The sequence below is a fragment of the Phalangium opilio genome, unplaced genomic scaffold (assembly GCF_054372755.1).
Source record: "Phalangium opilio isolate 3A_F unplaced genomic scaffold, DU_Popi_V2 ptg000032l_1, whole genome shotgun sequence".
Classification (NCBI taxonomy): domain Eukaryota; kingdom Metazoa; phylum Arthropoda; class Arachnida; order Opiliones; family Phalangiidae; genus Phalangium; species Phalangium opilio.
In genome coordinates, this window is record NW_028324159.1 from 5,852,587 (window position 1) to 5,924,675 (window position 72,089).

At 35.2% G+C, this 72,089-nt stretch overlaps 3 protein-coding genes and 2 long non-coding RNA genes across 5 annotated transcripts; 4 read left to right on the forward strand and 1 right to left on the reverse strand.

Annotated features, from left to right (window-relative positions):
- Window positions 1-23,704: 23,704 nt before the first annotated feature.
- Window positions 23,705-24,346, reverse strand: LOC149685490 (uncharacterized). Its single transcript, XR_016384076.1, has 2 exons — window positions 24,011-24,346; window positions 23,705-23,935 (listed from the first exon to the last, which is right to left on the reverse strand). It is a non-coding gene; the product is annotated as an uncharacterized LOC149685490 (long non-coding RNA).
- Window positions 24,347-28,338: 3,992 nt separating this feature from the next.
- Window positions 28,339-28,762, forward strand: LOC149685491 (uncharacterized). The gene is made up of 2 exons (XR_016384077.1): window positions 28,339-28,456; window positions 28,532-28,762. It is a non-coding gene; the product is annotated as an uncharacterized LOC149685491 (long non-coding RNA).
- Window positions 28,763-35,881: 7,119 nt separating this feature from the next.
- On the forward strand, window positions 35,882-39,440 carry LOC149685492 (uncharacterized). The gene is made up of 8 exons (XM_089871032.1): window positions 35,882-36,055; window positions 36,132-36,210; window positions 36,291-36,605; window positions 36,718-36,813; window positions 37,389-37,594; window positions 37,695-37,892; window positions 37,957-38,038; window positions 39,081-39,440. The coding sequence occupies exons 3-8, from the start codon at window positions 36,453-36,455 to the stop codon at window positions 39,438-39,440; spliced, it is 1,095 nt and encodes a 364-aa protein (XP_089727158.1). The 5' UTR covers window positions 35,882-36,055; window positions 36,132-36,210; window positions 36,291-36,452.
- An 81-nt stretch (window positions 39,441-39,521) lies between these two features.
- LOC149685493 (uncharacterized) lies at window positions 39,522-41,004 on the forward strand. Its single transcript, XM_089871131.1, has 4 exons — window positions 39,522-39,716; window positions 40,126-40,300; window positions 40,363-40,442; window positions 40,707-41,004. Exons 1-4 carry the CDS (start codon window positions 39,525-39,527, stop codon window positions 40,986-40,988), a joined length of 729 nt encoding a protein of 242 aa, XP_089727257.1. The 5' UTR covers window positions 39,522-39,524; the 3' UTR covers window positions 40,989-41,004.
- A 1,733-nt stretch (window positions 41,005-42,737) lies between these two features.
- LOC149685494 (uncharacterized) lies at window positions 42,738-47,343 on the forward strand. The gene is made up of 7 exons (XM_089871033.1): window positions 42,738-43,109; window positions 43,166-43,877; window positions 44,151-44,173; window positions 44,244-45,395; window positions 45,494-46,341; window positions 46,409-46,852; window positions 46,920-47,343. The coding sequence occupies exons 1-7, from the start codon at window positions 42,738-42,740 to the stop codon at window positions 47,341-47,343; spliced, it is 3,975 nt and encodes a 1,324-aa protein (XP_089727159.1).
- The last annotated feature ends 24,746 nt before the right edge of the window (window positions 47,344-72,089 follow it).

The window sequence follows — 72,089 nt, forward strand, 5'->3', positions numbered from 1 at the left end:
GAGATGATGTTACGATTTACGTTTATTCACTAATGAAAATATTGGTGTCCTCCCATTGGATCGAATCCCATTCGACCGAATTCCCAATCGACCGATTTTATCTGAAATATGATTTTAAATCCCGCCGTTTGTGCGGTTTCTGTCTATTGGGATTTTTTATTAGGAATATTATTATTACTTATAAGGCTATATAAGTTAATTTAGCGATAGGAACTTTCGTCTCACCGTGGCGCATTGGAAGAGTATCGGACTACCGTGCGATAGTCCTTGGATCGATTCCCCGAAAGAAAAAGTAAACTACGTAATAATAGTTTCATGCAATTGATTATTAATTTCATTTGAACTTAATTGCAGTTACGTTAGACAGTGTGGGAAACTATAAACTAATAAAAAAATACTATTGCAATAATGGCCTTTGAGTATTTGAAATATTTTGCGTAAATTTTATTAAAATTACGGTAACATTTTAGAGGGTTAAGGTTAAGGTGGGTTGGGTTAGGTTAGATTAGGTTAGGTTTGGTTAGGTTATGTTTTGTTAGGTTGGGTTAAGTAGGGTAAGGGTAGGTTTGGTTAGGTTATGTTTTGTTAGGTTGGGTTAGGTTAGGGTTAGGTTAGGTTAGGGTGGGGTTGGGTTGGGTTGGGTTGGGTTAGGTTAGGGTCAGGTCAGGTTAGGTTAGGTTAGGTTAGGGTTGGGTTAGGGTTAGGGTTAGGGTTGGGTTAGGTTAGCTTAGGTTAGGGTTAGGGATAGGTTTTGTTTGGTTTGGTTTGGTTAGGGTTGATTAGGTTTTGTTTGGTTTGGTTAGGTTAGGTTAGGTTTGGTTAGGTTAGGTTAGGTTAGGATAGGTTAGGTTAGGATAGGTTTCGTTAGGTTAGGTTAGGTTAGGTTTGGTTAGGTTATGTTAGGTTTGGCTTGGTTAAGTTTGGTTTGATTATGATTGGTTAGGTTTGGATTGGAAGTTGTAGGATAACCGATTTTCCATAATATTTTTATTTTCATTGAGGTCCTTGCATAATAAAAGCGGGCCTTTTCCAATAAATTATTTTTATAAAGATTCTGGAGCAATTAACGCTGAGTTTATAAAGTTCCTTGAACAATAAATATATGCCTTTTCCAAAATATTGATTGTTTTACTGGTCATTTTAGGTTGGCTTTGATTCGGCTCGGCTACAATAGAGGCATCCTTTTAAACTTGGGATTTGACCATCACAGTATAATTATTTATATATGAAAGTGTATTGATAGACGCAAGCTTAAAGACAAGGGTATTTTCTTTAAACCAAAAGAGGTACTTTTTAATTCGGTTTTAAAATTCGGCGTTAAAAATATATCTTTAAATAGCAATGAAAATTTTAAGATAATAAACCCGCACATTTTGGCTATATTCGGTCCAACGGGATTCGGTTCAATGGGACATTCGGTCTAATGGGATTCGGTCCAATGGGCCAGCAGCAAAATATTCAGGAATTTTATCATGAATGTTTGCAAAAATTTAATCATGAATATTTTTAAGAATCTCATCATGACTGTTTTCAAGAATTTAATCATGAAAATTTAGAAAAATCAATCATGTTAACTAAGAAAAAATCTATCATGAATATTTAGAAAAATCATGGGTGAGAAAATCACTTAAATTGTTTTGCTGGTCGGGTCAGGTAGGGTTATCATATCGTCTACCCGGGTAGACATTTTTATTATCTTCAATAGGGCAGGGTTGGGCCCGGGTAGGCTTTTTTGTGATCTTCAATAGGGCAGGGTCGAGCCCGGATAGGCTTTTTGTGATCTTCAATAGGGCAGGGTCGGGCCCGGGTGGGCTTTTTTGTGATCTTCAATAGGGCAGGGTCTGATAAAGATTTTTCTAAATGCGCGGTCCGACCCAACAATATAGCGTTGGGAAAAATTCAACTCAGTCTCACGAGCTTCGGGTGGGTCAGTGGGAGGAGGGCGCGTCAAACTAACCCACAATGTATGGGAATCGACCATTTCGATGAAATAAAGAGGTAAAGACATGTGGGTCAAACGTTTCCTTCCATCTCACTTTATGGTGCCTGCGCTGTACTCTATTAATATATTTTTTGAAAAATCCACTGGTTTTTTCATCGTCGTTTAAACCGGTTTAATCCAGGTGGATAAAACCGGACTGGATACCAGCGTGCCAACCCTGACCCCTACTTTATATCATTTTGATGGAAGTTCTTATTGCAAGCGAGCGACTCGGCAAGTAAAAGCTGTTGATCAATAACCGTTAAGCGTACAAATGTTTTTCGAAACCACACTATATAGCCACCCGTTTGACCCCTTTCTTTGGACAGTTAATTCTAGTGACTTTTCCTCGAATTAAACCCTACTCGTTCTCAACCAAATAGAGGCGCGAGAGATAATAAAATTGTTTAAAATTCTAATTATTAGTAATTTAGAATGGTAATAATGAAGGTTTTTAGGTTGAAAGCAATTCTTGCAATAGTGTGTGTCAAATTGAAGGGTTCTTATAACAGAAATGACCATTTCAACCTCAATCGTGCAAGTTTCAATTTTATATTAAGCTACAATATCTGTTTAAATATACTTAATTCAAAGGTTTCCGATATTGGAATGATATTTTGTATGCCAATCCCGTCATATTTCAACGTCATTGAGTTTTCGAATGCCATGGGTGTCGAGTCAACACATCTTTTTACGGGATCACCTATATCGAAGGAAAAGCGATTTTCGACATATTTCGGTCTTTCAGCAGAGGAGTAAGATTTTAAATCATATCGAATAATATAGAGAACGTTTAGGACAGCATTTCACGAAGAAATTAACCTTATTCAAATTTTAATCTTTTACCCTCAGTCCAATAATTTATCTTACGATATTTGAATTGCTAAGTTGTCCTATTTGGGCTCTGCCCCATTGGACCGAATCGCATTCGGCCGAAACCAGTCCCAATCAACCGAAAAACCCGCACTTTTGGCGGATTCGGTCCAATGGAACAGTCCCATTGGAGAGAAAACCCGCACTTCTCCGGGTTTCGGATTCGGTCCATTGGGACAAGAATGCAGGCGCATATACACCCGATGGAACTAAAATGAATTTAATTCCCGGGAGCGCAAAGATTGCATCTTTGCAAGCAAACAATTTCTTTGACTTATAATAAAATAATGGTCAAAGAAATTAAGCACCATACGCGAACATTCTGTAAAATATTAAGCACCTATTTTAGTTTAGAAGAACCAAATACTTTCAGATCCCCGAAAATTTACTTTTTAAAGGGAATTGTAGTTTTTTTTAATTATTTTAAGTCATATTTATCACGTTATCAGCTAATTAATAGGAGAATATTTTGGAAAAGGTGGCAGCTAACTATTAGGAGAATATTTTGGAAAAGTGGCAGTTAATTAATAGGAGAATATTTTGGAAAAGGTGGCAGTTAATTAATAGGAGAATATTTTGGAAAAGGTGGCAGTTAATTAATAGGAGAATATTTTGGAAAAGGTGGCAGTTAATTAATAGGAGAATATTTTGGAAAGGGTGGCAGTTAATTAATAGGAGAATATTTTGGAAAAGGTGGCAGTTAATTAATAGGAGAATATTTTGGAAAAGGTGGCAGTTAATTAATAGGAGAATATTTTGGAAAATGTGGCAGTTAATTAATAGGAGAATATTTTGGAAAATGTGGCAGTTAATTAATAGGAGAATATTTTGGAAAAGGTGGCAGCTAACTATTAGGGGAATATTTTGGAAAAGGTGGCAGCAAATAAGTAGGAAAATGTTTAGGAAAAGGTGGCAGCTAACTATTAGGAGAATATTTTGGAAAAGGTGGCAGCTAACTATTAGGAGAATATTTTGGAAAAGGTGGCAAAGAATTATTGGAACCATTGTGTAGGAAAAGGTGTCAGCTAACTATTAGGAGAATATTTTGGAAAAGGTGGCAGCTTATTAATAGCAGAATATTTTGGAAAAGGTGGCAAAGAATTAATGGAACCATTGTTTAGGAAAAGGTGTCAGCTAACTATTAGGAGAATATTTTGGAAAAGGTGGTAGCTAATTAGTAGCAGAATGTTTTGGAAAAGGTGGGAGCTAACTATTAGGAGAATATTTTGGAAAAGGTGGCAGCTTATTAATAGCAGAATATTTTGGAAAAGGTGGCAGCTTATTAATAGCAGAATATTTTGGAAAAGATGGCAGCTAATTAACAGGAAAATATTTATGAAAAGGCTGCAACTAATTAATAGGAGAATATTTTGGAAAAGGTGGCAACGAATTATTGGAACCATTGTTTTGGAAAAAGTGGCAGCTAACTATTTGGAGAATATTTTGGAAAAGGTGGTAGCTAATTAGTAGGAGAATGTTTTGGTAAAGGTGGCAGCTAACTATTAGGAGAATATTTTGGAAAAGGTGGGAGCTAACTATTAGGAGAATATTTTGGAAAAGGTGGCAGCTAATTAATAGGAGAATATTTTGGAAAAGGTGGCAGCTAATTAATAGCAGAATATTTTGGAAAAGGTGGCAGATAATAAATAGGAAAATATTTAGGAAAAGGTGGCAACTAATTAATAGGAGAATATTTTGGAAAAGTTGGCAACTAATTAATAGGAGAATATTTCGGAAAAGGTGGCAACGAATTATTGAAACTATTGTTTTGGAAAAGGTGGCAGCTAACTATTAGGAGAATATTTTGGAAAAGATGGTAGCTAATTAATAGGAAAATAACCTAACCGAACCGAACCTAACCTACCGAAAAGCAAAATATTAAAATTTTAATTTAAAATTGATGAAACTACCATTAAGATTATACTTCATTTTAAGCACAATTTGTTTATTAATTCTAAATATCTCTTGCCTTGAAAGGAATGAAAGTGAGCGTTTTAATTAGTATCACGAAACATTTAATTTATATATTTTAAAACTACACCACCGAATCGCTAACGGCTATCGTGTTTCAAGTTGTAGGGCATATTCGGACGATTGGGATTTCGGTCCATCGGGAATATAGCCATTGGGCTAGATTTTGAAATTCTAGCCAAACATTTTCTGTCGAATGCGATTCTGTCCATTGAGATTCGGTTGAATGGGAACCCCCCCCTATTTGACTGAAGCAACGTTTTTTTTTTCGCGGCAATGACTCTTCGACTAAAGCCGCAGCAACCCTTTGTTTTTCAGGTTTGAATATCAATATGTCTAGCGCTACTAATAACAACATTTGTGCTTGCTGCGTCGTTTGCATTATATTTAAAACAGTCACGGTCATTTAAATCATTATACTTCAAATACTTGAAATGTATTTTGAAAACCACAATTAATGTGGGAAGTAAGTTACGCCAAGAATTAATACGTGAATACAAAATCTACATTTTTTATTGGAATTTAGATGATGTTTCAATTTTTCGAAATAAGACTCTTCGGCTATTCTGGGCTTTTTGGATACTTGCAATTTTTAACATATCCATGTCCTTTACTGGTCTGCTGCTATCTAAAATAACAGTACCGGATCGCGTATCGTACGTTGAAGATATCTTAGACATTCTCAAAGTTCCCAATTTTGAACTATATGATGGTACAGTTCCAGAAGAAGAATGGGTAAGTTTAATTATGCTTTTAAAACATTTGCCTGAAGGGAAGCTTAAACAGTTTGTAATTAAAAAGTCCTCTATGCATAACTATAAGTTAAATGTGAATAATTATGACACATGACCTTTTTTACAAGATTCGAAAATGTATTCTCATCTTGCTAATATATTGAATTTAACTAACATTACATTATTTTTTAACTTTAGATTGTTCCAGTTAAGTCAGAAGTGTTGCCAAGGAAGAAAAATGTTCACGAGTTATATAAATTGGAAAACCAAGTTGATAGTTTGTCTTGCTTAGAAGATGACCTGGAAAAGCTGCCAGTGTGCTATCTTCATTACAAAACGATGGTCCAGATATATGTTTATCTATTAGAGCTATCAGAAAAAATAAGAAAATACATAAATGTTTCGAAAAACCCGTATGGATCCATCACGGCACACGTTCCATTTCGTAAATCTCTACTTCCCGAAGCGCGGAAGATATTGAAATATATGTAAGTATTCAAACCATGGCGACTTCCATATTGACTGTGAAAGAGGTGAAGTTGAAACTCAGTAACTTGACTAGAATGGCTGTAAGGATTTCGGGTTTAAATACGTCTCAATATTTTTAAACGGAGGCGCGAAACGTAGCAAACGGGTATTACCATCTCCTAAGCCTGCAACTTGGAGAAAAATTAAAACCTTTTGATCTGTGGGATTAAAAATTTGGACAACAAAATGTAGGTTTTAAGGTGGGTTATGGTTGTAAAAATAGTAAGGTATTAGCCAATTTCAATTAAATATTTATTTTCATATTGACTTTTCAGTTTTGACTTTAATGGCACAATACTTACAGACCCTAAATTAATCTTAACTCTCGCATCCTAAACGTGTTCGATCGATAATAATATCTTCGATTCAAGATCTAATTATAGATGGGCCCCTGGTCTATTATTGAGCATGCGCAAGATCCCTCATTCAGCATCCCTCATAACTTACACACAAGGACTTAATATCATAATTCAAGTCACGTTTAGTCTCCATCCCATTACCCACAGGCAAATCTGTCACCAAGAGAGTCCATCTACCAGATTTACGCCGCCTCTAAATCCCTTCTAACTTTCTATAAAGGTTACCATCGGCTTCGATCGTGTTAATAGCGGTATGCAGAGCGCTAAGCTTATCCTCATTAAAATTATCAACGAAAGCAACGGTGTAAAGTTAACAGAAACGAATATAATGAACTAAAGGTTTACATGTCTTGATAGGAAAACAGTTACAGAGCGAGGCTAGCTCGCGTTAGAAAAAATAACTAATTCTAGGAACTAAATGCATTACCAGGAAAATTAGGTGATTGAATTAAATTCTAAAGAGTAGTAAAATACGGATTGTGTTTAAATTTCATTAGAAAAATACTATCCGCGCTTCGGTCAACTGGAAAAACTCTTGTCGTTTTGTTTTTTAGGCTTGGGCAAACCAAGTCTTTTTAATGTAATATCAGAGAAGTGAAGCGACGCTGCATGCGGGCCAACGCGTTCTGAGCCGTTACGGGTGTGCTTCTTGGGAAACTCATCTGACCTAATGCTATTCGGGTTTCAAAAAGAGATCTTTAGTCACAGTATCCTTGCATAAAAATTCGAAAAAGAAGAAAGCCCTGGTCTATTCTTGAGCTTGCGAGCGTCCATCATATTCTACAGACAAGGACCGATTATCCAGTTTAGCCTCCGTCCCTTTAAACGACTTATTTTATTTATAACCATAGTAGTGTTCTGTTTATGACATATCCGACGAAAGGATAGCAATATACAAGAAATACTCCGCTCTGCCGTTTTATAAAGTGTGGTAAAAATTCTTTTGACCCAGACTTAAGGGGGAACTCTGCTCGGTTGGCGCCCTTTAGTGAAACTTTCCTGTGTTGCTCCAAACGCAGAGAAAATGTGCTGCCGCCTAGGCGAAAACGCAGGCAACTCAGTTTATTTGTAACGAATTTTCTACTCCCCCTTTCTCCCATCCGTTACCGCACCAACGACGAAGCCACGCTTCCTTTAGCTTCGAACTTCTTTTTTTACACCAAACCCCCCTCCCCCATGGATGATGCTCGCGCCAAGTGACCGTTGATGGAAGGGATAGCTTAAGAATGTTAAACGGGGGGACAAAAAACGCCAGACTGGGTTTTCTTTTTGCCCCTATATAGAGTAGTAGCACTCCATGTTAATTTAAAAGTTCAGCTAGCTAATTGGACCAAGTCATCTTGCGACTTATTGCCACTTATCTAACGCCTATACAATGCATAGAGCACTGTAAAAAAGTGAGGTTCATCTTTGAATGCTTAGACGTGCATAGCCCCAACACTGTGGTGGTACGGTTTAACGTTCAAATTTGAATAGTTTCTTTGCGTTCAAATTTGAATAGTTTCTTTGCGTTCAAATTTGAATAGTTTCTTTGCGTTCAAATTTGAATAGTTTCTTTGCGTTCAAATTTGAATAGTTTCTTTGCGTTCAAATTTGAATAGTTTCTTTGCGTTCAAATTTGATCAGAACACTATTGTTCAAACTTGAACGCTCACGCATTCATATTTGAACGGTGAGTAAGAGGTTAGTATATCGTGCAAATTTAAGCACGATATCGCTCAAATTTAATTTAAAAAATTAAACGTTTTTTAAGCATTCACTATTGAGCAACATCGGAGAGTTTGATCAGGCGTTCATATTCAATTGCTTACGTTCAAAATTGAGCAGTATAATAATACATGGTGGAAAAAAATTGATTTCTAATTTCATCGCTGAATGCCTAATGGTAGGGCATACTATATTAGATATACGCAAATATAAGAAAGAAATCTAATGTGTTTAAAGCTTGTACATCTTGTTGGTGAATTTGAAACACATAAACTATAATCGTTGTGTGAAATAATAATTCAGTTATATGAAGAAAGTCTGCACTAAAGGAAAGAGTTCATTATCAAGTTCTTTCCGATTATAAAGTTGTAGCAATAAATTACATTATCAAACTATTTGAAGGCCTATGTAAAAATAAAGGAAAGTTGAAATACGCAATAATCCGTAGCATTTCCTTTGATATTATTGTATAATGAAGTTTATACAGACAAATATATATTTAATTCACGGTAAACAAGCAAGTTATAGGAAAGTGTTGAGAAGTTATTGTATTTTTAATGAAAGCTTTGTTTATTTAGCGGAATCAAGTAATTTTAGGGCAGAACTAATTTTGTTTTGCACACCTTTTGAGATTGAACAATTTCGTTCACGTTTGAATACCGATAAAACACTTTTTTTTCTTATAGTTTTGTTTTAAAGCCAAAAACACTTTCGTTTGAACGCCCATAAAGCTCTCGTTTGAACGCCCATAAAGCTCTCGTTTGAACGCCAATAAATCTCTCGTTTGAACGCCCATAACGCTCTCGTGTGAACGCACATATCGCACTCGTTTGAATGCCCATATTCACTCTTTTGAATGCCCATATTGCATTCGTTTGAACGCCCATAATGCTCTCGTTTGAACGTTAAACATAATCGCGTTTAAAACTCAAAAAGTTCTTATTTGAACTTCAAAAGCAATCTCGTTTGAAAGCCAAAAATTTCTTATTTGAACGGCTAGATTGCTCTTGTTTTAATATAAGTACTAATACAATACTATTAGAACCCCAAAACTACCATATCTGGTTATTCAACATTGAATGGGATAAAGATCCATTTTTGAATGGTAATATAAAAGCTGTTCAAAAATGAATGGTAGAGTTAAGTTTTGATCGATATGACGGTACTTTGTTCAAAAATGAATTCTCATGGTTAGTTTTGAACGCCGAAAACGCTCCTTGTTGAAAATTGAATGTATCTAGTTAAATAAGAACGCGTCAATAGAGGCTTGTTCAAAATTGAACGGTCACTACCATTTTTGAATGCCAAAAGCACGCTTATTTTTTACAGTGAGGGGTGGTGGCTAGCCCCTATGCCATAGCTAACCGACAGCGCCCTATACTAACTATTACCGTTAACCTCTGCAAGTTTTGATGGAAAGGAGAAACCGGGTTAGACCGCGGAGGAAAACTCCTTTAACAAGCGGGGAGAGAACTTGCAAACTCTACGCAAGCGTAGCCAAAGGCAGGGAGGTGCCATTACTCTATAGTCTTACTGCCATGATTTTCCTGGGGACTGCGGTATTGGGTTTGAAGTTTTTAGAGGGCAAAGGTTTGAACTAAGAAGGAGGTACCTCCCTCCCCCTTTTTTTAAATAAGGGCAGGGTAGCTTCGACCACCTGAATAGTTTGACAACCAAACACCTATAGTTGATTCCTTTATTCCCTTTTCCCTATGCCATACACACGCCTTTCAATCCATTTTCTCACTCTCTATGTGCTAAAGGCAAGTAGCTATGAATAGAAAGGTCTTTTAAAAAGATTCACTACTTTTTTAGATTCGATATTTTTAACTTAAAATGAAACTATGGAGACAAATATCTATACTCCTGTTTACCCGCACTTGAGAAACCGTACTTGCCATTATATATTGGCTAATGCTCCTCAACTTTTACAATACCGTCAAGTGAGGTTGAACAAGAGTATATAATGAGCATTTTTATTTTTTTCTTGAAAAAACTGAAAAAGTACATTGGTTTGAACGTTCTTCATACGAAAGGGACGTGATCCTTCTTTATATCCTGTGAGCACCTGACATGAAATGATTCGGTTATCCCGATCTAATTCCTTATATCGTGTGATATTTGCAAAGTGTTTCGAAAATACTTCTTTCTGAAATGAAATGACTAGTTAATAGCTTTACAATTACCTTTGCCATTCCGTTCAAAAATTTACTTCTGCATTTTACTGTTAAGTAGATTATTTCGAATCTGCAATATATTGCAATTAAACTGGAATATTCTGGAATAATGCTGGAATAAACCTGAAAAAGGTTCAACTTCAGACAAAATTTAGATGCATTCAGAGAGCACTGCAGAACATTTTAGAAGTTTTGCAGAAAAAAAAAACCTGTCGCTAGAAAACTCAGTAGAGCAGATAAACATACCTAATTAAGCTACTCTACAGTCATATATCTTACAGCTAGAAAACAGAGGGGAAACAGTAATTACCGTATGAAATCAGGTTGTTTGAAGGCTCATTACAGATACCTTTCAGATTTTTTATATGCATGTTACAGTCAGAAAGAGGTAAGTTTGTAGGGTCATTGCAGGCGCGTTTCAGATTTTTTGTAGGGTCATTGCAGGCGCGTTTCAGATTTTTTGTAGGGTCATTGCAGGCGCGTTTCAGATACTTTGTAGGGTCATTGCAGGCGCGTTTCAGATACTTTGTAGGGTCATTGCAGGCGCGTTTCAGATACTTTGTAGGGTCATTACAGGCGCGTTTCAGATACTTTGTTGGATAATTGCAGACGCGTTTCAGATACTTTGTAGGATAATTGCAGATGTGTTTCAGATACTTCGCAGGATCATTGCCGGTGCGTTTCAGATACTTTGTAGGATCATTGCAGGTGCGTTTCAGATACTTTGTAGGGTCATTGCAGGCCCGATTTAGATGCTTTGTAGGATAATTGCAGATGCGTTCCAGATACTTCGCAGGGTCATTACAGTCGCGTTTCAGATACTTTGTAGGGTCATTACAGACGCGTTTCAGATACTTTGTTGGATAATTGCAGACGCGTTTCAGATACTTTGTTGGATAATTGCAGGCGTGATTTATATACTTTTAGGATAATTGCAGATGTGTTTCAGATACTTCGCAGGATCATTGCAGGTGCGTTTCAGATACTTTGTAGGGTCATTGAAGGCCCGTTTCAGATACTTTATAGGATAATTGCAGGCGCGTTTCAGATACTTTGTAGGATAATTGCAGATGTGTTTCAGATACTTTGTAGGGTCATTGCAGGCGCGATTTAGATACTTTGTAGGATAATTGCAGATGCGTTTCAGATACTTTGCAGGATCATTGCAGGCGCGTTTCAGATACTTTGCAGGATCATTGAAGGCGCGTTTCAGATACTTTGCAGGATCATTGCAGGCGCGTTTCAGATACTTGGCAGGATCATTGCAGGCGCGTTTCAGATGCTTTGCAGGGTCATTGCGGGTTTTCTTATCAATTATTGTGAATCAGACGCCTTATATACCCAAAATTTCCAAAAATTGTTAAAGAGGCTTACGCTTGAGTTCAAACGTCAACAATAGCTATGTTTAAAATGATTTTAGGAATAAAGTTTCTTAAAACGATTTAACTAGAATTAAGGTAAATTAATGACGATTAAATTAATAAATATCATTATATTTATTTAAATATTTAAAAATTGCCTCTAAATTGCGTCTCGACTTGGAGAGGTTTATTTTGGATTTCCAACTTGTACTCAGCCCTTACAAAAATATTAAGCTGTAATTCATCTGCATACACGCTTTTTTATCGCTACGACGCTGTAATATGTAGCTCAAAAACGGGAAAAATTCACAGCTTTTCTAGAACTGCAAATTGAATGCCGTTTTAACATTTTCTGTTTGTTAACTGTTAGCTGTCTAGCCTGGCAGAAATATGCCGCGCAATTCTGCAAACGCTATGCAAAAGTTGAAATACTAGCTGCAAGTTTAAAACTGTAATTTGTCTGTTTTGTAGACATGTTATAGGTCTGCAAAAGTGATGGAAATGTAGAAATCCAGCTTCTAATTTAGAACTGCAATTTGACCACATCTAGAGACATGTTTCAGGTCTGCAAAAGTGATGGAAAAGTAGAAATTCAGCTGCAAATTTAAAACTGTAATTTGACCACATTTAGAGCCATATTGCAGGTATTCAAAAGTAGGACATTTTACTTGAATTGAATACCTGCAATATGTTTATAAATGTGGAATAGTTACAGTTTTAAATTTTAAGCTAGATTTCAAGTTTTCCATCACTTTTGCAGACCTGTAACATGTCTATAAAAATGGTCAAATTACAGTTTTAAATTGACAGCTGGAATTCTACGTTTGCATCACTTTTTCAGACCTGTTACATGTCTATAAATGTAGTCAAATTACAGTTTTAAGCTAGCATCTGGTACTTCTACTTTTCCATAAGTTTTGCAGACCTGCAACATGTCTATAAATATGGTCAAATTACAGTTTTAAATTGGCAGCTAGATTTCTACTTTTCCATCACTTTTGCAGACCTGTTACATGTCTATAAATATGGTAAAATTACAATTTTAAATTGGCAGCTGGAATTCTACTTTTGCATCACTTTCTCAGACTTGTTACATGTCTATAAATGTGGTCAAGTTGCAGTTTTAAACTAGCAGCTGGATTTCTACTTTTCCATCACTTTTGCAGATCTGTATTATGTCTATAAATGTGGTCAAATTACAGTTTTAAACTAGCAGCTGTTATTTCTACTTTTGCATTGCGTTTGTAGAATCGCGCTGCATATTCCTGCCAGTACAGACAATTAACAGTTAACAAACAGAAAATGTAGCAACGGCAGACAATTTGCAGTACAGGAATTTCAGTGAAATTTTCGCGTTTTTCGAGCTGAAGAAAATGTAGCCTTAATGTTTACCTATTACAGTGTGGTAGCGATAAAAAAGCGTGTATGCAGCTGAATTACAGCTTAAATGTTTGGTACGGGTATACTTTATTTAAATAATGTTGATTTACATAGTTATATTAGAATTAATGATAAGTAAGAAAAGAATGATTGAATTTTTTATTTAATCGAACTTTATTGTTTCAAAATTATTATACCTGACCTAACCAAGTAGTGTTTAATCTATAAATAATCAATTTAAATCAATTAAATATATTATATATATATATATATATATATATATATATATATATATATATATATATATATATATATATTAATAAATTAAAAACTAGTGTAAGATAACCTGATGGTCTATTGGTACACCAATGTTAATTTGGCCTTTGCCAAGCAGAATATTAGAAATACCAAAAATCGAGGTTACATATGTTTGTTTGCGCGTAAACTAAGGAAAATAGCGAGAATAATCAAGCTGATAGTCCTGGAAGATTAAATGTAAGAATAGAAAAGTCAATATCCCTACTTTATTACAAAGGCAGAAACGATTAGTGTCCCTTGTGTGCAGGCCTTGTGAAAACAACTGTGAGATTAATCAAAACAGAAGCGCAATTGGTTTGCTCTGTAGAGCCAGAATAATAATGTAACATGTTTACTGCTTGCGCAGAAACGTTTTCGTTACTTATTTATATTTTAAACAGCTCTATGTTCAATTTTTAAAAACTAGTCAATATTTGTCGAGAAAGAGTGGAGTCGCTTTTTCGGTTGCCGATTATATTACAAAGCTTAGATAATAACGGCAATACAAGAGATTGTGTTTAAAATATAAAATAGACACAACTATAGTTTTTATAGTGTACCTTATTAGAAAAATATTCTACTCGTGATTGTTCTACTTCTTTGTTCTGATGCTGCACCATTTCGGGAGATCACGGCTGCGAGTCAAAACGGGTTAGTGTTTTAAATTTTCAATTTTTTATAACCTGATAACTACGTGACCACTGTGTTTATTTTAAGATATTGCATTTGAAGTCGCCCATTAAACACAATTTTACTTATAGATTTGTCCATTCGAGTCTTGAACTATTTATTTGTGTGCAAAACCTCCAAAGTCAATAATAATGTATAATTACACGTTCCAAAGTTGCTTGACAAGGGCGAAATTTAGGTTTTGAACGTCATCAGTGTAGCAATAGCCTACCTAGTTATCTTACACTTATTTTTAGAAACAATTTTTTTTTAGTTTTTATGTCAAAAGGAAAATGTAATTTTACGCTTTCCAATTTTAAAACAAAAATTTGAACTATTCTAGATTTAATTTTCAGACATCCGAGTATTTCAAATGCATAAAAGCCAGTATTAGTTGAAATACCTACTATCAATCTAGTATTCCTTAAAAATCGCTGAAGATGCCGTTTTATTTAACTACTATTGAAAGAAAAACATAGTTTCCCGTAATCTTTAATCTAATTTATTTTCTCGTAATCAGTAATATACACTGTTAAAAAAAATGGAACCGTTTGACACCTTTAGAGGTGTTTCCTAATGCATCCCCAGCAGCACCCCTATTGGTGTTTAAAAGCACCATTCGAGAGGATGTCAATACGCACCTTTCAAAACGGTGCGAAATAATACCTTATCTGAAGGTGCTTTTTATATCCTGTGAGGTGTTTTAATCACTTTGAATAGAGGTGTATATTAATACCAGAAAAAGTGTTAATAAACCCTTCAAAAAAAGGTCTTTTTGAGACTAATTTGGTGTTTTTAAATTCCATTGACGTTGGTGCTTTTTAATTCTTGTTAGGTTTAAACCATCATTCTTAATAGAGGATTATAATTATACCAGAAAGGTGTCTATAAACTCTGTAAAAGGTGTTTTTTGAAATTATTTTTTTCAAAACACATGAGTTACCATAGATTAGTCTATCAAAATAGCTGCTCAAAATCTGCTGCTCAAATCCAGTGGATTAAGGGTAAACGTTTTTCTGCTGTAAGCCTTATTCAACCGTGTAAGAATTGATATGCGTGTGAAATGGTTACTTTAACCTTTACTGTATATCCTCAATAGTTCTATTTAAGGACCTGATTTACATCATTCAAATGTGTATTTAATTTTCGGCTCACTGTGAACCGTCAAGACCTCCTCAAAGACCCACGAATTCAAGGAACCCATCCGAACAACGCCTACCTTAAAATTTCGAAGTAACATTTAGTGAAACTAGGAAAGTTAAATTTCAAGTTTACACTGTATATAAATGTAGTAAAGCTGAATTAAAAAGTAAACACCAAATTTGATATATTAATATAAAAGATCTTCTTGGAATATTGAAATGAAACAGAACTTTATAGCTACAAAACTACTTAAAGAATCGTAATGCCGAATCATACTTAACATATTTTCATTTAATATTCTACAATAAGAAAATTTTATGGTTTTGTAAGAGATAATTTTATCCTACTCGCTTTATATTAACTTTGATATGCGTGTAGTGTTTCGACTCAGATGCAATCTTCATTACTCGTTCTATATCAACTTTCACTTGTGTCGTTCCGAAGAAAGAAAATTATCTTAAATATTTAAATAAATATAAATGATATTAATTTTTTTAATCGTCAGTATTTTACCTTAATTCTAGTTAAGTGGTTTTAAGAACGTTACTCTTAAAATGATTTTAAACATAGCTATTGTTGAAGTTTGACTTGTAGCGTAAACCGTTTACTCAATTTTTGGAAATTTAGGGTATATAAGGCGATTGATTCACAAATAGTAGGAATAAGCGCTATTGCGTCAACCTTTGGTCGAAGCCCTGCCATTGGGAGACTGGTCGTTTCTCTTAACTTAAGCCGATCGCGCGTACATCTTAATCCCAACGATGATAATGGAGTAGAAGCCAATGTTTCAGTTTGGCGTGTATGTGGTATACACAGAAGACTATATGATGGTCTTGTCAGAAGACAATAAGTACAGATTAGCGTGTATGTGGTATATACTATTAGAAAAACAAGTGTGGCGATAGAGTAATGAAGTAGAATTTTTACCTCTCTCCTAGTGACTGGACGTGTCTGTGGGTCTGTCTGTCACCGCGTTCGCAGTTGGCAAATCGAAGCAAACGTGTTCGTAATTTCCGGAACGCGTTCGCAGTATAAAGAAATTCGGAAAATGTTACTTCGTTGCTATATCCATCTTATTTAACGTCAATCATTAACTATCCGTTACACCTTCATCTGCTGTCTAACAACCAATGTTTCACCCAACACTCAAAAGAAATGTAGTGTTTATTCAGAGTGAAAATGGTGTAATTTTTAATTACACCTTTAATACACCTAACATTTTCATGTGAACAGCAAAAAGGGTGTTATATTGGTGTTTTAAAGGTGGCCATTATCTTCGAAAAAAAGCTTAGTTAATAAAGGTGTAAAATCTATCTGGAATTACGCCTTTTTTGGAAAGGGTGTTGTTAAGGTAGACCTCAGACTTTATACTTAAATGCCATGAAAAATTGATAAACTGGTATTGTTAGCAAAATTCTGCAGAATTTTTCATTGCCACATATAATGAAAATGACAAAATTTTTATTCCATCATCGCTTAAATAGTAGAAACTGTAAGCTATAATCACATACTTACTTGTACGTATAGCCAATTTAAACAGCGCATTTAAAATAAAGAGACCCGTTCACTGCAGAACTAGCTACACGTACGCGTAAAAGCTGATTTACATGGTTTCTAAAAATCTGCTTGTGCGTGAACTTTTTGCTAGTGACAGAGCTCGAGATTTTTTTATTTACGTTTTTACAGGCTCAAGCGCAAGCTTCAAGCATTTTGATTTACATGGTTTTAAATATATATTTTAGATATAACTTGAAATTGTTCAGATTTTCGTTAAGCGTAATGTTTCAAACTCTTCTTAAGCCTAATGTTTCAAACTTTTGCTAAGCCTAATTTTTCAAACTTTTGCTAAGCCTAATTTTTCAAACTTTTGCTAAGCCTATTTTTTCAAACTTTTGCTAAGCCTATTTTTTCAAACTTTTCTTAAGCCTAATTTTTCAAACTTTTGCTAAGCCTAATTTTTCAAACTTTTGCTAAGCCTAATTTTTCAAACTTTTGCTAAGCCTAATTTTTCAAACTTTTGCTAAGCCTAATTTTTCAAACTTTTGCTAAGCCTAATTTTTCAAACTTTTGCTAAGCCTAATTTTTCAAACTTTTGCTAAGCCTATTTTTTCAAACTTTTCTTAAGCCTAATTTTTCAAACTTTTGCTAAGCCTAATTTTTCAAACTTTTGCTAAGCCTAATTTTTCAAACTTTTGCTAAGCCTAATTTTTCAAACTTTTGCTAAGCCTAATTTTTCAAACTTTTGCTAAGCCTAATTTTTCAAACTTTTGCTAAGCCTAATTTTTCAAACTTTTGCTAAGCCTAATTTTTCAAACTTTTGCTAAGCCTATTTTTTCAAACTTTTCTTAAGCCTAATTTTTCAAACTTTGCTAAGCCTAATTTTTCAAACTTTTGCTAAGCCTAATTTTTCAAACTTTTGCTAAGCCTAATTTTTCAAACTTTTGCTAAGCCTAATTTTTCAAACTTTTGCTAAGCCTAATTTTTCAATTTTTTGCTAAGCCTAATTTTTCAAACTTTTGCTAAGCCTAATTTTTCAAACTTTTGCTAAGCCTATTTTTTCAAACTTTTCTTAAGCCTAATTTTTCAAACTTTGCTAAGCCTAATTTTTCAAACTTTTGCTAAGCCTAATTTTTCAAACTTTTGCTAAGCCTATTTTTTCAAACTTTTCTTAAGCTTAATTTTTCAAACTTTGCTAAGCCTAATTTTTCAAACTTTTGCTAAGCCTAATTTTTCAAACTTTTGCTAAGCCTAATTTTTCAAACTTTTGCTAAGCCTAATTTTTCAAACTTTTGCTAAGCCTAATTTTTCAAACTTTTGCTAAGCCTAATTTTATAAATATATGTTTGACCTAATTATTCAAATATGTGTTTGATAGTCATAACGTCATATCGGAACATTTGCCATTTCAAATCCACTTAAAATTTTGTGAAAATGATTAAAAACGGAAAATTCATTCATGGCGGTAGCTTTTTTTTGCGCTTGCTAGAAAAAAACCAAATTCGTTTTGGTTGCGGATTGAGCTTGCAAAACACCAAACCAAGGAGCAGGCGAAGCTACAAGCAGTCATGTAAATGGCCGAGCTTGAGCTTGTTTAGAAAAGATATTTCAAGCAAAATCGTGTTTCACGAGCTACAATCGTGCATGTAAATGAGCCTTTAGGACTTCTAAATGTAGTGCCAGCTTAAACTCTCAAATGTCACTGTTTATTCGCCACTAGCATTAGCAAGGATGAATCGTGACAATGTCGAAAACTATTAAGTGTGCCCCTTTAACTAAGCTTTATGGAAATATTTTGGAAGGTTATAAACGAGCACATCCAGACAATAAAGTTCTAAAGCTCAATCAGAGGCAAACGATATTTGTAAAAGCTTAAAACGGAAATGAACTTTGACTTTCAAGTCGAGAAAAACATTTCTGAGTGGAAAAGAAAAATCTCTTTTTAAATTAATCAAATTAAATTTGTAAATTAAGACAAATCATAGTCCGTTGAGGGGGGGGTTAAAGAAATGTGATGTGGTTTTCAGGGGTCTTAGAAAACGTGACAGAGCGTGATCTGGGGGAACGGGGGGTCAGAAAATGCCATTTTTTGCGTGACGTAGTTTATGGACGGTCCCTTTACCTGTAGCTATCTTCTACAGTGCATTGATCCTATACATTTATTATTTTATTTCTGTAACAAATGTAACTTATAATACTTTAAAAACAATAATTTTACTATTTCTTTCCACTTCACTTCTGAGCTTTATTGCGTATTCAGCCATAATTAAGTTACAAATATACATTTACTTTAGAATACACTACATCTTGGTGAGACCTAAAATTTACTGTTAATTTTATACTTGTCAAGCATATGATAATGTAACTCTTTACCAGCCGGAAAAAGCGCCCAGCAGTCTGAAGTAGTTTCAACTTCAAATGAATGTAGGTGCACATCAAAAGATTTGGTTTTTAATATTATACCACATATGTATAGTTCTGATTTAACAGAAAATATGTATCTGATTTCAAGAAACCAAGTTTTGTCGTCAGTAACCAATAAGAATAATATACCCCCTTTGGTGTAAGTTACATTATCATAAGTGGCTGTAGAAACTACATACAAATAAGGGATATGAGGAAGTTTATCGTCCAAAATGTTTTGTAAGTTTTTTGGAAAATCTCACCGATTCATAAATTTTCCATTTGAGGTTTTTTGGATACCATTAATTTTAGTTGTTATAGAATTATAACATTCAAACAAGAGAGTATGCAGCCAGTATGAGCTACAAAGATGGCGGCCACTGTTAAGGCGGGGGAGCCTAGTTTCTACGTTTTCTCTCTTTTTTGGGGAGGAATACCTGTCAATCCTTGATTGATTTTGTATGCTTAAAGGATTTTTGGTAGGAGTAAATTTATAAAGACCATAATATAATGTAAAAAGTTATTTTCTTTAAAAGTTCTAATATTAAAGATAAGTTCTCAATTTGTAGGCTTATAAATGAAGACCATAATATAAAGTGAAAAAAATGAAGACCATAATATAAAGTGAAAAGTTATTTATTTTCTTTAAAAGTATAGGTTTTAATATTAAAGATACATTTTCAATTTTCATATTAAAATGTATTTGATTAATTCTAAAATAATTTCGTCTATCTTCGTAAGGAAGAAGATAAATTTTAATATTATTTTTAAATCTTACGCAAGGCATCAAGTCGTTCTTTGATATACAAAGCGTTAAGTTGTTTTCTAGTGTAGAGTTCTAGGACTAGTCTTTCGAGATCTTTAGTTTTAACTTTAAAGGTATGATAAAGTTCTTCAGTGTTTTCCATGGGTTTTTCGGGTGTTTTTTCCTCGGTCTTGATTTCTTTATTTATACTTTTGGTGTATGTTTCTGTTTCATCAAAACTGAAGGGTATATTTTTTGTTTGCCCACCTCTAATAAAGTTGCATTTGGGGAAATATTTTAAATGTTCTTCGTAAGGATTATCATCGGGTTTCCATGCTAATAATATTCCATCGCATTCGAAGCACTGTACTAGATCGTCGGTATGTAATGAATAAAATCCCGCTCTGCTTAAAGTTTTTATATAGTTTCCGTCTTGAGGCCAGGAGTAAAAAGTACGATATCTCTGCAGCTCCCAGTTCATGATGAGGAATGAAAATGATTATGGGAATATCCAACTTATACATCTGCCAAACATCCCCCCTTTTTTTACCTCCCCTCTACCGCCTTGTTTAGTCTCTAAAATTACTAACATTATTAAAGTTAAAGGATTCTACTTAAACACATCTACTGAAAATTATGTTAATTTTGATATCCTGAAAAAATTATTAGGGGTGAACAACCAGGGGAAACCTGAAATAAACGCTGTACAGGTACCCATTGGACCCCAAATACGACGGCTACCCAATCATACTTTAATTACGATAGAACAGACCAAAACATATCAGGTGGTCGTAGATAAAGTTCGCGTTTTCCCCGATTATACTACAGCACCTTATGGTTACATTAAATAATTTTAAATTTGTAAAATTGTATATATTTTAATTGACTGGTGGTTTGTTTGCTGACTTTTCTATTAACACAAATTAGCCTTCATTGTTCTTGTGAGATAAATATTTCTCACCTTATATTATGGTCTTTATAAATTTATTCTTACATTTAAGCATACAAAATCAAATATTGACAGGTGTTCCTCCAAAAAAAAGAGAGAAAACGCAAAAACTAGGCTCCCCCGCCTTAACAGTGGCCGCCATCTTTGTGGGTTTTCCAGGTTTTTCGTCACGAATCACATCTTGCCCAGACCGTTTTGAACAGAATTAGGGACTCATTTTCTCAATCTCATATTCAACCACCTACTCCACAACCAAATCTCAACAATCAACTGTAAGTGAAAACACCGAATAACTTTATCATACCTTCAAAGTCAAAACTAAAGATCTCGAAAAATTAGTTTTAGAACTCTACGCGAGAAAACGACTTAACGCGTTGTATATCAAAGAACAACTTAATGCCTTGCGTAAGATTTAAAAATAATATCTCACGCGGTAATCTAAAACACGATCTCCGACATTGGTGGACATTCTTTGCGACAGGTCTTTACGGCTTGAAAGGTGATGACCTAATCATCTTTATCGAGAGATTTTCTTGGAAGCCTGGGGTTGATATTTAGCCTGAGGGTATATTGACTGATGCTTATTTTATTGTCCTTTCTTCAATTGGCTACATACCAGGTGGTTTAGGACCTTAAAAGGGGGCGTGGCTAAACCATTTGTATTGTTATCAATGGAATCTGTATTTGGAGTGATTTATGACTCACACAAACGTGTTAAGACATTCCATCGGCTTTTTTATTTATACGTAACCATGTTCAGACGTTCTATGGTAGATCGTGAAAGATAGGCTTATGCTATTTTAGGCTTATTCTATGGTAGATCCTGGTAGGCCTATATGCTGTATTAGTTCTTGAAAGATAGGCTTTTGCTAGGTATATTCTTTGGTAAATGCTGACAAAATATAGTCTTATGCTAGGTTATTCTATGGTAGATCCTAAAGAAAGATAGGCTTCTGCTAAGTTATTCTATGTTAGATCAGGAATGATTGGTCTATGCTAGGTTATTCTATGCTACATCCTGAAACACAGGCTTATGCTAGGTTATTCTAGTTGTATAGGTTGAAGAATCAGAGTTTGATTACTAACGGTTTTTCATACGATTACTACTAAAATACACATGAATATTGATTAAAATACTGGCATTTATATAAAACTACCTAAAAGACACGATTTTTACCCTGCACAAGTGTCTTATTAGAAATTAATACTGAATTCCATACGAATATTACTAAACTACAAGGGATTTATATAAAATACATGCAAAAGTTATAGCTGACTACTACTAAAATACACATGAATATTTATTAAAATATTGGCATTTCCTTAATACTACCTAAAAAACACCAATTTTTACCATACACTAGTGGCTTATTATAAACTAATGCTGAATTTCATACAAATGATTCTAAATTACAAGGGATTTATATACATTACATGCAAAAATTATAGCTGACTACTACTAAAATACACATGAATATTGATTATAATACTGGCATTTATATAATCCTCCCAAAAAAAAAACAATTTTACCCTGCACTAACGAATACGGAATTTCATACGAATATTACTAAACTACAAGGGATTTATATAAAATACATGCAAAAGTTATAGCTGAATACAGGCTAAAATACACATGAATATGGATTAAAATACAAACATTGTTATAATGCAAAGTGAAACATACCCTTTTTTATGAAGCAAAAGTTGATTTATATTAACTATGATGCTTCCACAATTCTATTTCATCTCGAAAGTCACTGCTGTACCTGATTTAAATCTCTGGTGAATCATCTTTCCAATTGTAACACGGGCACAAGTCCTTAATTCGGTATTTAAACTCACCGCACAGAGTACAAAAGTTTCGCTCGTCAAGAAGATGTCTTCGCTTTTTTTGGGTCGACATACGGATAAGGTTTTTAGACTGAACTAAAACACAACGTCTGAAGTGCGCACAATCACGTGATGTGCAGAAATAATTTAATTGGCCGCAGTCAGGCACGTCTTTTAAAGTCCCATCACAATGAGGGCAGTGTAGATGACTCGTACGTGGCATGGGGACATACCCTAGTTTTTTGAGGTTTCCATGAACATTTTCGGCCATACCGAAAGAGACGTGGTCAGATGAATGAAATATACCGGAATATTGCTTATTATGCTAAAAAACTTACCGATCTGAACATTTCAGAGTAAAGTATACACGAATATGGCTAGACCGTTTCATATGTTTTCTATTTAGCACACATTTTAAGGGACATTTTTACAAAAAAAAGAATTACATATTACGTAAGGTGCATCGGAGACTCGTACGTGGCATGGGGACATACCCTAGTTTTTTGAGGTTTCCATGAACATTTTCGGCCATACCGAAAGAGACGTGGTCAGATGAATGAAATATACCGGAATATTGCTTATTATGCTAAAAAACTTACCGATCTGAACATTTCAGAGTAAAGTATACACGAATATGGCTAGACCTTTTCATATGTTTTCTATTTAGCACACATTTTAAGGGACATTTTTACAAAAAAAGAATTACATATTACGTAAGGTGCATCGGAGGAAACACGGGTTTGTCACCTGTGAAGCGTTGTTTGCGAGGCCCAAATTGATTACATTTAATACAATTAAAATCGAGGGACGTTTCGTCAATGCAGTCTTCGCAGACCGAGATGCTAACGCATAAGATGGCTTGATGCTCGAGTATCTACCCGTTATACGAAGGTATTTACTACCCCCCCCGCAAACCAATTTTTTGAGATGTTTACCCCCAATAAACCCCCCCCCATCTGTGACGTATGCATTAGCTTTGAAAATATTCTTATTTTAATTAAAGAGGACCATTATAAAAAATGTACATTATACAAACTAACAATTACGAAAACCGTTCTCCTTTATGATCTATTATTTTGTATGCCAATAAGAAATCCATATTTAAATGCAATAAACTTAACTTTAATTTTTTAAATTTTACACTATTAGCATAAAATTTATACTGTCCTAGTTCTGGTATACGAAATCAGCGTATTAAAGGCACTTTTCCAATGCTCACGGACGATGACGGGCTAACGTGTTTCTTTGATGATCATAGAGACAGGTGACACGTGTCTCACCTTCTATATCCATGGCCTTTGGACAATCCACGTCATTCAAATTTATGACTTCTTTATTTAAAATATTAAAAAGAAAGAAACATTTTTGATTACCCTTGCAATATATACGGTCTGCGAACCGGGTACCTAACATGAGACAGCGACGAAGATTATGATAAGGCGTTTCTCCTCATCCAAATGAGATTCCGTGTAAATTTCTGGTGATGTAGCTATTGAGTCGTTGTGTAGACGAAGGAAGCGTAGATTGACTATAAGGCGGTAAAAATGTCCATAACACTATTTCTGGAAGTTTAGTAACAGTAGCACAACTTAGTTCTTTAACTATCAGATCGCCTGCGAGGTTCCATTTTTCGTCCTTCCCGTGTAGATACTCAAAGTCAACTAGTACAGATTTCATGTTATCTAGAAGGTAGTTTCCTAAATGATGATTCTCCAAATGGTTGGAGTGCGGTTTATATACTTTTCAAAGTCCATTCACTAATTATATTAGCTATAGAATATAAATCACATGACGGAGGGGGGTGGCATGCTGAAACACGTATGACAATAGCTCTTAAGAGGTCCAATCGTTGTCCAAAAATTGACAGTAGGTATAACAATAGAACTGTGTTTTCGACAGAAGATTAAAAATGCAGAGACAACAATCTCTTTTTAATGTCAGGCGGTCAAACATTCTCCACAAAAGGTATATTGACAGATGTCTTAAAAGGGGATGTAAAGGTAAATAATGAGCCCTTGGCTAAAATTATTAGACAGATAATTATAGTTTTGTTGAACCCATGTACCCTTAAAGCATTAACGTCTGAAGTACTGTACCAAGAATGCGTACGAGATCTTAGATAAATCTTCAAACGTTTCTTTGTGATATTGTGTATACTAGTTTTTAGGTAACGTTTCAAAAACTTTAACGTAAGAATACGCCTACAGTCAAACCATTCAGCAGTGAGAAAAAATAGGCATTTCAACGTTGCTTATTGTATTGTGCATACTAGATTTAGCTAAGGTTTCAAAAACTGACATAAAAATACGCCTACAATCAAACCATACAATTCAACAAAAGGATTAATTATAACAAAGGAATTGATGCGTCATTCCATTAGTGGGTTTTACGACAGTAAACTTTGGTCTCCGAAGATGCATTGTTAAGAAAAAATTTCTTCAATCAATCAAATATTGACAGGTCTATTGAAATGCTAGGAGTAATAGACAAATAGGTCAAGATTACTAATGTATAATTTATTTACTGGTAAACTATTATGGAGTCAAGTACAAAAAAGTCGTCAAGAATACGTCAGATCTTGGAGATTAACCCTCCAAAAACTACTTATTGTATTATTTATTTTATTGATTTTAGGGGTACTGGAATTCCTTAATCTCTGGTTTCTGAACGTTGACATAAAAATACGCTTACAGTCTAACAATGGGACAGTCAAGGTCAATAGAGTAATTCGCAAAGCACCAAGGGCGAAGGCATCTTCATTTATAGTATTTATAATAAAAGAATTTAGCTTGAATAAGAAAAATATATCGTTGAATTGTTCAATCAAATATTGACAGGCCTATTTTTTTAAAAAAATGGGTGAGTAATCCATAGGAATATAATCAACAGGGAAGGGGGAAAAGTATTGGATAAATAAGATGATCGTATAGTTGTTCAATTTATCTATTCATAGATCACTAGGTAGAGTAGGATGGAAGCACCTTACGTATAACCAAAGGAGAAAATGTGATAGATAATAGCTAGGCATCCTAAAATACAATGGAACTGAAGGGTGGAGAAGCCGAGAAGATATATTCAGCAGGGGGAAGGTGTGGAGGATGTTCGACAAATAAGATCTAACCATAGATTAATAGGTTGAATTGTAGAATGACGATCCCTTAAGTATAACACAAGGAGAAAATGTATTAGACAAATCACAAAATGTTACTGTTTCGTGTATTCTGTTATATAACCATTTATAAAATCAATATCAGTTATAAAAGTATACAAAAACATTTTTTGATAATTTTTTTAAACTTTAATTTTTTATAATTTTTTTCTTAACTTTAATTTAAACTTTCTTCCTTAACTTTATTTTAAACTTTTTTCATTTCTTTTCTTAACTTTATTTTAAACTTTTTTCATTTCTTTTCTTAACTTTATTTTAAACTAATTTTTTAACAAAATACTTTTCAAACACATCTGCACAGATTTTTTCAGGTTTTTAGTACTTTTTTCCTTTTTTAAACATTGTAATAACTATCAAAGACTTTCGTTGTTGAATATAACGATAATCTTTATTAAAGTGTATTAGATATGCAAATTTATTATAATATCGCCAATCTAAAAGAACATATTCTTAAAGATAGTGTAAAATTATCAAATTTGCAGGAGGAAAAAATGGTGAAGAAGGGCAAGTCCGACTTCAGGTTGAAGGCGGTTATCCCTCCCTCTGTAGAGGGAGGGATAATACACTTGCCCTTCTTCACCATTTTTTCCTCCTGCAAATTTGATAATTTTACACTATCTTTGTTAAAAAATTAGTTTAAAATAAAGTTAAGAAAAGAAATGAAAAAAGTTTAAAATAAAGTTAAGAAAAGAAATGAAAAAAGTTTAAAATAAAGTTAAGAAAAGAAATGAAAAAAGTTTAAAATAAAGTTAAGGAAAAAAAGTTTAAATTAAAGTTAAGAAAAAAATTATAAAAAATTAAAGTTTAAAAAAATTATCAAAAAATGTTTTTGTATACTTTTATAACTGATATTGATTTTATAAATGGTTATATAACAGAATACACGAAACAGTAACATTTTGTGATTTGTCTAATACATTTTCTCCTTGTGTTATACTTAAGGGATCGTCATTCTACAATTCAACCTATTAATCTATGGTTGTCGAACATCCTCCACACCTTCCCCCTGCTGAATATATCTTCTCGGCTTCTCCACCCTTCAGTTCCATTGTATTTTAGGATGCCTAGCTATTATCTATTACATTTTCTCCTTTGGTTATACGTAAGGTGCTTCCATCCTACTCTACCTAGTGATCTATGGATAGATAAATTGAACAACTATACGATCATCTTATTTATCCCATACTTTTCCCCCTTCCCTGTTGATTATATTCCTATGGATTACTCACCCATTTTTTTAAAAAAAATAGGCCTGTCAATATTTGATTGAACAATTCAACGATATATTATTCTTATTCAAGCTAAATTCTTTTATTATAAATACTATAAATGAAGATGCCTTCGCCCTTGGTGCTTTGCGAATTACTCTATTGACCTTGACTGTCCTATTGTTAGACTGTAAGCGTATTTTTATGTCAACGTTCAGAAACCAGAGATTAAGGAATTCCAGTACCCCTAAAATCAATAAAATAAATAATACAATAAGTAGTTTTTGGAGGGTTAATCTCCAAGATCTGACGTATTCTTGACGACTTTTTTGTACTTGACTCCATAATAGTTTACCAGTAAATAAATTATACAATAGTAATCTTGACCTATTTGTCTATTACTCCTAGCATTTCAATAGACCTGTCAATATTTGATTGATTGAAGAAATTTTTTCTTAACAATGCATCTTCGGAGACCAAAGTTTACTGTCGTAAAACCCACTAATGGAATGACGTATCAATTCCTTTGTTATAATTAATCCTTTTGTTGAATTGTATGGTTTGATTGTAGGCGTATTTTTATGTCAGTTTTTGAAACCTTAGCTAAATCTAGTATGCACAATACAATAAGAAACGTTGAAATGCCTATTTTTTCTCACTGCTGAATGGTTTGTTTGTAGGCGTATTCTTACGTTAAAGTTTTTGAAACGTTACCTAAAAACTAGTATACACAATATCACAAAGAAACGTTTGAAGATTTATCTAAGATCTCGTACGCATTCTTGGTACAGTACTTCAGACGTTAATGCTTTAAGGGTACATGGGTTCAACAAAACTATAATTATCTGTCTAATAATTTTAGCCAAGGGCTCATTATTTACCTTTACATCCCCTTTTAAGACATCTGTCAATATACCTTTTGTGGAGAATGTTTGACCGCCTGACATTTAAAAGAGATTGTTGTCTCTGCATTTTTAATCTTCTGTCGAAAACACAGTTCTATTGTTATACCTACTGTAAATTTTTGGACAACGATTGGACCTCTTAAGAGCTATTGTCATACGTGTTTCAGCATGCCACCCCCCTCCGTCATGTGATTTATATTCTATAGCTAATATACTTAGTGAAAGGACTTTGAAAAGTATATAAACCGCACTCCAACCATTTGGAGAATCATCATTTAGGAAACTACCTTCTAGATAACATGAAATCTGTACTAGTTGACTTTGAGTATCTACACGGGAAGGACGAAAAATGGAACCTCGCAGGCGATCTGATAGTTAAAGAACTAAGTTGTGCTACTGTTACTAAACTTCCAGAAATAGTGTTATGGACATTTTTACCTCCTTATAGTCAATCTACGCTTCCTTCGTCTACACAACGACTCAATAGCTACATCACCAGAAATTTACACGGAATCTCATTTGGATGAGGAGAAACGCCTTATCATAATCTTCGTCGCTGTCTCATGTTAGGTACCCGGTTCGCAGACCGTATATATTGCAAGGGTAATCAAAAATGTTTCTTTCTTTTTAATATTTTAAATAAAGAAGTCATAAATTTGAATGACGTGGATTGTCCAAAGGCCATGGATATAGAAGGTGAGACACGTGTCACCTGTCTCTATGATCATCAAAGAAACACGTTAGCCCGTCATCGTCCGTGAGCATTGGAAAAGTGCCTTTAATACGCTGATTTCGTATACCAGAACTAGGACAGTATAAATTTTATGCTAATAGTGTAAAATTTAAAAAATTAAAGTTAAGTTTATTGCATTTAAATATGGATTTCTTATTGGCATACAAAATAATAGATCATAAAGGAGAACGGTTTTCGTAATTGTTAGTTTGTATAATGTACATTTTTTATAATGGTCCTCTTTAATTAAAATAAGAATATTTTCAAAGCTAATGCATACGTCACAGATGGGGGGGGGGTTTATTGGGGGTAAACATCTCAAAAAATTGGTTTGCGGGGGGGGGTAGTAAATACCTTCGTATAACGGGTAGATACTCGAGCATCAAGCCATCTTATGCGTTAGCATCTCGGTCTGCGAAGACTGCATTGACGAAACGTCCCTCGATTTTAATTGTATTAAATGTAATCAATTTGGGCCTCGCAAACAACGCTTCACAGGTGACAAACCCGTGTTTCCTCCGATGCACCTTACGTAATATGTAATTCTTTTTTTGTAAAAATGTCCCTTAAAATGTGTGCTAAATAGAAAACATATGAAACGGTCTAGCCATATTCGTGTATACTTTACTCTGAAATGTTCAGATCGGTAAGTTTTTTAGCATAATAAGCAATATTCCGGTATATTTCATTCATCTGACCACGTCTCTTTCGGTATGGCCGAAAATGTTCATGGAAACCTCAAAAAACTAGGGTATGTCCCCATGCCACGTACGAGTCTCCGATGCACCTTACGTAATATGTAATTCTTTTTTTTGTAAAAATGTCCCTTAAAATGTGTGCTAAATAGAAAACATATGAAACGGTCTAGCCATATTCGTGTATACTTTACTCTGAAATGTTCAGATCGGTAAGTTTTTTAGCATAATAAGCAATATTCCGGTATATTTCATTCATCTGACCACGTCTCTTTCGGTATGGCCGAAAATGTTCATGGAAACCTCAAAAAACTAGGGTATGTCCCCATGCCACGTACGAGTCATCTACACTGCCCTCATTGTGATGGGACTTTAAAAGACGTGCCTGACTGCGGCCAATTAAATTATTTCTGCACATCACGTGATTGTGCGCACTTCAGACGTTGTGTTTTAGTTCAGTCTAAAAACCTTATCCGTATGTCGACCCAAAAAAAGCGAAGACATCTTCTTGACGAGCGAAACTTTTGTACTCTGTGCGGTGAGTTTAAATACCGAATTAAGGACTTGTGCCCGTGTTACAATTGGAAAGATGATTCACCAGAGATTTAAATCAGGTACAGCAGTGACTTTCGAGATGAAATAGAATTGTGGAAGCATCATAGTTAATATAAATCAACTTTTGCTTCATAAAAAAGGGTATGTTTCACTTTGCATTATAACAATGTTTGTATTTTAATCCATATTCATGTGTATTTTAGCCTGTATTCAGCTATAACTTTTGCATGTATTTTATATAAATCCCTTGTAGTTTAGTAATATTCGTATGAAATTCCGTATTCGTTAGTGCAGGGTAAAATTGTTTTTTTTTTTGGGAGGATTATATAAATGCCAGTATTATAATCAATATTCATGTGTATTTTAGTAGTAGTCAGCTATAATTTTTGCATGTAATGTATATAAATCCCTTGTAATTTAGAATCATTTGTATGAAATTCAGCATTAGTTTATAATAAGCCACTAGTGTATGGTAAAAATTGGTGTTTTTTAGGTAGTATTAAGGAAATGCCAATATTTTAATAAATATTCATGTGTATTTTAGTAGTAGTCAGCTATAACTTTTGCATGTATTTTATATAAATCCCTTGTAGTTTAGTAATATTCGTATGGAATTCAGTATTAATTTCTAATAAGACACTTGTGCAGGGTAAAAATCGTGTCTTTTAGGTAGTTTTATATAAATGCCAGTATTTTAATCAATATTCATGTGTATTTTAGTAGTAATCGTATGAAAAACCGTTAGTAATCAAACTCTGATTCTTCAACCTATACAACTAGAATAACCTAGCATAAGCCTGTGTTTCAGGATGTAGCATAGAATAACCTAGCATAGACCAATCATTCCTGATCTAACATAGAATAACTTAGCAGAAGCCTATCTTTCTTTAGGATCTACCATAGAATAACCTAGCATAAGACTATATTTTGTCAGCATTTACCAAAGAATATACCTAGCAAAAGCCTATCTTTCAAGAACTAATACAGCATATAGGCCTACCAGGATCTACCATAGAATAAGCCTAAAATAGCATAAGCCTATCTTTCACGATCTACCATAGAACGTCTGAACATGGTTACGTATAAATAAAAAAGCCGATGGAATGTCTTAACACGTTTGTGTGAGTCATAAATCACTCCAAATACAGATTCCATTGATAACAATACAAATGGTTTAGCCACGCCCCCTTTTAAGGTCCTAAACCACCTGGTATGTAGCCAATTGAAGAAAGGACAATAAAATAAGCATCAGTCAATATACCCTCAGGCTAAATATCAACCCCAGGCTTCCAAGAAAATCTCTCGATAAAGATGATTAGGTCATCACCTTTCAAGCCGTAAAGACCTGTCGCAAAGAATGTCCACCAATGTCGGAGATCGTGTTTTAGATTACCGCGTGAGATATTATTTTTAAATCTTACGCAAGGCATTAAGTTGTTCTTTGATATACAACGCGTTAAGTCGTTTTCTCGCGTAGAGTTCTAAAACTAATTTTTCGAGATCTTTAGTTTTGACTTTGAAGGTATGATAAAGTTATTCGGTGTTTTCACTTACAGTTGATTGTTGAGATTTGGTTGTGGAGTAGGTGGTTGAATATGAGATTGAGAAAATGAGTCCCTAATTCTGTTCAAAACGGTCTGGGCAAGATGTGATTCGTGACGAAAAACCTGGAAAACCCACAAAGATGGCGGCCACTGTTAAGGCGGGGGAGCCTAGTTTTTGCGTTTTCTCTCTTTTTTTTGGAGGAACACCTGTCAATATTTGATTTTGTATGCTTAAATGTAAGAATAAATTTATAAAGACCATAATATAAGGTGAGAAATATTTATCTCACAAGAACAATGAAGGCTAATTTGTGTTAATAGAAAAGTCAGCAAACAAACCACCAGTCAATTAAAATATATACAATTTTACAAATTTAAAATTATTTAATGTAACCATAAGGTGCTGTAGTATAATCGGGGAAAACGCGAACTTTATCTACGACCACCTGATATGTTTTGGTCTGTTCTATCGTAATTAAAGTATGATTGGGTAGCCGTCGTATTTGGGGTCCAATGGGTACCTGTACAGCGTTTATTTCAGGTTTCCCCTGGTTGTTCACCCCTAATAATTTTTTCAGGATATCAAAATTAACATAATTTTCAGTAGATGTGTTTAAGTAGAATCCTTTAACTTTAATAATGTTAGTAATTTTAGAGACTAAACAAGGCGGTAGAGGGGAGGTAAAAAAAGGGGGGATGTTTGGCAGATGTATAAGTTGGATATTCCCATAATCATTTTCATTCCTCATCATGAACTGGGAGCTGCAGAGATATCGTACTTTTTACTCCTGGCCTCAAGACGGAAACTATATAAAAACTTTAAGCAGAGCGGGATTTTATTCATTACATACCGACGATCTAGTACAGTGCTTCGAATGCGATGGAATATTATTAGCATGGAAACCCGATGATAATCCTTACGAAGAACATTTAAAATATTTCCCCAAATGCAACTTTATTAGAGGTGGGCAAACAAAAAATATACCCTTCAGTTTTGATGAAACAGAAACATACACCAAAAGTATAAATAAAGAAATCAAGACCGAGGAAAAAACACCCGAAAAACCCATGGAAAACACTGAAGAACTTTATCATACCTTTAAAGTTAAAACTAAAGATCTCGAAAGACTAGTCCTAGAACTCTACACTAGAAAACAACTTAACGCTTTGTATATCAAAGAACGACTTGATGCCTTGCGTAAGATTTAAAAATAATATTAAAATTTATCTTCTTCCTTACGAAGATAGACGAAATTATTTTAGAATTAATCAAATACATTTTAATATGAAAATTGAAAATGTATCTTTAATATTAAAACCTATACTTTTAAAGAAAATAAATAACTTTTCACTTTATATTATGGTCTTCATTTTTTTCACTTTATATTATGGTCTTCATTTATAAGCCTACAAATTGAGAACTTATCTTTAATATTAGAACTTTTAAAGAAAATAACTTTTTACATTATATTATGGTCTTTATAAATTTACTCCTACCAAAAATCCTTTAAGCATACAAAATCAATCAAGGATTGACAGGTATTCCTCCCCAAAAAAGAGAGAAAACGTAGAAACTAGGCTCCCCCGCCTTAACAGTGGCCGCCATCTTTGTAGCTCATACTGGCTGCATACTCTCTCAAACATTTGGTGTCTTAAGGTCCGTCCACACTATGGCTTTTTTTCGCGTCGCAAGCTACGTAACGCTCGCGCGCGCGGTACGTCGCTTCGCTCGGATCGTTTACACTATAGAAATTCGCTAAGGTATACGCCCTCGTTTTGACAAACTTCGCAACATATCCGAGAGCTTCAATGGCTGAATGTTATATCCGGGTTAACTTCAGACATTAATAAATAATAAAACTGAGAAGGGGGTTAGTCTTTATATAAGTGAAGTTTTGGAATTAAATTATGTTAATTACCAACTCTTTTTCTCTGCAAAAACTTCGCGAACCCATATTCTTCTTCTCGTGCATTTTCTTTTCCGGTGATTAAGTAATATAAAAACAAAAATAGTTGTTGATTTCCACTCGTTTACGAGAAACCCTAGGCCTTTTAACCGGAGACATATTTGTTTTCGTGAAAATATCTCGAATACACTGCGTCTGCGCCAACCAGGAGACCTCTTGATTGGCTGCGAGGCTGCAATCCTTGCGAAAATCTTTGACACGCCAAAGATTTTCGCGAGGTTTGCAAGGCCTTGCGAGCTGGGCTTTGGCGCGAATTTCTGTAGTGTAAACGATCCGAGCGAAGCGACGTACCGCGCGCGCGAGCGTTACGTAGCTTGCGACGCGAAAAAAAGCCATAGTGTGGACGGACCTTTACAGATAAAGTTTTAGTTATATTTTTGAAGTTTCGACTATTAGCGGCAATGGTTTTGAAAAAAGCGTGCTTGGCTTCGAATCTCATGCAAGATATTGGAAATAATGGACCGCATTTGCGAATGTAGCTAGGGTAGTGTATCAAATAATGAAACTTTGGAGTTAGACTCGAAGGCCCAAATAGATCTATAACACTTTTTAGGAATTCAGGAATTTGATTTTCCAAAGACTCAATTTGCACCATTGAAATTTTTTCAATGAAAAGGAAATCACAAAGCTTACGCAATTTTAGGTAAACGAGCCAATATTCATTTCCGGGATTAATGTGATTATAGAACATTAACGGAAAGAGTCTGAAAAGGCAAAATAACTCACTAGCCGATCCCTTTAAAGTTCCATTCCCACAAATTGCATTTTTAATTTGAGGCTGGGGCCTACTAGTTTCGCTTTTTCCGTAATTGAAATTTGAAATTACACAGTTAATCTCGTCCATAGTTAACTTATGCTCTGAAACATAATTGCATAAAACTTGTTTTAAAACAAATGGTATATAATTCCTTCCATAAGGTCGTGCATTATATCGGGTGTAAGTTGTTGAGTTAAATCAAAATACGACAATTTCAATAATGGGCTTTCACTTTTAACACCATAAAGGGAAGATTCCCTAGGATCCCTTACAACATTTGATATATGGTATTTATGTCTTTTCATCGTCCTCAATACAACATCTTTTTCTGACATTTTTTCTGGGATCTCAGTTTTGTCTGTCATACAGAATCTACAGATTCTACCCGAATTAAAAGAAGCCGTGAAACCTCCAACTTTATGTTGACCGAGATTATCACCTGTTATTATAGACGCGTACCCTTTTATATTGCGGTTTAAACATTTTACATAAACTCCTTCTTTAGCTAAAGTTTCTAATTCAGAAATAAGCGGTTGAAGAATCTCAGACCAGCCAAAATCGTCAACATCTTGAGATTTGGAAAGTGATATTAGATGAATATCTTCGAGTTTAGACCGATATTTATATTTTCGGTTTAGAACTGAAAAATAGCAGCCCATAACTTTATGTTTTCCGCGTTTGGAACCTAACGGATTGACAAGTTCGAATTCATCAAAATAGATCTGCAAGTGAAGGGCGTCCGCTGCTACTTTCTTGCAAAAGGAGCCATTTAAAAAATGAGAAAAAAATTGCCCTTCCGGTTCAGGGGTAGCATTTTCATGATAATCAAACGCCTCTAAGTCCTGGTATATATTTTCAATTGTTCTTAATATTGGAACATAATGAAAGTAATGTTTTTTAGTGCTTTCTGCAGTTTGTGCAAATGTCATTTGTGTAGGTCCAATCATTCCCATTTCCGTGATGCAGACGCGTTTCACCTTGTGAATAGAGTTTAAGCTGTTAAAAACTCCTGCTAGAGCTTCAATGTCGTCTGTTATTGCTTTCTTTCTGGATTCATAGTCTAAAGTCTCGTCAAACATTTTGTTCGCTTGAGCCGTCAACATTTCTTTGTATAACTCCAGTATATCGTTACACAAGTCCTGAACAGTTGAGTGTGCCAATTTATTTTGCTCACAATATTTTAATATTATTAATAATATTGCATTCTTCAAAAACAAGTGGACGTGTTTGGCGTGTGGTCGTTTCCTCATTTGACCGAGTGTCAGGGTCTGAAAAATCATGCTCAAGATCCATTAGGATTTCAGCTTGATCGTTAGGCCCAAGTGATTCATTGCGAAATTCGTCCAACAGTGCCGTTGGATGATTATTTCGAAGATGACTTCGATAATATAACACTTTCTTGTATGTTTTACCACACCCTCCTATGTTACATATAATCCGATGATGAGGTTGGTTTTCGTGGTTCAGCTGAATGTGTGTTAGCAATAGAGAAAGTTTTTTGCAGTAGTAAGTACACTTATCACAACTATAAAGCTTTACATTTTGGTCGTCCATTTTGTGGCTACTATTAAAATAAATAATCTACTTATGAAGTTATGATATTAACTCTTGCCATAAAAATTATTTCTAACGTTTTAATTTAAAGGATTCTATTGAAGACAATTTTTTTCTGAAAACGTTCTACATGCATACCAATGTGGCAGAAATTTCATTTTCTAACTGTCGTCCACTCCCTTCTCCTATTCCACCTTTCGAATAAAAAACATAAGAACCAAGTAAAGGGGGAGAAGGGCGTACGAATATCTTTTTTTGTTATGAATTTTTTTAATGTTTTATACGGTGGTTAGGAAAACCGAGATAAGAATCTTTAACGCAAAAACCTTTTAAAAAACACAGAAAGTGACCGAAGTTCAAATATGTAAGCGTTTTTACGAGCATTAACCTCGCCAAAGTAAAGGTTGAATCACTTAATTGGAAGGTGTTGGACCCCTTAGATATCGGATCACTTTGTAGCAAAAGTAATAAATGTATACTTTTTAAAAAAGAATTCACTTCTCGGAAGATATTGGACATGTAAGATGCGCAAGCTTTTTTTCTAAACAAAATGTACCAATGTTCTTTTGTTAACCCTAATATTTCTTGCATATTTTAAGAGCCAGTTAATTTTAAGTAACACCCGAATTCGCATACCAAAAAACCAATTTAAGGTTGAAATCTCTGGCAGACTCGTAGTTGCATCTCGCCGGGCTCCAAATAGCGTGTAGAAAGGAAGGAAAGATAATTCATGAATAATGCTAATTTAAGATTAAGAAATAATGGCATCAAACTTCACCGAGGTTCTTCTATGTAAAGGAGATGATAGAACCATCATTAATTTTAATGGAAATACATTAGGCAATCTAAAAGATTATATTGCTCGAAACAAAGACGAGCTTTCTCAATATCATGGAGGAAACGTTGTGTATCAGGTGAGTCATTCAAACTAACTAGAGTTAAGAACCTTGAGAGAACCTGACATAATAGGGAATCTTAACTGTGGTATAAATTAAAATTAATATGAATTCTTATTATATCATTTAGGTTTTTGATGATAATTACAAAGTGAATGTTAATATCACGAAGAACACAGTGCTCAAAAATAAAATGATAATTCAAATTGTTGAAAAAGTGAATCAGGTAAATATTTTTAATTTATTATAAAATCCAACTCCCCCAACAATGCCTTCCATCTCTGCTTTTTCCGTGTCCCACTTTAAAGGGCAAGTCTCATTTAAAATATATTTTCTAAATCCAATTTAATGATGCAGGGAGTAATAAACGTTTTTACTGACGTACTTAAAATTTACAATTTAAATGAGACCTGCCCTTTTCATCGACCATTGTCTAGGCATTTTTAAAACATAAAAATCGTCCACTCCCGGGTAAACACTCACGTCAGTGAGCTCCTATAAGCGTTAAGAGGGCACAGAAAAGTGCGCGCAAACTTAGAGGAAAACGTTCAAAGCGTGAACAATCCCCCTCACCTCTTTGACTTCACTAAGGTATTTAGCTCACAAAGGGCCTGGCAACACTGCTCCGAATGTAAAGCTGATATACTAATGAACTATCTCTAGCCCCTTTAGTGACACTATCTATAAGCCCATGTGGTGAAGTGAATATATTTTTCTACAAAAAAAAATATTTAGTATCCTTATTTCTTTACATGCATGGTATCATTTCTCTAAATATATTCAAAAATATATTAACATTAGGTCAAGAGTTTGTCAGAAAATGAACAATATCATAGTAATCATCAGTCTTCGTCTGAATTACTTCAAAACGCTGTACCAACACCCAGCTTGATTTCATCTAGTTCATCAACAACGGGATTGATTAATTCTGGTTCATTATCCCCAAGCTTCAGTTCTTCTGAATTATCACCACCTAGCTTTATTTTAGAGGAGCCGGAACCAACGTGGTAGGAAGTTTCATTCTAAATGAAGCATACTTAAAGGGGGAGTGAAATATCAAATCAGTTAATATAGAGAAAAAATTTAAAAATATATTATTGTTTTAAGGTCCATTGGAATGCAAAGGAAAACCGTTAAAGAATATGCATCGAGATCTACTTTTATGCTGGAATACGTCCTTCCTGTATTTCCAAATCATATTTCTGACCCTAATATATATAACGAACTCTCCGCCAAAATCAAAAATCAAGTTCGTAAAGAAGTTACTTCAATAATTTTCAATGATCAGATGTCAAAATATGGCCTGTAAGCTATAGTAAAATTTAAGTTTTTTTATAAATACTATACAGATTTGAGAAATATTTTACAGATATCCGCCTTCTCACGTGTGGACATCAAAATTACTAGTTAGGAAATATCCTCATTTGGATGATGAGCCAGGATGTGGATATGCAAGTTGCTTAAATTTTTATTAATGTTATTAATTGTAATGATTATTATTCATTAACTATTAATTATTGTTATTCATTAACTATTAATTATTGTTATTCATTAACTATTAATTATTGTTATTCATTAACTATTAATTATTGTTATTCATTAACTATTAATTATTGTTATTCATTAACTATTAATTATTGTTATTCATTAACTATTAATTATTGTTATTCATTAACTATTAATTATTGTTATTCATTAACTATTAATTATTGTTATTCATTAACTATTAATTATTGTTATTCATTAACTATTAATTATTGTTATTCATTAACTATTAATTATTGTTATTCATTAACTATTAATTATTGTTATTCATTAACTATTAATTATTGTTATTCATTAACTATTAATTATTGTTATTCATTAACTATTAATTATTGTTATTCATTAACTATTAATTATTGTTATTCATTAACTATTAATTATTGTTATTCATTAACTATTAATTATTGTTATTCATTAACTATTAATTATTGTTATTCATTAACTATTAATTATTGTTATTCATTAACTATTAATTATTGTTATTCATTAACTATTAATTGTTGATATTCATTAACTATTAATTGTTGATATTCATTAACTATTAATTGTTGATATTCATTAACTATTAATTGTTGATATTCATTAACTATTAATTGTTGATATTCATTAACTATTAATTGTTGATATTCATTAACTATTAATTGTTGATATTCATTAACTATTAATTGTTGATATTCATTAACTATTAATTGTTGATATTCATTAACTATTAATTGTTGATATTCATTAACTATTAATTGTTGATATTCATTAACTATTAATTGTTGTTATTCATTAACTATTAATTGTTGTTATTCATTAACTATTAATTGTTGTTATTCATTAACTATTAATTGTTGTTATTCATTAACTATTAATTGTTGTTATTCATTATTAATAATAATTAGTTATTTTATTACTATTTGTCGATTTTGAGAAACGTATAACTTAATTCGTTTCATGATTCAGGAAAAATGGAGCAAAAGGTTAATCCATAAATTCAAGAATTTCAGAAGAAACATAAATACAAAGACGGTAGAAAAGAAACGACAAATTTATGCCAAAAGAAAGGCATCGCTTAAAAAGTGTGACGCAACACAAGAGATGAACCGGGATGAAATTCCACACTTAGAAGTGGACGAGCCGCTAACAGAGCACTATTCAGATGAAATGGATTCTTTTGAAAGGCCTCGTTCTGAAAAAACCGATTCCACGCCCAAAACGAATCATGAGGGAGACTCCTTGAAAGAAATGGATTCTCCTAAAATTTTGAAATCAAAAACAAATAAATCCACTCCAAAACGATGGAAAAAAAAAGATCAAATTTGAAGTATATTTTTCATTTAATTAGCAATCTAAATTTACCCCTATATTAACATTTTTTACAATTATGCCATTTAGATAGAAAAAAGCATGGAGGACGAAATTAGTATTAGAAACCATATTAAGTTCATGGAAGCTGAACTTAAAAAGAAAACAGTAGATATAGCCGCGGTGGACTCCCGAATGGAAAGAACATTTTCGGCCAGGGCATTAGCTATTCGTGAAGGAACAAGCGTATTGAAGATCATGGAAGACTATCCAGCTTTTAAGGACTATAGACAAGTAATTTTATTTTCAAATTCGTATTAGGCCTAACCATTGCAGCAGTTCTAAGGGAAAAGAGAAGAAGTGATTGTGGTCGGTGGTTTAAATCCACTCTGAATTGTTAAGAAACGGTTTAGCTGTGCATTATTAGTAAACTACTATCTTATTAAAAGCAACTAAAAAACCGTTAAAATGACACGACATTCAGCCAGAATAACTTGTCAGACAGGAAATTTATGAGTTAGATTGAATATGTCTGTAATTAGATTCAATTTAGTCCTAAATTATGACATTACTACCACCATAAATTCACTTATGCTATCACTATCTCTCTAAGGAAATGAATTTGAAATTATGTTATTCACACGCATTTTCCTCAATGTTTTCAACTTCGGTTTATTTTATACAAATGGTTTTCTTATTACAGCTAAACTTGGAGTTTCAAAGAATTACGGATGTAAATGCGGATGAGAAAATCAATAAATCACTGAAAACGCATAGCAATACAATTTGGGAAAAAGTACCCAAAAAAAGTACTAAAGATCTAAAGGCTGAAATTACGGGAAAAATAATCTTAGAAGACTCCAAACGCGAGAAAAAACGTAAATTTAAGAGATTTTACAATATTACCTAACTAAAAATAATATTCCGGTTTCTTTCACAGGGCTTAAATATAGCGCTTCGTTGTTGATGATTCCAGCCCTTTTTAAAGAAAATTATCAAAACTTCTTTTGCTCGTTTAAAGTTAATTACTAGTTTAAAACGTAGGGTGGTGACGGCTAATTCGGAACGGCCTTTTCGTTATCTGTATTTAACTCATCCAAAGTGCTAATTGAAAGTCAGTTTTCGGCTTTTCAAAGGCAGTGTACCGATTTAAAATCACTAGTTCCGATTTAAAATCACTAGTTCCGAATTAGAGCCAAGTATTTCCGAATTAAATGCAATTTTTCCGACTTTGAATTAACTAATATGTTTGGGAATTCATTAATTTTCAATTTCAAACAATAGGACGTCAAAAATATTCCAGTGGAGCCCATTATTGTTTATAATGGTGTCAAAATTCTAGAGGCATCAGAATTTACCGTGTTCGTAGATGGTGTTGCTGTAAACACGTGCAACGACATAATTACCGCCATTGTTAGCTACATCTGTAGCTATTGGATTTTTAATGTGGCGTACATTAAAACTTTGTTCAAGACCCTGACCTTCATTGAACATTTGTTTTTAAATTTAAATGATACAAAGCCTTGTAAACCAGTGAAAAAAACATTAGATAAATTCAGTGATTAATAAACAAGATATTTTGAATTAACTCTCAGAATGTTTTAATTCTACAGTTAAAAGTGTAAATTACACCTTTTTTGAGAGTCGCATGGTGTGTTAAAGGTGTCGAACGGTAACAAAATCACACTATATAATACACCTTCTCTACACTATTTCATACATCAATAACTCAAATTCACGCCATTTGAAGAATATTAGAAGAGCATACAGACAGCATGGTGTGTTAAAGGTGTCGAACGGTAACAAAATCACACTATATAATACACCTTCTCTACACTATTTCATACTTCAATAACTCAAATTCACGCCATTTGAAGAATATTAGAAGAGCATACAGACAGTTTAAGAACACCTTTTATAAATATGGTCCTTAAAAGGTGTATGAAAAGGCTCAATAAGGTTTAATAAATGTGTCGGTGGAAAATATTTTCAGATGCAAGGTGTTGAAAAAGGGCCACTTAACGCTTTCAGATGTGTTCTTTAGCCATATTAATGGTGCTGTTTTTGGACCCGTCTCAATTAAGACAAAAGGTGCTAAATCACACCTTTGGTTTTAACACTTAAGTGTTAAAATTGGGTCATTTAACACTTTCAGAGGTGCTATTTAACCATATTAATGGTGTTGTTTTTAAACCGGTCAAAATTAGGACAAAAGGTGCTAAATCACACTTTTTGCTTTAACTTATACAATTAAAAGTGTAAATAACACCGTTTTTGAGAGTAGCACGGTGTCTTAAAGGTGTCAGACTGCAACAATATCACACTATAATACTCCTTTTCTGCACTATTTCACACTTCAATAGCCCAAATTCACACCATTTAAAGAATATTAGAAGAACATACAGACACTTTAAGAACACCTTTTAAAAATATGGTTCTTAAAAGGTGTAAGATAAAGCTCAATAAGGTGTAATAAATGTGTCGGTAGAAAATATTTTTAAGATGCTAAGTGTTAAAAATGGGCCATTTAACGCTTTCAGAGGTGTTATTTAACCACATTAATGGTGCTGTTTTTGGACCCATAAAAATTAGGAAAAAAAGGTGCTAAATCACACCTTTGGTTTTAAGAGTGAATGCTAACCGGTATTTAATGGTTTCTAACAACAACACCATGCACTAGTCTTTCGTGTCACCACATACGCCACACGTCCACACGTGAGACATGAGAAACGTCTAGCCTCCTAATGGCAAAGCTTCCACCAAAGGTTCACGCAATTGCGCATTTCTTATCTCTTAGTGTGAATCAATCACCTTATGTCGCCACTTCTGATCGATCACCTCCAAGCTAAACTAAACTGAACTAAATTGAACTGAACATAGAAAACCTTAACTGTTAACTTAGAAAACAAACCATGTTTGAACTTCGATATCTAAATAGACATTCTGGTAAAAAATGATGATCTTACATTTGTATAAAAACCCATTCCATTTTGTAAAGAAGGGCAGTTATCTTAGAGATCTCGGCGGAGTAACTTAATTTTAAATCAAAACAATTGACGCGCAGTTTGAGTAATTTTGCTGTAATGTTTTTAAACTAATAAACTGAAGTATTAATTTAATATCCGTATCAAGAATTAGTCAATTTATCACAACCTTGAACAAGGGAAGAATAGTCGCGACATTTTGGTGCCGAAACCCGGGAGCAGAGAACGAGAAGTAAATATCGTGGCATTCGAATAGAGAAGAATTACGAGACAGTTCAAGGGAAGTCATTGAGAGGGACTTGTAGAGGTGCTATATTGACTGATCCACGGTATGGAAGCCGCAAAGAAAGCTAGAGGTGTACTTCGTCAAAGAACCACTAAGTTGCTAAACCAGCTCGAGAAAGCCTTAGAAGAAGACAATTTGGTCAAGGACGAGTTAGAAGAGATTCTGGAACAGCTGGAAAGCAAGAACACCAGTCTTAATGAGCTGAATATTCAGATCCAAGAGCCAATGGACGAAGACGAGATCGAAATGGAGATCGCGGTATCTGAAGACTACAAAGAGAAGATAATCAAATGGAGAACGAAATTGAACAGAGCAATTAAATCCCTAGAGGTTCAAAGAGGAGACGAGTCATTCCGGTCAAGTTTGGAAGCTCAAGATCAACCTAATAGAGAGAGAAACCGCGGGATCAGAGCAACCGTAAAGCTACCTCATTTGACCATTCCCAAGTTCATGGGGACTTCTCGTGCTGGCAGAACTTCTGGGGACAGTTCGAACCATCCATACACCATAATCCAGCATTGGCGACTGTAGACAAGTTTGTATACTTAAAGTCATTCCTCGAGGGTCCGGCGTTGCAGGCTATTGGAGGTTACTCGCTGTCGGACGAGAACTACAGAGCGGTGGTAGAGAAGCTCAATGAACGTTTCGGCAAGAAGTCTCAAGCCGTCAACAGTCATATGGTAACGCTGTTGCATCTACAACCTGTAAGGAGAGCCACGGAGGTAACATTACTAAGACAGCTATATGATACTTGTGAAATACAAGTAAAGAGTCTTGAAGCATTGGGAACGACCATGGAGACATATGGAACCTTCTTATACCCCATTCTTACGCGACTCCTGCCACAAGAGATCCTATTGGACTTCAACAAAAACTATGCAGACGAGGAACAAGACGCGAGACATCTGTTGAATCATCTCAAGCGAGAGGTGGAGAGCCGGGAAAAGACCATGGTCCTATGCGTACCTAATAGAGCCGAAGAAGAGGGTAGAGCTGCAGGCGTGGGACGTTGGAGTTCACACAAATCGAAACATGAGCCTAGTTATTTCAAGAGTCTGCAGAATCCAAAGAGCCGTGTCCCAACAACAGCGGTCCTCAAGACTGCCGTCTCGAAATCCTGCCTTTTCTGTGGAAGTACGGAGCATCCAACGGAAGAATGCGAAACCTTTTCATTAGAGCAGAAAGGTGAGCAGATAAGGAACCAGAATAGATGTTTCCTTTGCTTGAGTTCAGGCTGGGAAATAAGCATAATTTTTAAACTAGTCCTTGGGACCAGTGACCCCATAGTTTCCGAAATAATAAACTGGTCTCCAGACTGGTCCCCACCCTTGTTCTCCTATAGATTTGCAATTAATAAACTAGTCATTGGGACCAGTGACCCTCACGTTTTGAATAAAAAAAGTGGTCTAAGCTATTAATAAACTGGTTTTTGACCTGTAAACCTGTCTTATTTCCTAGCCTGCTTGAGTCAAGGTCACCCGGTACGCCGTTGCGCTTCAAAAGCAAAATGTCAACACTGTGGGAGAAAGCATCATGCATCCATCTGTCCAGAGATTCAATGAGACTCCAAAATCTGGAGCGGAAAAACCGGACGAAAGTGAGAAACATCAAGAACCCGAGAAAAGGTCCCTCACCATGACAACCTTTATCCCACGGCCGCCAGAGAAAGAAATTCGACGCAAGTTATTTCATCAAACTGTCGTTGTCTACGCAGAAGGAAGAAATACCAGGGCTCCCGTGAGATGTCAATTTGATGGGGCTAGCGAAGGAACCTTCGTACGAGAAGATTTGGTACGAAGCTTAAAATTACCTGTCGTAAAGGAGGAACTCGTCAACGTATTTGCCTTTGGGAAATCAGAGCCGGAAAGAGTCACCAGAAGAACTGTAAAATTAACACTTCGAAGCGTAATGGATTCCAACATCACTGCCCAAATAGAAGTCTTAGAGGTATCAACCATCAGTGGAGCTATCGTTACGGTTCCTGGGGAATGCATTCGACAGCAATTAGACGAGAAAGAAATAACGCTGGGCGATATGGACCAAATCGAAGGAGTCTCCGTTTCGCAGGATGTACCCATTTTAATTGGCGTCGACTATTTCTGGTCTCTAAATACTGGAGAGACGAGGAGGCTCGATAATTCCCTGGTAGCTGTGAAGAGCGTATTCGGATGGTCGGTGCACGGAGTTCAAAATCAATCTGTGGCGGTCAACTCAATTCAAGTCATGAGGGTCGGAATCCAGAATGAAGAACTTGCGAAATCTCTCAAAGCCTTCTGGGAGATTGAATCCTTGGGGATAAAGGAAGAGAATACACATACCATGGTCGAAAAAAGTGTACTTGCCAGTCATGAAGACACTCTGGAATTTGAGGATGGAAGATACAAAACCAGTCTTCCATGGAAGGACAACAAAGACAAAATTGGGGATAACATCGCCTTGTCTACCAAGCGATTGGGTTCGCTTATCAAGAAGCTACGACATGATCCCGTTCTGTTCCAGAGATACGAAGACGCCATAGACGAGATGCTGGCTCAGGGCTTTGCTGAACGAGTACCTGAAGAGAATATCGCCATGAGAAACGGAGTGCATTACTTTCCGCATTTCCCAGTCCTCCGAGAAGATAAGGCCACTACAAAGCTCAGAGTAGTCCATGATGCTTCCGCCCATGAGAAAGGATCGCCAGCGCTAAACTCTTGCCTACACGTTGGACCAAGTTTAGTCCCAGATTTGCTAATAATCCTGCTTCAATTCAGACAACATCGGATTGCTCTAATGAGCGACGTTGAAAAACGTTCCTGCAGATAGTCCTCAAGCCAGAAGACCGAGATTATGTCCGATTTTTATGGATTACCAAGTTACCGATACAAGACGAGCCACTTCAAGTAGTACACTTACGAATGACGAGAGTTTTGTTTGGAGTGGCCTCCAGCCCATTCCTTCTCGCGGCCACCTTGCATCATCATTTCAAGAAATTCCATGAAAAGTATCCTGTCCTCAGCGAGATGTTAGCCAAAAGGCTCTACGTTGACGATCTTGTAACCGGTGCCGAGTCTAAGCAAAAAGCAAATGAATTCTACCATGGATCGAGACAGATATTTTACGAAGCTGGGATGAACCTACGCAAGTGGGTTACGAACTGTGAAGAGCTCGCAATTCAATGGTCCGAAGATCAAGCACCAGCGACGCTATTGAACCAAGAATCAAACTCCAACTTGCTGAAAGTACTTGGGATAGCTTGGAACCCGAAGAAAGACATCCTAACTTTCGATATATCTACTCTACTGGCGTTCCTGAGGGAGACCCAAGATACAAAGAGAGGGGTACTCAAGGCGGCGGCTAGACTATTTGACCCGATCGGACTGTTATCACCATATCTCATCAGAGTCAAGTGCCTTTTTCAGAAACTGTGGATAAAAGGCGTTGGTTGGGACGACAAGTTACCTTCTGACATTCTAACGTTATGGAACGACTGGGTCAAAGAGCTGAAGGAGTTCGGGAAAATGTCGATTCCACGATGGTACTATTCTGGAGTCCATGGAAAGGTTGTCGATAGAGAGATTCACCTTTTCTGTGACGCGAGCGAGTCGGCCTATGGAGCAGTGGCGTATATTCGTTACAGACGGACAAGGGAGAAATTGGAGTCTCATTAGTATCGTCGAAAACCAGAGTCGCCCCGATAAAGTCACTCACCATACCAAGGCCTGAGCTTATGGCAGCTTTCATTGGATCTCGCCTACTGAAGACGACGATGGAAAGTTTCGAAGGAGCAATTACTGCTTACCGATGCTGGACCGATTCAGAGATAACGCTACACTGGATCCGTGGTGTGTCGAGGGTTTGGAAACCCTTTGTCGCCAACAGGGTGATGGAGATCCAATCAAGTACCAATCCGAATTGCTGGTCACATGTAGCTGGAAAGGAGAATCCTGCGGATCTAGCGTCAAGAGGCTGCTCGGTAGACACCTTGAACAAGACAGCTCTATGGTGGAAAGGTCCAAGCTGGCTTTCGGAAAAGAGAGATCAATGGCCATGTCAATCCAGGTCAACGGTCTGTACTCTAGACGAGTCAGTTACCAAGGAGAAGAGGAACATTATCACGTTGGTTTGCCGCGTCACAACAGAACCGCTTTTGGACATAAAGAGATACAGCCGAATCAGCCGTGTGTACAGAGTGACGGCATGGGTACGTCGCTTCATCCACAATATAAGAATCGCAAACGATGAAAGACGCAAGGGACCTCTGTCGGCTGCCGAACTTCAAGATTCCAAACTCTTCTGGGTACGAGAAATTCAAAAAGAGAGCTATCCGGATGACTACCATTGCCTACAAGCAGGCGAACCACTAGCGAAGACATCGAAACTCCTTCAGTTTCGTCCATTCCTCGACAACGATGTCATACGTTTGGGAGGACGACTTCAATTCGCCAATATCAGCGATGAACTTAAACACCCACTCATCATTCCCGCAAATAATTGGCTAACACAGATAATAGCGATCGAGGCTCATCAAAGGGTGAAACATTGTGGACTTGAAAGCACCTTGGCGCAATTACGAGGAGAATTTTGGATACCGCAAGGACGCCCTATATCCCTGGTCTTTGAACGGAGTAGTCGCAAGTTTATAGCTCTCCGCGGAAGAGAACCGTGTTAGTGATATTTTTATTTATTTATTATTATTTTTTTTACACCCTTAAAAATGGTGAAAAAAATCGCGAAACCCGTCGCGAAGATTCCCGCAAAGTGTCTTCTTTGTGATAAAATAATTGCAGCAAAACAAAACTCGATACCGTGCAAAACTTGTCAATTTAAAACGCATATTAAGTGCCTAAAATGGTATGGTCCCATTTCTCCCAATTCTGTGTTTCCCAAAATACATTTTTATCCCAAACTTTCCGATTCCCAGTTCTCCCAATCTTATCGGAATTTTTATCCCAAACTATTCAATTCTCATTTCTCTCAATCGAATTGTTTCGTCTAATATTTTATACTGCAAAGGGTTGCTTTCAAAACGACTTCGATTATTTTTAATGCGAATAGGTTAGGTTAGGTAAGGTTTGGTTAGGTTAGGTTAAGTTTGGTTTGGTTTGTTAGGTTAGGTTAGATTAGGTTCAGGTTAGGTTTAGGTTAGGTTCAGGTTAGGTTAGGTTAGGTTTGTTTAGGTTAGGTTAGGTTAGGTTCAGGTTAGGTTAGGTTAGGTTAGGATAGGTTAGGTTAGGTTAAACAATTATCCTACCAATTAATGTGAAGTGTTATTCTAAATGTTTTATATTTTTCTGCTAGATCCACGAGAAAGTTCGTGATTTATAAATCATTTAACTATGGTACGCCTTTTCCAAAATATTTATGTTTAACTTCATTGACTTCTCAAATAGTATGCCTTTTCCAAAACATTACTGTTATGTTAGATTAGGTTTGGGTTGGTTAGGTTAGTAATATTTTATAAATCATTTATCTATGGTACGCCTTTCCCAAAATATTGATGTTTAGCTTCATTGACTTCTCAAATAATATGCCTGTTCCAAAACATTACTGTTATGTTAGGTTAGGTTTGGGTTGTTAGGTTAGTAATATTTTATAAATCATTTAACTATGGTACGCCTTTTCCAAAATATTGATGTTTAGCTTCATTGACTTCTCAAATAATATGCCTTTTCCAAAACATTACTGTTATGTTATGTTAGGTTAGGTTAGGTTAGTAATATTTTATTAATCATTTAACAATGTTACGCCTTTTCCAAAATATTGACGTTTAGCTTCATTGACTTCTCAAATAATATGCCTTTTCCAAAACATTACTGTTATGTTATGTTAGGTTTGGTTTGGTTAGGAGGACGTATCTTCCTCTTTGGAGCGGTTATACACTTCAAGTAAGTGTATCCCTTATGAAATGAAAAAATAAATAAATAAAACCATCAAATTCTACTCTATTTGAGTCTTTTTGGGTATGCAATATTGGGTTAATTGGAATAGGAGAACTGGGAATTGGGTTGAATGATGTTTGCGTAAATGGGAATTGGGTGTTTTAAATTGGGTGAAATGGGGGGTTACCTGTTCGACCACCAAAACAGAAAATACAAGATTCAGGAGGAAAGAATAAAACAACTAAAAAGGGAACTGGATGCGGGGAGAAAAACTCCATTTTGATATCTAGAAATCATAAAATGGAAATTCAAACTAAACTGAATATGTAAAACATATTATTGTTAATAAAACAAAAGATTCTCTTTGAATTTATTAACATATGTTTTATGCTGAATTGGGAGAAAAGAAATTGGGGGAAAAGACATAGTGTTGGGTCAAATGGGATTGGGAGATATGGGAATTGGGAGAAACGGTTTGGGTTAAATGGGAGTAAATCCCTAAAATTGACGGTGGAAGAAGCGAAAAATATCTACAATGGGAAATCAAGCTCCCATGAGTGCAAGAAATGCCGCAACAAACAAGTAGAGGATCAAGCGATTCTGACGAAACAGACGATGATGATACGGACTCAAAACAAGGTAATCCAAAAACAAAAGTGGACGACTTCATAGACATACTGAATGAATTTTTTAGAACGGACAGCCTAACCCGCGAAAAAGACAATATACTCGATCACTCTATCTCATTAATCAAAGTACTAACAGAAGCTTACCAAGATCTACAAAATGTAGTAGAAGGCATGCAACTAGAACTTAAAACATTAAAAAAACATTGTGTAACTCAATGTGAAAAATCACAATTCTCAAAGGATACAACGAGAAGGGTGAGACCCCATAGCTTTGACCGACATAGAGTTGACATGACAGGGCGAAATAATGGTATTCCCAGAATCACATTCCTTGCCGACGCTAATGATAGGCCTAATGATAGGCCTACTATCCCAAGCAATAAAAGAACCACAAATATCACCCAAAAAAAAACCGCCCGACATGACTAAAAAGAAGCCCCTTCAGGCTGGCTCAAAAAAACTAGACACTATCAAGGCAATAGCAAAACCGATTCGAGAACCAAAAAAAGGGCACTCTTCATATCTCGCCTACCACCCAACCTAAAGGCCGATGATTTGAAAAAATATATTGAAACTGACTGTGAACTAGAAACTGTTGAGTGTACAAGAATAAAAACGAAATCTGCTTATTACTCCTCGTTTCACGTCACTACTGCTGACGAAAGCGAATTTAATTTACTTAATAACCCTCAAAATTTCCCCGAAGACTGTATTGTCATGGATTTCCATGGCCATCTGAGTGAAACACGGAAATTTCAACCCCCTTCAACTGAGATTCATACTATGAATGAGGAACAGCCACTTATAGATGAAGTTTAAAACCTCACTGGGCATATACTATCAAAATGCAAGAAGCATATGTAATAAAATGGACGAACTTTATACAAATATTTTACTTATTGAACCCCATATTATCTGTCTCACAGAAACTTGGTTAAAACCCACAGATTATAACGAGGACTTTTTCCCGCCTAATTATAAAATTCACAGACACGATAGGACTGATGGTCGCCGTGGGGGAGGAAGCCTTATCGCATTAAAAAACTCATTCAAAGTTATTAGGCGCCCTGATTTAGAAAAAGAATTTGAAGCAATCTGGCTTGAAATAAAAGTAGGAAATAACCAAAACCTACTACTAGGTAACATATATATACCACCCGACACTACAATCGAGTCCTATTGCGCACTAAAAGCGAACCTAGAAGAGAAACTACCAAAACACAAAGGAGATATAATACTACTGGGAGATTTTAATTTACCGGGATTAGATTGGGAAACATGGAGCACAAAACACTGCATTGGCAATATCAAAAATAAAGGAATACAAATAATTGATACCTGCCACACGTGCGCACTTATGCAAATTAACCACATCAAAAACCATTATGGTAAACAACTAGATCTATGCTTCTCAAACACTAACTGCTGTGAAATAACAACAACAAAGGAGGCCCTAATTAAAAAGGACCCCTACCACCCGCCACTAATACTAGATTACCACCTAAAACAAACACTCCAAAATGACAATCAGTTAACACTTGACTATTACCATGCTGATTACTTGGGATTATATTATTATATCCGGAACCCTGATTGGTCCAAAATAACTGAATCTAAAGATGTGAATTATTGCGTATAAGAACTAACGACAGCAATTAAATCGGCAATCACTTTATATATACCGAAAAAAGACAGGAAATATAAAAACAATGTCTCGTGGTTCTCGGCAGAATTGATAAAGACCCTAAAACGCAAAAAGTATTACCATAAAAAACATAAAAGGACCGGTAATATAAAGGCTAAAGAACAGTTTCAATGTCTGCGAGCCGAAGTCAAAAAATTGATAATAAGAGATAAAAAATCATATTCCAATAAGATCAAAGACTCAGTAACCAGAGACCCAAAATCATTTTGGGGATATGTTAACAAGAGGACAAGAGCTCAAAGACAAGAAATTATTCTAACAAAAAATAAAAATCTCATCACTAACAATTCGGCAATTGCCAAAGAATTCGCAGAAACATTCGCAAATATCGCTGATGATAACACTAACCAAAACGAGCCGTATTTAATTGACCAAAAAATAGAAGATACCTTTAGAATCACGACGATCACTCTCGCAGACACTGTAGAGGCTATCAATAAGCTAAGGACGAGATTATCAACAGGCAAAGATGGGATTACTAACATCATTATCAAAGGCTGCAAGGAGACTCTAGCCCCATTATTAACACATATATACAATTTGTCTCTACAAAGCGGAATATTTCCACAGGAATGGAAGGTAGCCATAGTCTCACCCATATTTAAGAAAGGATTTACTGGAGACGCGACAAATTATCGCCCTATATCACTTCTCTGTTCGTTTGGTATGGTTTTTGAAACAATCATGTATAAATTTATATACACTTGGTTCTCCAAGAACATACCTGATTCACAACATGGGTTTGTGAAGGGAAAATCTGTGGAAACAAATCACTTATCTTTCTTGAACCAAATAAAGCCAAAGGTCCTCCAGAAAGGGCAAGTTGATGTTTTATACATAGACTTATCAAAAGCTTTTGACCGCGTATCGCATCCGCTATTACTAAAAAAGCTTCATCACTACGGCATGGATGGAAATGTGTTATGTTGGGTGAGAAACTACTTAACCGACAGACACAACCAGATAAAATGTAATGGGGAAATAACCTCCGTAAAATATAAAGTGTCATGTGGAATACCACAAGGATCATCCCTGGGTCCTCTTCTATTTAATATCTACATTGCAGATCTGCCAAATAACATTTCATGCTCACTATATCAATTTGCCGATGACCACAAATTAGCCAAAACTATATCAAATCTGAAAGACTGCTATAGCCTACAAAATGATCTAAACATTTTAGCCGATTGGTGTCAAACCAATAATATACCAATAAACCTAGATAAAACGGTTATTATCTCTTTTACAAGGAAAATTAGATCGGCATTATTTAGCTATACATTAAATGGGAAACCCATAAAGAGAGAAACATCCATTAAAGACCTAGGAGTGATTTTCGACTCCAAACTACGATTTAAACCACATCGATCATACATAACACAGAAATGTAAAAGGACACTTGGATGTATCCTAAAGATCACAAAACCCTTAAACTCAGCAACGGCTTTTCATCGTCTCTACATCTCTTTAGTCAAATCATGTCTAATATATGGAGCAACTACCTATAATGACAATGTCAAAACCAACATAAAGTCCATAGAAGCAGTTCAAAGGAAATATATTGAACATTATCATACACAATTTATCAAGGATACATCCTATAACTACGAACTAATACTGAAGGAACTTAATATGGACTCAATCGCAGAAACATTTATAAAATTAGACATCATCTTATTACACAAGATAATAACTTACAAACTCAAATGCCCCTCAATATTATCTAGCCTAAACTTCAATACCACAACCCACAAAAGTAGAAAAAGAAGTTTATTTCAGCGGCAACCACACGACATATCACCCATATCAAGAATAGTTCACAATTATCATACCTATGGAAAGTATATTGACATTTTTAATAAAAAAACCCTTCTTCTAAAAGAATTGACGTTAACATAAAGAAATTAAAATTAAAATAGGGAATTTCCTACCATAAAAATAATTTATTCTACTATTGCTTGAATTTTTAAAATTTTTAAAATAAGTCACCACCTAATTTTAAATTAAATTAAATTAACGACTAGATTGACGAATGTGTTATAACTAGCTGGCACGAATGTACTGTTTTATAACACAATAAACATTATTATTATTATTATTATTATTATTATTATTATTATCCTGAGACTGTCCTTTTAAAGAATTAAGAGGTGTTTTCCCTCGGTAACATCAAACCTTAACCTTTCTGTTTTTATACCGTGCGTGTGACTAATCAGTAATAGGGATTATTTATTCAACAACACGAACTGGCTATAATACGTTTTATTCAATGCCTTCAAATATATATCAGTTTAGTTTTTAAATCATTTACATCGTTTACAATGTAGTTGTAAAGAAATGGTTCATCAATAGGTAGATTAGTACCAAAATCTTTGCGAAACTTTTCAATGACATTATCGTAGTTAATTACTTTTAAAGCTTTCACTAGGTTTTTTTCGACCCTTTCGTTCCAGTCACTTTCTTCGGACTCGCACAAAATATCGTGGGCTATTTTGTTTTTGCAAGAGGTATTGTCGCAGCATTGGGTCATCTCCAATAAGAATTCCGTTACGTTTTTCAGAATCGCTTCTCTCATAGTTTCAACGGCTCTTGTTTTTTCGTGTAGCTCTAAGTCTATGAGGGCTTTAATTTTCTTCAAATAATCCCAACTAGATTGGTTAAAGGAAATGCCCCCGCTTGTAGCGTACAAAATGTTGTATTTTTCTCGACATCCTCTCGTGTATTTTCTAATGTCAAATATATGACCTTTCCGGTTTACGAAGCATTCTAGCTTTAAATTGGTAGTAGTTGGATGTAGCCAGACGGAAAACCTCGGCGAATTTCCTTTGAAGAAAGCGTCGATTTCGTTGGAAAACTCCCAAATATTAGACCAAACGTGTTTCTTTAATGATATTTTTACACGAGTGTCGGTACGTCTAAAATATACCTTTGGGGTCGTGACATTGCCAACCCAAACTTCTACTTTCTCCGAAATATTGTGAACTTGGTTCATTTTAAAGCGGTTAAGAAATGACGATTTCGACGTTGAGTTCCTACCTAATATAGTTTTTCCTCAAAGTTCAGGTGATCTCCAAAAAAGAGTAATACGAATGACGTCATATCTAATTCAACCAATCAATGCGCCTATATTATAACTGTTCGACGAATGACGTCTATTATAACAGTTCGACGAATGACGTCATATTTGCCTTAAGTTTTACTCTAATGATACAAACGTTTTTATTGTTACATTGGGACTATTTGTTACAAACTTCTATTGTTAAAGTTAGATTTTTTTTTTTTTTGACGGTCGACGGCATAAGCATTTTCTAATGGCATAGAATTAAGGCGATATTTACAAAGTCACGTCCTGTTCTTATGGAATATTTACAAGTCAGCTATATAAATTATAAATGGAAAGACCTTTGTTTGTATTAAGAAGTGCTAAGCTTATTGGCTGACTTAACCATCTGGGTAGAAGGTTTAAAAAACTAACCAATTACAAATTATGTACTAGAACGTTTATAGCACGTGATTTTACTGTTACAAGCACTTCTTGGAATCGGATGTCTCTTAGAAATCAGCTAAAGACGGTCATTTAGAGGTCTTACAAGTTGTCTAAAATTTCAATAGAAAAATGGTCAAAATTTTTTAAAAAAGGCTTATTGTTTTCAACTTGGTTTAAAGTTTTTGATGAAAATGATTTTAAGTACGAGTGCAAAATATAATTTGTGTGGATATAGTGGTTTCAAGCGTGTAATTTTCGAGTAAAAAACCACGTTTGTTTTTGTGATCATCAACTTAAATAAGGAATACATATATTCACATTGAAAGGTAACATTTTTTGCTATATTTAAATTAGTTTTGGGGTGCCTAGTTTTTGAAATGTGCACTTTAATAAATTTCAAGAAAAATATTCTAAAAGTGAACTATCGTTATGAGTTATAAACGTGCCAGGGTGTTAGCCACTAAAATAAAATCAATATACATGACAAAAATGGGTAATGAACGAAAAATAAACGAACTCCTCCTCCTCTTCATTTAAATTAGCAATGCGTATAGAGCTTCATCTATTTAGTTGTCTTAAACGGCAGAAAATCCAACCCTTTTCTTATGAAACAAAAGTCATACCATCCTGTTAACTGGAAATGGTAGCTGTAAAACCCTTTCGCTAGGAATGCGAGATGTAAAACCCTTTTCTCTAGAAATGAAAACAATGTATCTGACTGAGAATTAAGTTTATTATACTACAATTTACAATAAATAAAAAAAATTAATGTAAAAAAGATACACGAGCCACTTTAGTATGAGTTACCTCTTCTTGGTCTCTAAATGTAAATGATCTACGATTGCTAATAGTATGCCAGCCGGTATTATGCGAACAAAATTCCTCACTATACATATTACATAAAGGTTTTTTTATGCAATTACTACAGAAACTTTTCTGAACGTCCCAAATTACTCCTACCATCATGTCGTCTCGATGCACTACTGTATGAGTTTTTACCGCTAGATATTTCGTATTTGGTTCGTCCATATCGCTAAAAAAGACAAAACAGTCTCTGCAAACTCTACGTTGGCATTTCCTTTCACCTTTTCTCCATGTTTTTAAAAAATAGTCATATTCTATGTGGTGGTACCCATCCAATAAAAAGAAAGGGATGGTAACTCTATTCCTTTGCGTAGCTTGAAATTGAGCAAAAGTCAAGCGATTATCCACTTCGAATTCAATTTCTGATTCTGTGATCCAAAGCCAATTTGGCATTTCTTCGGGATATAGATCCTCTTCGCCCAGGTTCCCTCGTTCACCAATAGCTGCTTTCCAAAATACCTGTTCAGATACTCCCCAAAGTTGGCGTGGAATTGTTTTCTTAATATCATTAAAGGTTTGCTCCGTATTAGCTAAAACGAATTCCATTGTTACTACCATGGCTCTAATGGCCATGGATCTCAAAGACATGGGTGACCGAGATTCCATATTGATTTTAAATATATGAAGAGATGCTTTAAAGTTAATAACTGAATGTTGTATGTGCCCTTAAGTTTTAAATTTCCCCTTAAATACCTACTGTTAATTAGATAAAAATATTAGCCAAAAGTAACATTAGGTCGATTGAAAGGTTACTTACCGATAACTGGAATCGAACCAGGATCTTTCGAATTCCATATTTAGCAGCCAATACGCTACCAATCGACCTAATGTTACCTGTGATCTTTGAGTGTGAAACTATAAGTCTATTTTTCCAATAACTACTATTTATACAATGTATGACGGAGGTGATATTAGATTTTTTGGCAAAGGTAGTTTAAGTATAGTAAAGCATATATAAGGCTCATTAAACTTCAAAGTTAATTGTTGCGTTGAGTCATAATTCCAAGAAAAATCCTTCTATGCCAGAACTTCGAATTAACTAAAACGTCATTGTTTCTAAGGCTTGAGTTCCAAGAAATTTTAATTTTATTTAAAGGTATGGTTGTTAAGTTTTATTTCTCTATTCGTTTAAGTATGTCGCGCCAATTTTCCCCTGCTTTCACGTGCAAAAGCGGTAGGCATGATAAACTACATAAATTACCTTTTACACTCCCTTTAAGAAGTCTGAACAATATAAATACCGCACCCACCGCCCCGCAAACTACAAAATATCCTCATTGCTTTCGCTTAATCTCCCTGCTAAAATTAATAATTTCTTCAAAATGGTAAGTAATATATATAAATATATATTTTTGGTACTTTTTCTTACTACCCCATAGTTTTATGTTATCTAGGCTCAAAGCAGCAACCCTTGGGAGACTCTTCAACTACAGTTTAGTCAATCCGAACAAATAGGAGTTAAACTATGCAAGTTTTATAATAAATTATACGTAGACATAAGAAAGTACGCTCTACCCAGAATACCCCTTAAATCGGGGGTATGCATACCCATTGAAATAGTAGACGACTTAGTTAAGCTTTTGAAATTAGCATCTCTGAATAAGTTACCGCAAAGTTCCTGTTTGCCTGGGATGTTGGAAATCGAGAAAATAAAAGAAAAGGGTTGTCTAATAACGAAATATAGGGGCCAAGCGCGCGAGAAGCAACTGGATTTCAAGGCCGTCGATATACCGGAAGTAGTGGAACTAATATCGAGCATTTTGAAGAAGGTTACGTTGAAGTAGTAAAATGTCTGATGATGAACCACTAGACCTTTCTATTTTTAGAGCAGAAAACTTTTATGAATTAGTTAAAGTAAATGTAGCCAGATCTAGGAAATTTAACTGTTCATCCTACGAATACAAAATTATCTTTAAAAACCTTGATAAAATATGTGTGACGGAACTATATGAAAAATTGAAACTCATATTTCAATCAATCATTGAGACTATTATCAACGCGGGTAGAGACTACAACAGAGTCAGGTTTTGTGTTAGAAGTGACCAGCTGGAAAATGCCATAAATTTAAGATTTATGGCGTTGAACGAACTGACAGTTGATAGGCTTTTTGGTGCTATAAGTCAAGTTAGTCAATCAAATCGTAATTTCATTTTAGACGGTGATATTAGAATTGATGCAATTTTTCTAAAAACTGATATTCCAAAATCGGGTAGAAAATCAGTCAGAAATAGATCGATGTTATCACTAGAACATTACATGAAAAACGGGAGGACTTTTTTACCAATTTTAAACGATGACGATCTTTTCGTAGCTCGAAGCATAGTGTGCTGAAAAATGGTTGCGGACTTAACCTATTTAAAACAACAAAAACAAGATAGATCTGGTTTCGACTATAACCGATACCGTATAATACAGGCACCTAACAGACCGCTACAGAGGGAAGAGGCCCTAAAACTTCACCATGAAGCTAACTTACCGGTAGGACCCGTTAGTATAGAACAGATTTCGGCTTTTCAAAAAATCTTAGAACCAGAATACCAAATTATAGTGTTTAGCGCTGAAAATAATTTTAAGAAAATTTATGAAGGTGAAATTTACGCTGAAAAAAAAATTTTCCTTCTGCTTGTAGATACACATATGCATGTTATTAAAAGTTTAGCAGCCATGTTCGGATGTGTTTCTTATTGTAACAAATGCTTAGTAACATTTAGTAATGTATTTAGGGCCTCAAATCATAAATGTTATAATGAACACACAAAATGTTGGCGATGTTACTCTGAGACATTCCACGAGAGCCCATCCTTGGACGTCGTGAAATGTCCAGATTGTAATAGGTATTTTAAAAGTCCCGAATGCTTCCAAATACATAGAACTAATAAAATTTGTGAAAAAGTAAAACGATGCAAAATTTGCTGCGAGGAAATTGAAAAAAAATCACAAATGTAGTAAAGTATGCCCAAAATGTAAAATTGAACACCCGCCTAGGCTTTGTTATGTCCAACCCCTTACTAAAAAGTATAAGGAAACAACTTATTATTTCGATACCGAATGTATAGTAGATAATTCCCTTCATACCCCAATACTTCTAGTTTCTGCTATGCAAATAGAGGAAAATGTTTACGATTATAACATTTTTAGAGGACTAGATTGCGTAGACAAATTTATGCAATACCTAACCCAAGTAGATGAAAAAATTGTTTTTACAAGAGACTACAAAAGACGTAGAGTAACCAAACCTAGGTTTGAAAATGTTACTATTGTTGCTCATAACATGAGAGCCTATGACGGGTTTTTCATTTTAAAATGGTTAATCCATAATTATGGTAAAATAGAAATTATATTCGATGGAGCAAAACTGCTAGCAATGTTTGTTAAATACCAAAATTTAAAATTTATATGTAGTTTATCCTTTCTGGCTATACCATTAAGGGCTTTTTCGGAGGCATTTCAGTTGGGTTCAACCTGCAAGCAGTTTTTCCCATATATCTTTTTAAACAAAAACAATTTAGATTATTGTGGAAAAATTCCCGATAAATCTTATTTTCAGCCAGAGTTTATGAAAAAAGATGATAACATAGCTTTTGAAAAGTGGTATAGTGAAAAGTCAAAACAACCCGTTTATAATGCCATGTTTGAGTTACAAGAATATTGCGTGGCTGATGTCCAAGTCCTTCAGAAGGGTGTAGACTTTTTTCGTAACCATTTCAAAACAGTAACGGGTTTAGACCCAATGAATTGCGGTGCGATAACCATAGCTGGAGCTTGTACTTCGGTGTATCTTCACACATACTTACAGAAGAATACCCTTGGTGTCGTTCCAAATCCTGGATTCCGTGGTTCAGGTAACCAGAGCAAGAAAGCCATAAAATGGATGGCATGGGTAAGTAAGGAAAGAAAGGTCGAGATTCAAACTGTAATGTCAGCATCAGGAGAAAAGAAAATTGGACCATATGCAGTTGATGGTTATTGTGGTGACCCGGAAATAATTTTAGAATTCATGGGCTGTTTATATCACGCGTGTAAAAAGTGTTGCAAAGGAAGTGAGTGGAATAGCGTAGTTAAGGAAACCAATAAAGTTATTTACGAAAAAGGACTTGATAGAATACAATACATTAAAGAGCTTCATCCTAGGGCTGAGATCATTGCTATGTGGGAATGTGATTACGATAAACTCATGGCTGAAAATTCAGATTTTAGGGAATTTTGTAATTCAGTCGAAGTGTGTGACCCTATCTTATCAAGATCAGCGCTTTATGGATGACGATGCGAACCCCTAAAGTTATACTATAAAGCAGATCCAAGTAAAAATGAACGTATTTTATATTTTGACATTAAGTCTTTATACCCTAGTCAAAATAAATATGGTATTTACCCGAAGCATTTCCCTGAGGTGATTCAATTCAATTTTGATTATCGGAAAGACGCTTATTTTGGAATCATGTCGGCGACATTGTTACCCCCATATGGTCTGTACATTCCTGTAATACCCTACAGACATAATGGGCGATTGTATTTTCCTTTATGTAAATCTTGTGTAATCGAAGAAAATACTGAACTTTGTAGTCATAGCGATGGTGAAAGGTCAATTTCGGGCGTGTGGTGTACCCCAGAAATTTAAAAAGCTATGGAAATGGGTTACAATCGTTTAAAGATATCAGAAGTGCATCATTATAAAGAAACTTTCAAATATGAAACAAATATGAAAAAGGTGTAAGCGACGGACTTTTCGGTGGTTACGTAAATAAATTTTTAAAGATTAAGCAGGCCAACTCGGGGTTCCCCTCCTCAGTTAAAACCTTCGAAGAAAAGAGGGAATATTTAGATTCAATTTATGAGACTGAAGGAATCAAAATCGAAATGGATGAGGTAACTAAAAACCCTGCTATGAGAGCAATCTCAAAAATTTGTTTGAACTCACTATGGGGAAAATTTGGATTAAATACTAACAAACCAAAGTCTATCATAATAGATGATTATAAAGATCTAATTGGCATTTTAGTAGACGACACAAAAGAACTTATAGATTTATGGCCCCTAAACGAAGAGCTATGTTTGTTAACGTATAGTTTTAAGGATGAGTTTCAACCCACATATTATAAGGGGAACCCATATGTTGCCAGCTTTGTTTCATGTTATGGTAGATTAACTCTTTATGAAACACTTGCAAAGTTGAATGAGCGTGTACTTTATATGGATACTGATAGCGTAATCTTTGATGCAAAAGAGGGGGACTACATACCCCCCACCGGTATTAACTTGGGGTGTTGGGTAAACGAACTGGGAGAGGAATCAATTTTAGAATTTGTTTGCAATGCTCCAAAAAGTTACGCCCTGAAAACTACAGACAACAAAACTATCGTGAAAGTAAAGGGCTTAAGTCTTCAAAATCGAATAAATGAAAATATTGTAAATTTTGACTCCATATTTGAAAGTATTCATAATCAATCGAAAAGAATTAAAGTAGCCGTTCTTTTTAATGTACGTAGAGATAAATATACGGCAACAATAATAAATAAAAAAATGGAAAAGACATTTGGATATACATTTAAGAAGCGCGTAGTTAAGGGTTTTATTACATTTGCATATGGTTACTTAACAGAGACAACTCAGGATGAGTAGATCTAAAAAGAATGTACATTTTTCACCAAATGTAACTGTGTTTGAAATACCTATCGAAGATAGACGTAGTTACGCCCTTTACGATGCGCTAAGGTTTAAAGATCGTATTCGAAAGGTGGAAAAAATGTTACTCAAAATATATACAATTCGAACTGAGCAATAAAATATTCGAGTGTTGAATTTTTTGTGTCATTTTAATTACATTTATTAACCATGGCGTGTCGAATAAAATTTGTGGCGCCCTTTCAGATGTTATGCGCAGGCTCTAGCATGTGTGGTAAATCATCGTGGGTTTTTAATTTATTAAGATATAGAACATGCATGATTAGTCCAAAACCAGATCGGATAGTTTATTGCTATTCAATTTACCAAAATAAAATTGATGATCTGAAAAGGGAAATCCCTGAAATAGAATTTTTGGAAGGGTTACCTCCGAATAACGAAGAATTTTGGAATAGAAATCAAAATAACCTCCTGGTGTTGGATGATTTAGCTTCAGAATGTGGTAATAGTAAAGAAATAGCTGATATGTTTATTAAGGGGAGTCACCACTATAATACCAGCATAATTTTAATTACACAGAGCTTATTTAGTAAAAATAAAGAGTTCAGATTGATTAGCCTAAATTGCGTTTATATTTTAATATTCAAATGTCCCAGGGATTCATCGCCAATACAATTTTTAAGTAGGCAAGTTTTTCCTAGAAAAAGTCAGTTTCTAGTGAAGGCCTACGCCATTGCTACTGAAAAGCCGCACTCGTACATTTTGATTGACTGTCATCAAACCACGGATGAATGTCTACGAGTTAGAACAAATGTCCTCCCTCCAGATGGAAATATGTACGTATTTATCGACGAATAAGAAAGAGTGACGGCGCATTTTTAATCTATTTAATACAATGATTCTGCCGGTCTCACTTCGTAAGAAATACCCCTACCTAACTTTGCTTAAACGAAGCAATAAAATTCAAAGAAAACACATTCTAAAAAACAGTACCAAAGATCAATTAAAGACGCTTTGTAATATTTGTTTTAACATTACACACGGCGGGATACCTTTGACCTCCAAACTAAAAAATCATTTAAAACGTCACAGGAGAGTTATAAGGCTATTGGCTCAAAAGTCTTTGCCATTAAGTAAGAAGCGTCAGTTGATGATTAATCAATCAGGCGGAGCCTTTTGGCCAATGATACTGGCTAGTATTATCCCTAGTGCTATCTCAGCTATAAAAAGTTTAACATGAAGAAAATGGTTTTGGTGCCTGCCAATACCATTTTGGATCCGGTGGATAAAGAATTATCTGAGCTAGATAAAGAAATGCATAACATTCTTCGAAAGTCCGGGTCTACAGAAACTAAACTTAGAGAATACTTGGAAACCCTGCAAAAATATTTAAATATGAAGAAACTAGTACAACCCATTACCGTAAAAACTGTATCGGCACCTCCTACAACTTATCCAGCACTACCTTCTGCCCCGGCGGTTTCTACTTCTACCGCTACTTTACCCATTACTCCGAGCCTAACAGGAATACACGCAACTACCCCCATTATGCCTACCGCTTCTGCACAGGGTTCCACCATTATTCAAGCACCACCTAGCGGGTCCACCTTGACATGGCAGCCATTTACGGCTACGGCTATGGGGGCTAAGTCTCCAACACCCAAAAGAAAAAAACTCTACGTAAAAACAGCGTGGCTCAATCATTAGATGAATTTAAAAAATTTCAAGAACTATATTCGCCTCTTCATTCTAAACGTAAAACCAGAAATGATAAAAAACTGTTGTACCCACTACACTATGGAAAGAAAAATTTAAATAAACGTTTTTTATTGATTGCAATATTTATTTTGATGTTTCAACAAATGATTACATAAAAACAATAGAACCAAAGCTTCATTATACATTAAATCATTTGGTTTATATAATTCTTGAATAATAACGTTTAGATTATAACCGTAACAGGCATTAACTAGATAAAAAATACAATGTAAACCGCATGTTAAAGATAATGGATATTGAACAGGTACAGGGTTTATAAACCATTCTTTAGCGTAGACATAAAGATCATTAAGATTATAATAAGAGGGATCATTTCCATAAGAATCAAAAAAGTTCCCTACATTATTATTTACATATATAGCTAACCAATGAAGTCCTGGACTCGATGAAGGTTCCGTATTTAGACAAAAGCAATATTTAGCTTGCTTTGGCGGTAATGGTTTTTGATCGAAAGCAAATACACCGAGGAAAAAAGGTCTTGTTACAGGTTCACACGTTAAAATTTCGATTATTTCCACCGTATTCATTATCCCGATGGGTTATAAATCACGGTACGATCTTTAGAAATAATAATTTCAGATTCGAACTCGGCGTACACTATTACAGTTACGTTATGGACTAGCGGAGATATGAACTTCATAGATATTCTTAGGCTTCCCTGTTTGTTTCTTGACAAATGTTCAGCGCCCGCTTGTTCTTCCGGTGTAAGATCGAACGCGTACAGAGCGTTACCCTCTTTAAATTCTTCGAAGGTAATACAGTTTCCTTTATTACTTTTGAACAAATCCAAGGCCGTATAGTTTGAGAGGTACTCTCTGGAATACTCGTTAACGGCATAGTGGGGTGTAAACGGAGGATTGGGATATGTTTGATTTCCAATTGTTAGTGCCAAGTAGCTTAAATTAAAATGATTGAATTCAAAGCTATTCAAATCTAGGGCTCCATTAAAGGCTGTTGTTCTAACTAAGCCGATAACTACGCGTGATGGTTGTCTTTCCATAAAGACATTTTCTCGTATAATGTCAGTGGAACCGCTACTGATGGAAAAGTATTTTAACACTGTTCTGTTAATTGGATAAATTACATTGTGCTTTTCGTGTACCATCGCCTGAGCTAACATAATCTCATTATTTATTTTAATCTTTTTTATAAATAATGTAACATCGTCAATTTTAATTTTAAATTTAGGATTAAGTGCTGCTGTAGACATAATTGCAAATTCATTAACTGACTTTATGAAGCGAAACCGTACATCAATATTATTAATGAGAAATCGACTCATTCGACATACATCCAAATGTAAATCACCCAACATATCAATGCGTTTCGATAGGGCAGCCCGATCTCTTCGTTTCAGCATTCCATTCTTGTCGTTGTTTGACGCGGGTAAAAACATTTTACTAGCGTCCACAGGGTCATCTTTGTAATACATTTTTGAAGAAAGATAGGACTTTTTGGCACTTGTACCATAGTTTAAATGTGTTTCAAAAAATGCCAAATATGGGTAGGCATTCGTTGGTGTATTAACTTGCGTATCTCCAAAAAATACGTCAACTTGACTAAATAAAGATGCGTGTAACAAATTTGTAGGACCAACGTCCTTGTCTTGGGAAGTTAAAGAAGATCCATCCTCCTTAACTAGTTTGACTCGAACTTGCAATAAAGTTTTAGACAAATCCATAAAGACGTCATTAGATCCAGGGATAAAAAATTCAATTGGTCCATCATCAGAAAGCGAAGCCAACGCTTTATACATAGCATAATCACTATTTTCTATGTTGTAATTTGTTGGTGGCTCCGCGAACAAATCCAGTTCAGACATCATTCCTTCAACCATTGTTATTTTTAATCGAGAAAATCGGTTTTCGTTCTTTTTCTCTTTTTTGATCGCTTTTTAGGCTTCAGCTTTCTGCGAAGTCCTTGGCCCGTTTGTTGTTGAGCCAAGTGTTGGCTAGCCTTTTGTAGTAAATTTGATCCTGCTTCGCTCAAATTTGATTTCAATGATTCTCTTAGGTTTCTTCCTGCTACGAGATCCCCTGCTATTCTCGACCCCGTTCTGAGAGCTTCCCTACCTAACACTTTACCTGCTGGTCGAAATATCGGTGTAATACATCTAATTAAACTTTTTAAGATGCTTCCAAGTCCGTTTCCTCTTTGAAATACAGGCCCCCGGAAGTGATTAAGACCATTTCCGGTTTGGCTTAAGTAGTAGTTTAGATATATGTTACTTCGTGACATGCTTGAGAATGAAATGAAGTTTTATGACGGACTTGTTTAATTTAAACATAATATTTTCTCCGAAATCTGTCCTCATATCAATTTCGATCATTTCAAATGATGGACATCTTAAAGGGTAATAATCAATGTTTTGAAACCTATGTACAGCTAAGCTAGAAGATTTATCATTTATTATTGGTATAACCCTCAGAAGAGGGGCATAAACGTCACCAACCACTTGTGGTAGAATTAAATTTGTATAAATATACAAACTAGCCGTACCCTTGTCTATATCGGTTACACTTTTTCCAGTTTTATCCATAAGGGGTCTATCCATTTGGTCCATATGAAACCCTAATAGTCTACCTAGACCAGACTGATTTTTGTTAAAACACAAATAATAGTTATTTTCACATTTTACGTTTACTTTTCCGTCGGGATTAAGCTTAAGTACAAAATTACTACTGTGTTCTCGAGGAATTGCGTGGCGCATTGCTTCAATAACATTTTCAATGTGGTTATACTGGCCGGGTTGAATTTGCAGAGTAATTTCCCTTGGATTCGTTGGGCCTTTTCTTTTTCTTATATGTAAAAAATTATTGGAACTATTTAGTTCTAAAGGATCGTCTTTCTTTCTTTTAATCAGTTCTTCGGGAAAAGTGTATCTCTCTTTGATCCAATCCATGAAGGGTAAGCCCAAGATTTTACCCATTTCTTCCGGTATTTGTACTTCATATCCATTTTTAGCTCTCAGAGCGCAAAAAGCCTTCTCATTGTCATCACTGTAGGTGATAAACATATAAACCGACCGTCGTATTTCGGGGGGTATGGTATTATTAATAGATTTAATTAAACTCTTATAAACATCGTATTCGTCTCCACGCAAGTTTCCCGCGACAAGTTGTATCTTATACTGGTCCCAGCTGTTTTCAGTATAGTCATGTACTCCAGCATTGAAATATAAATACTCGCCGGATACATTATCCCAGGCCTGGGGTAAAAATGCTTCGGCAAGCCCCACATGCCAATTACCAACTAAGTTTAAAGGAGCTGGTAACTGAACTTTAAAATGAGATTGCGTGTTATCCGGAAAGACATTCATAGAAGCCGAACTTACTAGTGTAACATAAAATGAATCGTTCGACATGGTTAACTAGATTAAAATGAACATATATTTATTTGCCAATAGACATATATCAGTAGACCACTTTTTGAAGTTCGCATTCGTAAAAGGCACCTCTTATTTCTTCGTCGTTGTAATCTTTAACTACGTAACAAACTGGATTTCTGTAAAGAACTTTTGATACGGTAAATATTTCCCTCGTCCAATAGCCTTTATAACCCTTTTCGAAAAGAGGTTTACTCTTTGACAGTCTGACAAAATCACCAATCTTTAACTTTGGGGGTTTAGCAGGTTTTTGATGGCCATACAAACGCTGCCATACTAAATGTTCATTTTCGATATTAACATCTTTTGGAGCGAAACCAATACTTGAATGCGTACTAGAGTTATAGGCCTTCATGATTTTTGGCAAACTACCAATATAATTATATTTTTTGGTTCTTGTAAATAGTTTGAATATTTTATCCTTTAAAGTTCTGTTAAATCTTTCAATATCACCGCACTTTATCCTTCCAACACTTGTATAGAGTTGAATACCCTCTTTCTTCAAATATTCTTTAAACAATTTTGATAGAAATTCACTGCCTTGGTCAACATTAATACGCAAAGGCTTTCTCTCTTTGATAGCTTTCTGAAATGCGCTTAAAACTTCTCTACAAGTTTTATTCTTTAAAGGAAAACTCCAGGCATATTTTGAAAATACGTCTATTATAGTCAAAATGAATTGAAACCCTTTGTTATGCTTTTTGATACGTCGTAGATCAATTAGATCGCATTGAAATACTTCATCAGCTGTTGTAGCATAAGTTTGATTTCGAGGGAAGTTTATTCTCCTTGGTTTATGAATAGTGTATGTGGGTTGAGACTGAAGCCAAGTCTCAATTTTTTTCTTTGAAATACTTTTTACTCCTTGTTTCAATTTATTTGCGCTTCCGTAACTAAGAGGGTTTTCAGAATCGTAATATACTCGGCTTAATTTTGATTCCATTGTTATTGCTAAGCTTAAATTCTATTACCCTATTCCTTTATTTAGAATTGATTTCACTATAACAATACAACTGTATTCATACGCTATAAGTTATCACCATAAGTCTATGATACTCTCTATAAGTATGGGTCTATAGAATATATGCCAAAAGCATTAATCACTACGTAGATAGTAAGAATTTAACAATAGAATTTTTCCTGGAATTGAATAGTACGAAACTAGCGCCGCGCGCGGAGTTAAAATGGGGGAAGGAACTCGCGGCGCGCGCGGGGAACCCCGCGGGGGTGAGGGGGGAAGGAACTCGCGAAGATTCACCCCGCGGCGGCGGCGGCGTGCTCCAGTTCCCATGACCCAGTTCCCTCGCACCTACTTTATACCTCTACCGTGGTACGAAATGTAGCCCTATACTACTACGGTAATCTAGCCTAATCAGTGGCGGATTTACATTTTTGCCGCCAGTGGGCTATTCAAATTTTGCCGCCCCTACCGACCTCTATAAGTGTAATTTCCTAGATTATTTTTAGATTTAGATTACATAAGAATTAGAAATAGTTTTTGAGTATATTTCTGAGCTAATAAAAGCTCAATCATGTTCTTCTAATAAGACGGGGTTACGCGGTAAGATATGCCTTAATACTACTACAAAACGTAATACTAATTAAATAAATTTTATTGCGCTCACTTACAGTTTTAAAACAATATTCAATTATATCATATGAAAACAATCCGGCTGATGATGACGATGATAATGATTGATTCTGAAATTCAATTAACTGAATTAATTATTCATAGCAGAAGGGAATAAGAGAGAAGGGACACATTTTAAATCTCCATAATGCTTTACACTCGTAACAACAGTCTTACTAACCTCAAATCAACTACCCTTCACTGATTGGCTATCTAACTTCTGTCGTAGCTGTGACGTCAGATAAGAAGGTGACGTCTCGGTTGACTAGTAAAAATTTGTTTTGGTTACAACTTTACATTGAAGGAGATAAAAATGGCAGAATTTCATGATGATAAACGAAATCAAGCTGTGAAATTAATTTAGATGCACGGGAATTGAGAACATACCAAAATCAGATAATTTGAAGGTATTAAATAGATGAAAACTAATTATTCTGAATTAATATTAAAAAAAAAATATTTTTAAAAAATACATACTTGAGGTTATAATTACACAAGAACGAAACATCGACAGCCTTTGGAGAATGAAAATCTAGCAGACAAATAGGCCGCCTGATACCGCGGAGAACTTAAAGAACTATATTTGCAGTAAATTGGTTAAAAGCTGTGTACTTGCGCAAAGTTTTCGCGGTTTTCTTGAGGTTGGTCGGACTCTCGTTACCAAAGCAGGCTCTAATGTCTCCCTTCTCTCTTATCCCCTTCTGATCATAGTAATGAAAGTTTTACAATTTCATTTTGCACGATTTTCTATTCGCAAAATCATCGATTACATCGTCGTATGAAATCTTGTTCATAAGCTCTGACTCTATGCACAAAAGAGCTAAGGCGTTTAGTTTTTCTAGACTTAGGTAATTTTTCACCCGTTTTAAGCAAGAAAAGCTTCTTTCACACGAACAATTGTCGCTAGTGTGCATAGAGCCATGCGAACTGCTAAATCCAAGTTTGGATAAACGTTTTCCAAATTCGATTTTCACAGGAACGAAGATAGACTTTCCAATGATCTAGAATCTGGTTTTACTAAAATTCTTTCATAAGAAAGGTGGCATTGGAAATGTAAGCATTCTTGAACAAAGCCAGTCTCTAAATCATTAGGATACATTTCTACCAAGAAAAGGGTTTTTTCCGTGAGGGTTGATGATGACAATTCACTCATTTTGGTCAGAAATGGAAAATTTTCATTGAAACTGTTGTAGGCCTCCTGCCGTTTTTCTAATTCGGATGCGAGTCAATCAATGAGGACGAGAAATGTGTTTACCCTGAAAGTATCACTCGCAGTCATTTTCATTTCTTCGTCGGGTTTCATCTTTTCCTTTTCTGCTGTCTTTTCCCCAAGTCTTTTGTATACTGCTTTGACACGCTTAATTCCATTGCTTTTTCTTCGAAACATTTAAAATTTTCTCGTTCAGCTACGAAAAACTTGCAAAGAGAGGCGCCTGAATTTGAACATTCACTTTGTTTATTCTTTCAAAAAAAAAAAATTCCACACAACAACCATTACCGCAGTTTTCAGTTTTTCTAAATTTAAAAGTATTCCCTTCGCTTCGTTTCGCAAAGCCGTACCTTGCGATAATCTACCTTAAGGAATCGTTGATTTTCCATAAAGCTGGAACTTTGTTTAGATTTACTGTTGTTTGCACTTGGACTTGGTCATGGTCATTTCCTAACATCTGATCCTGATTCGCACTTATTGATGATTCTGATTCATCTGGCTCTAAATCAGTTTTATCAAAACTAAATTGTTCAACATACGTCGACTGTTGTTGTTGGGCGGCTTGGACCGCGGAGTTTATAACGTAGGCCCAGATAGCATTGATTAAACTACGTTATATTGAATTAACTGCGATGAAATAGACAGTTAAAACTTAGAGAATTGAATATCTCTAGAAGAATTTTATTCCTGGGTTAGTTTAGGCTTAAGAGGTCCACTCTTAAGAGTAAGAAATAAACAACCCGTTCACTTCAGTAGCAAGCAAAAAAGTGTCTCTTTATTGTTAACATCCAAATACAATCTTTTGGGGGGCCTCTTCGTGGAAAAGTACCACGAAGGGAAGGTATCTAAAAACAGGTCCGGTGCACGTGTGTCAATAAGAATGGGCTTGGTGAGTGAAAGGGTTTGAAATACATGTATCTAAGAGGGAAGGCTAGAGATACATGTATCAAGCTTGAAACGCCCGTTACATCACCCCCTCCCTACACGAGAGTTTGTCCCCTAAACTCTTAAAGAGTAGCAAGGTTTAAAGCTACCTAGGCCTGGGGTAGAAAAAAAATAACCTAATATAGGGCTTCATCTTTAAAATGATGGGAATAATGGACAATTACCGAAAACCTAGATTCTGATGAGACTAGTTCAAAAGTAGCTACATTTTAAAGCTTACACAGGGTGCTAAAACGGTAATAAAGAAATCAATAGCCGTGGCACAATGCGAGAGGGGAGGCTTGAAAATAGTTGAATCTAGTAACCGTAGGATCAGAAAAATACACTTGTTTAACAATAAAAGTAATAACAGGTAGTAAACCGAATTCAAAAATGTTAACAATTAGCAAGGAATTCAAAAATGTTAAAAATTAGCAAGGTAACGAAATTAACAAACAGTCATATTTACAGAGATACGTTAAAGGCAATATGGCCGAAATATTGAATATTATGAACCATACATCAAAATATAAATGGGAAACACATAAACATATGTACAGAATATTTCCGAGGTTCAGATTCTAAGCCGAATATTTTGGCAGGGCGCGTACACTCTGGCGCAGCGACATGTTTCTATACCGCCTAGTCTGGATCCGAGTGGGAACGGAAGTGGAAATTGGTTTCTTAGCGCGGACACGTCGAATGGGTCGGTGACCGGAATCCGTTATTGGCTTAGGTGGCGGAAGCGCGATTGGCGCGTTTGAAAGGTCGGGCTCCCGAGAGACATATCGTTTCATGTTCTGAACATGGCCTGTTCCAATAAGTTTACCGGACATGTCATGAACGTGGAAGTCCACCTTGTTGGGGAATTGGTCCCCAAGTTGTAGAGGTCCTTCCCAAATATCCGCGAGTTTTGCATTGAAACCTTTCGAGGCGTCCGATTGGTAATGCGTTTTTAAGCAAATCAAATCACCTGGTTTCAATGTAATTTCACTTCGGTGTTTATCGTAGTGAGACTTTTGTTTGAATTTTTCTCGCGTGAGATGAGTTTTGACCTCCTCATTAATTTTCTCGAGTCGAGCTCTGGAGTTCTCGAGATAATCGGCTTGTTTTTAGGAGCGCGCCAGAGGGAGATTTCCTTGTAAAAACAGATCAAGGGGACCGCATATTTTACGACTAGTCGCGAGTTCGAACGGAGTGAAACCAGTTGACTCATGGGTTGCACTGTTAATGGCGAAGGTGAAGTCCGAGATGTGTAAATCCCATTTTCTTTGGTCACCGTCGATGAATGCGCGCATCATTTGTTTTAAGTCGCGGTTGCTACGTTCCGTCGGGTTGGACTGAGGGTGATAAGTTGTAGTCCAACGTTGGGTCACGCCCCAAGATTTGCAGTAGGAGTCTAAATCAAGCGAGGTAAATTGCGAGCCTTGGTCGGATAAGAGGTATTTCGGATAACCCCAAATGTTGAATACTCGGTCACGAAGAGTGGAAGCTATGACGTTTGTAGTAGCGCGTCGTATTGGAATAGCAGTCGTGAACCTAGTATAGCAGTCTATGACTACGAGGAGGTATTTGTTCCCCTTCGAGCTAGGGTTGAAAGGCCCTTGTAAATCTGTGGCTAGCATTTCACCAGGGTACGAGGTCTGCGCATGAATTTATTTATTAACATGAATATATATGTGTATCATTAGCCTTTCTATCATGTTATTCAGGGATGGGAGGGACCTTTCTATTACATACGCGTTTAACGTCATCGCGGTAGCCAATCAAAATCGAGACACCTGGAAGTTCGAACAGCAGACGACCAGTTTAACAAAATTGTATGAGGGATACAATTTTCGGTTAGGTTCACCAAAGTGCGTCAACTGAATATTAAAAATGATCGCCGATACGTGAATAAATATCTCAACACGATGTCCGAAAGTGATATTGATATTTTAAAGGAAATTATAATAAGTGCCTGCAATGGTTTTTCCTAATCTGAAACTGAAAACTGTTGGTAAAGTGCTAAGCCTTGGCCATTATGAAAATTAATGTAACGGTTGAAAGTAAACTACTAACATTTTAAATCGTGAGAATTGATGATGCTGGTTTTTCCCTGCTGTTGGAGTTAAATTAATTCGGTAGTTAATCAATTTACAAGCATAATTAGCCTTCCGCGTGACAAGAGCTTTAGCTTTAAAAACAAACCGACAGAAATCCTCTGACGTCACTCAAACTAAGCCCCTCCCATCCCTGAATATGTAGTTCAACTAGTCAATGCAGATATATATTCATGTTAATAAATAAATTCATGGTCTG

Excerpts from the sequence above, each read along its gene's own strand:
- LOC149685492 (XM_089871032.1), top strand. The coding sequence starts at position 36,453 with ATGGCATCAAACTTCACCGAGGTTCTTCTATGTAAAGGAGATGATAGA. Across the intron at positions 37,595-37,694 it reads GAGGAGCCGGAACCAACGTG|GTCCATTGGAATGCAAAGGA; the intron begins GTAGGAAGTTTC and ends TATTGTTTTAAG. Across the intron at positions 38,039-39,080 it reads ATGAGCCAGGATGTGGATAT|GAAAAATGGAGCAAAAGGTT; the intron begins GCAAGTTGCTTA and ends TTCATGATTCAG.
- LOC149685493 (XM_089871131.1), top strand. The coding sequence starts at position 39,525 with ATGGAGGACGAAATTAGTATTAGAAACCATATTAAGTTCATGGAAGCT. Across the intron at positions 40,301-40,362 it reads CTCCAAACGCGAGAAAAAAC|GGCTTAAATATAGCGCTTCG; the intron begins GTAAATTTAAGA and ends TTTCTTTCACAG. Across the intron at positions 40,443-40,706 it reads ACTTCTTTTGCTCGTTTAAA|GACGTCAAAAATATTCCAGT; the intron begins GTTAATTACTAG and ends TTCAAACAATAG.
- LOC149685494 (XM_089871033.1), top strand. The coding sequence starts at position 42,738 with ATGGAAGCCGCAAAGAAAGCTAGAGGTGTACTTCGTCAAAGAACCACT. Across the intron at positions 44,174-44,243 it reads GCTTGAGTCAAGGTCACCCG|AGATTCAATGAGACTCCAAA; the intron begins GTACGCCGTTGC and ends CCATCTGTCCAG. Across the intron at positions 46,342-46,408 it reads GAGAAATTGGAGTCTCATTA|CTTTCATTGGATCTCGCCTA; the intron begins GTATCGTCGAAA and ends AGCTTATGGCAG.